Source organism: Coptis chinensis, chromosome 1 (genome assembly GCF_015680905.1).
Source record: "Coptis chinensis isolate HL-2020 chromosome 1, ASM1568090v1, whole genome shotgun sequence".
Classification (NCBI taxonomy): Eukaryota; Viridiplantae; Streptophyta; class Magnoliopsida; order Ranunculales; family Ranunculaceae; genus Coptis; species Coptis chinensis.
Genome location: NC_141456.1, coordinates 80,739,587 through 80,811,675, shown reverse-complemented (window position 1 = coordinate 80,811,675; position 72,089 = coordinate 80,739,587). Strand labels below are relative to the sequence as shown.

General features: G+C 37.4%; 1 protein-coding gene, 4 long non-coding RNA genes and 1 pseudogene across 8 annotated transcripts in view; 1 reads left to right on the top strand and 5 right to left on the bottom strand.

Annotated features, from left to right (window-relative positions):
* LOC147525387 (alpha/beta-Hydrolases superfamily protein) overlaps positions 1 to 15,000 on the top strand; it is an 18,172-nt gene extending 3,172 nt beyond the window's left edge. The window contains exons 7-11 of the mRNA XM_086606951.1: positions 1,339 to 1,410; positions 12,968 to 13,038; positions 14,067 to 14,142; positions 14,415 to 14,558; positions 14,638 to 15,000. Coding sequence (XP_086463077.1) covers positions 1,339 to 1,410; positions 12,968 to 13,038; positions 14,067 to 14,142; positions 14,415 to 14,558; positions 14,638 to 14,677 — 403 coding nt within the window. The 3' untranslated portion in view covers positions 14,678 to 15,000. The remainder of the gene's footprint in view (positions 1 to 1,338; positions 1,411 to 12,967; positions 13,039 to 14,066; positions 14,143 to 14,414; positions 14,559 to 14,637) is intronic.
* LOC147525388 (heat shock 70 kDa protein 4 pseudogene) lies at positions 1,436 to 3,664 on the bottom strand (annotated as a pseudogene). 3 transcript variants are annotated; one of them, XR_015221553.1, is made up of 3 exons: positions 3,613 to 3,664; positions 3,169 to 3,252; positions 1,436 to 3,085 (listed from the first exon to the last, which is right to left on the bottom strand). The product of XR_015221553.1 is annotated as a heat shock 70 kDa protein 4 pseudogene, transcript variant X3 (transcript). The 3 variants fall into 3 exon arrangements; XR_015221537.1 differs by lacking the exon at positions 3,613 to 3,664 and having other exon boundaries at positions 1,436 to 2,838; positions 2,946 to 3,606; XR_015221546.1 differs by lacking the exon at positions 3,613 to 3,664 and having other exon boundaries at positions 3,169 to 3,606.
* Positions 15,001 to 18,288: 3,288 nt separating the features above from the next.
* LOC147525386 (uncharacterized) lies at positions 18,289 to 23,213 on the bottom strand. Its single transcript, XR_015221521.1, has 2 exons — positions 20,528 to 23,213; positions 18,289 to 20,445 (listed from the first exon to the last, which is right to left on the bottom strand). It is a non-coding gene; the product is annotated as an uncharacterized LOC147525386 (long non-coding RNA).
* Positions 23,214 to 56,707: 33,494 nt separating this feature from the next.
* On the bottom strand, positions 56,708 to 58,019 carry LOC147525385 (uncharacterized). Its single transcript, XR_015198056.1, has 2 exons — positions 57,237 to 58,019; positions 56,708 to 56,876 (listed from the first exon to the last, which is right to left on the bottom strand). It is a non-coding gene; the product is annotated as an uncharacterized LOC147525385 (long non-coding RNA).
* Positions 58,020 to 60,339: 2,320 nt separating this feature from the next.
* LOC147525384 (uncharacterized) lies at positions 60,340 to 61,122 on the bottom strand. The gene is made up of 4 exons (XR_015198053.1): positions 61,098 to 61,122; positions 60,907 to 60,990; positions 60,672 to 60,823; positions 60,340 to 60,467 (listed from the first exon to the last, which is right to left on the bottom strand). It is a non-coding gene; the product is annotated as an uncharacterized LOC147525384 (long non-coding RNA).
* Positions 61,123 to 66,266: 5,144 nt separating this feature from the next.
* On the bottom strand, positions 66,267 to 67,797 carry LOC147525383 (uncharacterized). The gene is made up of 4 exons (XR_015198052.1): positions 67,598 to 67,797; positions 67,415 to 67,503; positions 67,248 to 67,322; positions 66,267 to 66,841 (listed from the first exon to the last, which is right to left on the bottom strand). It is a non-coding gene; the product is annotated as an uncharacterized LOC147525383 (long non-coding RNA).
* Between the last annotated feature and the right edge of the window lie 4,292 nt (positions 67,798 to 72,089).

Genomic DNA, 72,089 nt, shown 5'->3' with positions numbered 1-72,089 from the left:
TTTCCCAGAGTCTGGTTCCGATGATACCAAGAAAATGTGACACTAATGCCCATACTTTCTACCATCTGTCTGTTAGCCGTGGTATCTTCTAGCTTCTGTACTTCCCCTAAAGATGTCTCTTGACTTCAGTTTTCAACCCTAATAGTAGTTGGTCAATAATTTTTGGCTTTTGTTGATATCTTGTTAATCTTCTCACCCCATATCCAGTAAAGAGTAGCAGCAAGATTTACCTTTGATATATCTGTTACTTTGTCACTCTTCTTTGTGTGTCCAAGCAACCAGTTCCATTCTTCCATTGCTTCTTTGAAAGTTCTTTTGATGCCCGTCATACTGTAATTCCTTTCATACCTCCTTGCCATAGGGGCAATCGGGTTTATATCTTCTCTACTATTGTTGCACAGAATATATGTAGAGCTGCCATGGAGTTTCATGTGCATGCATTTGTCTTGAGTTAGCAGGGAGCCTGAGCAGACTTGCCCACACAGGAACGTGTGTCTTGGGAGTAGAGTACCCACCTATTCCAAACCAACTTAGCCTGTTCTTAGAAGTTTCCTGCTTCCATAATAGCTTTAGCTTGTCGAGTACTTCTCAGTCCAGACCAACTGGCCCATACTGGCTCTTCTAAATAATTTAGTACTGCTGAGTTGGTCTTTCATCATATCAGGCAGATTAACATTAGTGCAATCCCATCTCCCTCCATGGAGGATATTGCTCACGTTTGCTTTATCTGAAATGATTGATTTAGCTCTCACAACGTTGGCTTTTATTGTAGCTAAGGTTTTATCCTTGTCCGTCTCACGCAAGAGTTGTATAGAAGTCGTCGTGTTTGAAAATAACATACATATATTAGAAGTACATAGAGACCAGTTATATAGCGTTATGTCAAACTCTGTATCTTTTCAATTCTTAATGTATTTTCACATCATTTTGCTTGCAAATTCTCTGCAAGAATTATTTCTCTCTGTGCCCAAGTGCAATCTTGTGGGCATTGTCCAGAAGCGTTATGTTTTGATTCTCCCATAACCATTCAGCTTTCGTACTGTGTTTAAGGCATAATGTATCATTTTTATGTTACCATCCTCCATTCCTGAAGCATTTAGCTCCACTTCAATGCTATGTATAGAAGAAAGTCAATGTAAAGGGAAAAAGAGGCATTAACAACACATAAAATATTGTGTAGCTGTTAGGATAGAATATCAACTTCGCCAATCATGTGGTGGTTAAGATTTGTTTTAGGTACAATTCATATGTTATTATGTAAATGGACTTATTCTAGCACTTATGAAGGTTGACCATCTATGAATTTCTCACTCTCTCTTTTCTTTTCTTTTTCCCCAGGATTCCTCTGTTTGGTGAATTCACATGCCAGAATGCTGTCATGGCTGAACGCTTTATTGAAGCAGGTAGCGCGTACGTATCTACTTTCACATGTCCTTCCTATAAGCTTTAGGAGATCACCCAGTACAGTCGTCCAAAGGGTAAATGTTTATGCTAGGTATACTAATAAAGAGAAATCAATTAGAAAAGAAAAAAGTTAGAAAAAGAAGAAGAGGAAGTTGGAGGAAGATAGGAAGGATATTTCAGTCTTCAATCACTCTGCTTCTAGGGATTTTTGACATATGCCCACTGCTATATGGAAATTTGACATATGCCCCTAATTGTTATGAAACTAGGGTTTGCCCGTGCCGTACGACACAGATACGGGCGCCTTTGGCGCAATTTATATCTATAACGTAAGGCATATATGTATATGTATATGTTTTACCTTGCGCATACACAGTAAAAAGTGTGTTCCACTTTAAACTTGTTCCCCTTCAAAAAGAAATTCAAAAGCATGGGATTTAACAACGCAACACTTCGCGTATTTCAAAAGTGACCAAAAAAAGAAAGTGTTTCAACGAACTTTAATAAATTCAAGCTAGACAAAGGAAAGTCAAAACAATTGGAGATCAGACGCATTATATGAAATTCCACCTAACAAACACAAGGTTCAGCTAAAAATATGAGCAAAAAAGTATTAGGTAACGACTGGAAGTAAAATTTACTGCCATAAAGGCCATAACTAAAAAACAGTAGCCCATATTAAGCAATATCACCAATTCATAATTCCCTTAACCAAAACAAAAAGTACCTATGTTCAAAATACCATGACTGGAAAGTTAAAAACAGTAGAAGCTGAGCAAAAAAATTCTTCAAGATCGACAGTAACTTAATTAGTCGACCTCCTCAGTCTTAGGACCAGGACCAGCACCACTGCCTCCACCGACTGAAGGACCATCTTCATCCATTCTAGCACCCATATCAGCACCTGCACCCTGGTACATCTTTGTTATGATTGGGTTGCAGAGGCTCTCGAGCTCCTTCATCTTGTCCTCGAACTCATCTGCCTCTGCAAGCTGGTTGTTGTCGAGCCAGTGGATAGCAGCCTCAATGGCATCTTCAATCTTCTTCTTATCTGCTGGGTCAAGTTTGGATGCAATCTTCTCATCCTTGATGGTGTTCCTCATGTTGTGAGAGTAATTCTCGAAAGCATTCTTGGATTCTACCTTCTACTTGTGTTCCTCATCCTCAGACTTGTATTTCTCTGCCTCTTGAACCATCTTCTCTATCTCATCCTTAGACAACCTACCCTTGTCGTTAGTGAATGGCGATCTTGTTCTTCTGCCCTGTGGTCTTGTCCTCAGCCGAAACATTTAAGATACCATTGGCATCAATGTCAAAAGAAACTGTAATCTGAGGAACACCACGAGGAGCAGGAGGGATGCCCAATAGCTAGAAATTACCTTAACATAGAACGTTCTTATGTTATGCATGGGCAGCTAGAGCCAAGAGAGCGGACTGAACAAAAAAAGATTGTTATTACAAGTAAAGAATCTCAACAATAAAACTTTAAGGAACAAATATGAAAAAGGTTGCATGAAAACGAAAACTGAAAGAAAAATAACCTTTTAGAATAGTATCTCGGCTGCAACTGAGGAGGTATAGCAGCAAAGAAAACTCCAAGAGGAGGATTTGCTGATGGAAACTTATCCATGACCTCAAGGTGACTTCTCTGACTTGCAACTATCCACTGTGCATATTCATCCTGCACAAAGAACGGTAAGTTAGCTTCAATGTGTAAAAAGTAAACAATCTCACCAATTGGTTGTCAAGTATCAAAATGCAAACCTTCCCAGCAGGAGATGCAAGATTTCTTTATCGATCAGCTTCACTTGGATCGGATGCATGGGCAGCTAGAGCCAAGAGAGCGGACTGAAGAAAAAAAGATTGTTATTACAAGTAAAGAATCTCAACAATAAAACTTTCAAGAACAAATATGAAAAAGGTAGCATGAAAACGAAAACTGAAAGAAAAATAACCTTTTTAGGAGAATTTAAAAGATCAGCATATAAGAAATTAAATTAGAGCACCAGTAGAAACACCATTCCCACTTAAGAAAAAACCTAAATTTCTCTAAAAAACTTGCTGAAAAACATAAACCATAATACTATATGCAGAATTCAACACGGTGTCCAATAAAAATGTTTCTTGCCAATAATGAGCAATCAATCTCCCTAAAACTAAAGCACCTAACACTACCAAGGAAATCACGATGGATGACTAAAACAATACCGTTAAACTTCTCATTTAATTTAAATTAGAACGTGCGGCTTTTTGAACCACCATATCATCTTGTGATAGTAGTCCCCTGCACTATCACATGTCATGAAAATTCGATTAAAGTCGGCATAGTTATTCCACCAATGTGATCGTCAACCTGACATCCAGAAAAGAAAGCTAATAAAATGTTAGAAAATGATCTACTGGAAATATTAGTGTAATGAGTTCTCCATCTGGTTTGAAAAAGTTACTGAGGCCCCAAAATGAGTGACTTTTGTGCGTATCCCATGACTTGAGTAAACATATCCGAAGATGTAGTCAGGTGCCTGTTCATATGTTACGAAAGAAAGTAAGTACAGGAACAAAAGTGTCCACTTACGAAAACAAAGCAAAAGGAAATAAACTAAGTGGGAAAAGGGAAATTACACATTTGTCGTTGAAGATGTTTATAGCAAAACTTCTGGGTATACGACATTCGCGGTTTGACTTTCTGCATTTGGAGGTAGAAGAATGCTGATCCTGTCCGCCGAAGTGCATCTTGAGAGTGCCACATATAATTGACCATGACTGAAAACTTCCGTGCGGAGGTCAATACCAACATACTTCACTGATTGTCCTTGGGACTTATTAATAGTCATTGAATAGGCCAATCGAACTGGAAATTATCTTCTCGTCATATGGAAAGGGAAATCAGAATATTGACCCTAATTTATGTTTGAGTACAAAACGTGCTTTTTACTGCAAAACATTCATTGAGAACTCAGTAATCTCTATTGACCCTAATTTATGTTTGAGTACAAAACGTGCTTTTTACTGCAAAACATTCATTGAGAACTCAGTAATCCCAAAATGTGTTTTTTACGTGTATTTACTTCAAATTGTACAACTTCCAGAACTCAGTAATCTGAAATCACGTATTAGGAAAACACTTACACTGAAAATTAACAACTCTAATCATATTATTACTCATAATTAATTATTACCAACAGTAAATTATACTTTGAAATGGACTACATAATAGAAAGTTATAATGAAGAAGGAAAAAACTATAAGGTCCTAAAGCAGTGTATATTTAATAACCAACACGGTACTGACCTTTTTTCAATTTAATTTCACACATTCACATTCTCCTACTCCGTTTTTTAATCAGGAGACAGATGATTTTTTTATATCGAGTAAATCAATGGTAATACTGACCTTGTAGTGCTGAATTCCTTGCGCTCCGCCCTTCCTGTCTTCTGCGCAATGCTGAGCAGTGCTGAATATCGTTGTCTATTCTAAATCAAGGCGCACACGCAAATATTACAGCTGCCATTGGAAGAGACATCAAATATTAGATTTCACCAAACAGTGCATTAACCATTGACGCAACTAAGAAAAAAGTTACCTTTCAATTTAATTCTTACCTTTCCAAAACCAATTAAAATGGGTTCCAGAAAATCAGAGTAAAGTAAACATCAATTCAAAAGAAACGACAATTCTTAAGATGGATGAGGAATAGAAATTTGGAGTGTTCCACCAAAAAACAATGAAATTTGGAGTGATGAGGGCGGTAGGGATGAGAGTGATAGTTGGTTTGTTTGGAGAAAAGAAAAGAGGCGTTGGTTTGTTTGGAGAAAAACGCGATACTATGGGCCGGGTTGCGTTAACTAAAGAAACATACCACTTAATAGCCTTAGATCCCGCCATGTCATAAGCAAGGTGAAACTGTGAGAATGTGTTTGCGACCGTAGGATGGATGGAGACCCTTCCCTAATTTGTTATATAGATTAGAGAAATTCCCAATACTTTTGAATTGGACATACCCACAGCTGAATTTCAAAAGTGGACCCCACCCAAAGTTTTAAAGGGTGATTTTTTCTGGATATGATCACCTCATAGGAGAGGCCTTCCTCAGAATAGTCAGCTCATTTGGATTTGTCTAACCTTGCCAAAAGTTGCATTCACGTTTCGACGGTTCACATTTTTATAACGCTCTCGATAGTGTTATAGATTTTCAAATAAGCTAAATTTTTTCGAAGATGATCCCCATGATGAGAACATCATAGCCAGGGAAATTAGCACCTAACCCACAAAGATCCTCATTCAAAACGAAGGGAAGATACAAATCCCGACCTAACACGTAATGTATCAATAGAGCAATATATCAATGCTCTTCTAAAGATAATCTGCCATTCAATGCATTTAAAGAAAGTAGCATGTCCATATTCTTTTCTTGTGGCATGTGATATGCTGCTCTCTTATTTCATTGTTTTTTTCACACAATTTTTATTGATAGGTATTACCACTGCTTACTATTCCTACATTTCAACTTGTTTTTGCCTATGTAACATGTCACTCCATACTTAAAAAGTAATGTGTTAGATACGTATCTATGTATCCATCTCGCATGCGGACAGCTTGAAGGTTATATACCTCAGTTTGGTATATCTCCATGTTGGATACTTTGTATGTGTCGTATTCTGCTATACGTACTCGTGTTCAATGTCAAAAAAAATTCTAGTTGATGTAATCACAACCGCAAATGGGTTGTGTTGAATGTTAGTTCCAAGTCTAATGATATGTGCATATAAAGCTAGAGAGAGGGAGAATGCATCCAGACATTTGTTTCTCCTCATCCATTATTTTATTTGTTTCCATTTTATTCAAAATATTTACTCCACTATTATATATTCCCCTTCAAATTGGCATGTAAAGTCATGCTTCGCCAGATATTGGCATGCCAAAATCGCATTGCTATGTGATTGCATCACATTTGTTATGCCTATGATACTCATTTTTCCTCCAATAAAATAGGCATGCCTAAACATAACACATGCCTCTTTGCCTCCTGGGTGTTTTCTAGCCTTCCTTAAGCATCTGACCTAGGAAGCACGGATACGGACACACGACATGGATATGACACGACATGGATACGTCATGGACACGTTTGAATAATATATATATATAAATATTATATAATTGAGCATTTTTCACCAAATTCAAATTAAAATGGCAATTCTACTTCATAAAATGACCAATTCAAACACATTAAGCAACAACTTTCTTCTCTTGCATCTCTTCTTCTCTTGGATTTTATTTCACTTGTTTTTTTTTTGTTGAAGTTCCAAATTTTTTTTGTGAGATTACTAGTTTGGCGTGTCCCCCGCGTGTCGGAAATTAAAAAAATTAATTATAAAATCGGATACTCCAAATCACGTATGTGATACGTATCGGACGCGTATCCGTGTCGAACACCGATACTTCACCCTTACAGACATATCGGTGCTTCATAGCATCTGACACGTGCGTATTTGCTTTTAACACATGTCAGCATGTCTGTAGGCGTGTATCCGAGTATGGTGGACAGAACTCTTACTTGCTAGTTGGGTTTTAATATACCCATGTGTCCATGACTGAAAGGAAATCATATGTCATTAGTCAAAGATATGTCCATATCTGAACTGTGAACCTTTGGTTTAGATTTTGTTCTGGACTACTTACGCTCCATCCGGATTTCTTGTAAAATTGGGTTCTTATTGGATTGTTGAGGACTCCATCAATGCTCTTCCATTACAGATCTAGGATATACTGTATGGCTATGTAGTGGCAAAACTCTAGTTAGCATACTCTCTGCCACTATGTTTCTCCCTATTTTGTCAAACTTCCGCTGCTATCTGCTCGTCTTCAAGAGCATTTTTTTTCTGATATCTATTGCTTTACTCACCCTTGATCCGCTGGAACCTCAACAAGATATCTAGTGGTACTTGCAATCTCTGAGTACCTCCAGCAAACCAAACTTATGATGATGCGTTGCTGCTTATCACCAGTGATGAACCGGTCTCCAACAATGACTTGGCCAATGGCGTTCTTATTAATCTTGGCTCTGAGGTTGATATGTTGGTTATTGCTCTTGAGAGCCTTGCCACTTTGCCTCAGTTCTCACCACTTTGCTCTGGGCTGCTCATCTAGGAGTCTCGCCATCGTGAACTTTTCTTCAGATTATTCTGATGGGAACTCAATGGATGAGAAAATGCATGAGAGCAACACTGAGGCCCTGATGGGGATGCATTATGACGAGACTCATCAGCGTGCAACTGACAGCGGAGTTTCAGAGCTGGGGAAAGTGTCAAATGTAACCAGAATATAAAACTAAAAGCCAAGACCATGAATATTAGCATTAACCAAGTCTTGTTGGGTTCTCCAATGCCTGATAAGGTATCATTAGGGGTAAGGCATAAATAGAAGTTTTAGCCTCAGGTACGGTGTGAGGCAATGCAGGTACCATGAGATATCCCACTTAGGTTTCAGCTGTTATGCTGAAGACGAGATTATATGGCAATATAAGTTTGACAACCAATGACGGATGAGAGAATAGGGAGCATCATAGTGGCAGAGAGAATGCTGATTAGGTGCCAGACAGTATACTCTAGATCCGAAGTTTCAAGGCTTTGGCTGGAACCACCATCAAATGAATAGAGATGACCATCAATTGTGCAGAGATCATGGTCAGTAAGAAAGGACTTAATTTAGTGAGACTATAACAGAAATTTGTCATCTTGGAGTGTGCCGGTTACAAGATTGGTAATGTAGGAATTGTAAATTTTGGTAGTCATGGGAGGTGGAACGCTGGGGAGAGATCCAAAAACAATGGTTTCAGACTTTCGGCTAAGATGTGGGCCAAAGTGGTTGGAGACAGTGTTATTGGTAAGGAAAGAATAGAAAGACAAAAGTGTCATTTTGAGTTAGCAAAGCCATAATAATTGGAAGTGTAATGCTTACACCCAAAAACAATACCACACTGTCAAATATCGATGAATGGAGAATCTACTGTTGAGAATATCAAACCAGGAGAGAATATGGTGAATGAGAGGCCAGAATGTTTTAGGAAGCTTAATGCTTGCTTTTGGTGCTTACAGACTTGAATTTATGTTTGTATGAATGAATATTGGTGGCCGCTTTTGTGTCTTTAGCAAGTCATAAACTACATATAGCACCACTATTCTGACGAATAAACACAAAGTCAAGTCTTAAGCTTGCACAGCCAGATTCCAAGGCTTTTGGTATAGCCACAAGTGAAAATAATTCTTTTTTTCCACAGATTAATCAAAATTGGTTCACGACAATCTCTTGCATAGAGAAAGATATTAAACAGATCGGATTGGATCAAAATGTTCGGTAATTAGAGGGAGAGGAAGAGAGAGCTTGCCAGAATAATGGAAGAGGGTTTGTAAGGAAGCCACCTTAAATCAATACCATAAAAGGGAGTAAATACTGTCCATTTTTCTTGTTGAGAATGTACGAGTCTAATTGATATTGTTAGTCTTATAAGTGTTATTTGTGTGTGGGGTTTAGTCCCATATTGAAGAGCGGAGAGCTAGGAGTTCTGTCACATACTCCCTATGTAATTGTTCACCTTGCTTAAAGAAATATATCTGAGTAGTTTTCACTTGGTATTAGAGCAAACTATTTCTCTAGCCCAAAGGGCCCATTCGCTCCACGTCACTCATTTAAAAGTCCCCACATGTTAGGCTCACAAATACGCCACACGAGAGAAATATGCTACGTGAGGGGCGTGTTGAGATTTATAATCCCACATCGGGTATCTCAAGCCTTGCCTAATAATTTAAAGATCTCGGGGCCTCTCCGCTTTGCCACCAATTGTTTTTAAATTGGATGCCCATCCTCAATATTTAGAATGTACGAGTCTAAGTGAGACTGTTGAAGTCTTATTAGTGTTTTGTGAGTGCGCAGGAATGGTTCATATCTTTGTACACGAGCGTGATATGTCTATACCTGTGGATTTTTGTCCCATATTGAGGAAGAGCTAGGAGTTTTCACAAGCTCCCTCCTTATTTAGGAGAGTGAGCTCTATGCAATTGTTCACCTTGCTTAAATAATTATATCTTACTACTTTCCGCTCCTCTCCATGGAGGTATCTATATATACATGAAAACCATGGGATACATGCAACTTATAAATGGAAACAACTCAGAAAGTATCACATATATGCAACCTGAGGTTAACATGAGCTATGTGTATGTGTAGCCTTAGCAACCACTTTGGGAAAGAAGCTACTTTTGAATGGTGGAAGGATCACCCTTGGTACGAGTACTTCATTAAACCTCCCCGTGCACTACTTATTCCATCCTTGCCACTCCTATGAGCGTGGCCAAACTTTTGGAAAAGATCATTCATGATTTATTTATTGGTTATACTGATGAAGCAATAAGGTAATACCTTATTTCTTGGGATAAGGTGTGAATATACCTAAGAACGAATTGGAGTGGGCATAAGAGGACTAAAAGAGATGAATATAACCTTGCTAAGAAAATGGTTATGGATATTTGGCGAAGAAGATAAAAGTGTTTGAAAACAAGTCATTGTTTTGGAAGAAAGTTTGGGATGGCATACTAAGTCCATTACCATAACTTCCTATGTGTTCCAAAATCAAGAGGGGAACACGGTGAACTTATCCACTTTTCCTAAGATACATGGTGTCAAGATGAACCATTCAATGCTGATTTTGGAATCAAATATATGGTGTTCACCAAAAAACTTGCTACGCTTAAACAATTGTGCTTTGTGAGTGAATAAATATATCATGGGACCTTGGTTTGAGGCGGTTTGTCAATTACTCAGATATTAAAATTGGTGGAACTTTCTCATTGAGCTTGTGTCCGTAAGGGATAATGCCAATGTAAGAGTCTGGAATGTGAAAAATCGCTTCTTTTCTCCAAATTCTTGTTATGACAGACTCGCGAATAAAAGATGGATGACTGGAGGAAGACATGAGTGAAATGTGGAGGCTGATTGGTAAAGTCAGTTAAAGCAACTCAATCCAAAGTGAATGAGTTACCACTGCCAAAGTTTTCTCAAACCAAAAGTGGGCATTAAATGTGAGCCTACATCTCTTACAACAAAGTAACATGAAAGCCACAAAAGGAATGCCAAAATAGGAAGAGTGAAGTCTCAATTGTGGGTAGTCAAATAACACATGGTGTAACTTGTTTGTTTGATGCAAATAAGCATTAAATGCTTGCACTATGTTAGCTACTATGTGCTATAGCAAATAGTTATTTCAGGGCATCTAATTTGTGCTATTTTCATTCGAAGAATGTACAAGTTGTGATAAAAGAAAGTAAGTAGTTTTGGTGCCTGGTTTCAGTAAGGAAACCAAGGTTTGGAGTGAGAGACAGAGAGCTAATTGTAAGTGCTTTCATCTTTAGTAGTGAAATTTGTGCGCTTTGGAGGGCATATGCAATATTGCCAAACCTCATGAAATTCTTGGTGTTATCTGGTTTTGTTGCATTTATTTAATTCTGCTTGTAGCGTTCTTGTTACATTGCTTCCAAGGTCTTAGTTATTATTGGGGTTGTGTTAATTACACGCGAAGAATACGGACAAATAATGTTTCTTCATTTGGACACTTATGCTTGGGAGAACTTTTAGAACAAAAAACCTTAAAAGGAGAAGCAAGTATTGAGGAGAACATTTTTCTACTCCACACTGGTCTGCCACCCTTCCCTGCCTTACGCCTTTACAACATAGAATGTACTCCAAGTTTCTACTCCACATGTACATGTAATCAGATCTCCTTTTTGTGTTGTTCATTCTGTATAATGTATTTACTCGCCATGTTGTTTAGTAGGAAACAGTCTTAAGTTCTGACTCTATATTGACATTTTTGTGGCAACCTATGATTTCACTCTCAATGGAGATCATAATGGATAACTTAAGGACTGGATTATCTGCACGGTCCTCAAAACATCAACTCGTCTAACATCTTTAACCATGTAGTTGATAGTGTTCTAGTTTATGAAGCTGGACGTTCAAAGTCATGCACATGGTTAGAGATGTTAGAGTGAGCTGACTGTTTGAGAGGATGATCTTCATGGTGGGAAAATCATTCTTGTGTGAATCATCCTGAACTCATCTTTTGTAAGTTCATGGAGAGTACTGTAACCTTTTCAAAGTTGTATTCAAGTTTGGGATTTATCTTCAAACTTTCTCAAACTTGCCTTTGGCAATGTTCAATTTTTTTGAATCAACTGTTTTTGTTCTTGTTTTTTTCATTTTTGTGAGAATGATCTTCATTGTGAGGACATCCCATGACTATGCACAATGTCATGTCCATACTGTCCCAATTAGCTACCGTGGTTCTCCAAGACGGGGTATTGTTCACAATGGGACATCCCATGACATCACCCATCAGGGTGCTTCTGTTGTCAGGGCATGCTTAATCCAGAAGTTTCTACTGGATGAAAGGGCCTCTACACTAGTATGAGCTCAAACGTTCCCTGCCCAATTTGGAACTAAAGCACTTGGCGTAACCATCATTCAGTACTGGGCTAGGCTTCTTTTCTATGTACACTCAAAGGTGTCGATGCCCTTTTTAAGCATGAAAGTTTTGTGCTGGAGAAGTAGCTTATTAGCTTATTAGGATATGGGTTTTAGTCCCACATCGAGTGGGTAGCACTAGTAGTATGTCTACTCTTCTTATTTTAGGTGAGTCAACCCCTATGTAAGAAATAACTTTCGATGTTGTTAAAATAATAATAGTTTTCTACTTGGTATTGGGGCCCCAGACATAAGCTTCACGTTTTCTGGTCACCGGATTCTGGTGACTGGTGACTGGCACGTGGCAGATTCCGGCAAAAAATAAAATTTTATGGTCAGTTTTACTAGTCTTTTTTTTTTTTTCTCTTCGTTTTGATCCCATAATGACGATGGTTTTAAGCGAGCTTTGGCGGGAGGAATACCGTGAGGGCTGACTTCCTGAGAAGTTCCATAAAGAATATAAAATCATCTTTGCTGGAGCACCTGAATGGCTAAAGTGGAGAAAGTCTTGACGTAACACAGTGGTTTAGAACATTACCATTATGCTTAGGGGTTGTGTCACTGCTCGTTTTTTGTAGATAAATATGTGACCGAAGTGCATCTAGGCCTTTTAACTTTTAGTAGAGAACAGAAAAACAGAAACTATATCCAATCTGAGAATTGCCAAGTTATCTATGCTATTGCTAATTTATAGGAAGCATGTCTCAGAGTCATTTCATTCTCATTAAACTAGATTTAGTTACAACATTTCTCATATACCGTTCTCAACATAATTTAGTTTTTATGAAGCTTGGTATCTTAAGTGCGCAATTGGCCTTGTTTCTGTACTGCATCATAGATTCATACTGGTGAAAAGTTGGAGTGAAAATATCCAGGCGCTTCTTAAGAACCATGACATTCAAATTTTCAGTTGCAGTTTATATCCTTATAGGTGACTGTCACATAGCATAGCCATATGAAGATATTTTGATTGCTCATTTGAAAAATATTATAATAATTTTTCGGTAATGCGTAGCTTCTTTTTTGACCATCTAACCCTTTTTAACAGTTACGTATTAAAGTTGGAAAAGGCGGACGTTTATCGGTTACCGTATTTAGCAAGCAGTGGGCCAGGATTTGGTTTGTATTCCATCCTTGTTTGTGTTTTTATTATATGTTACCCTACTCGTCAAAATATAAAAACATTAGACAGCGAACGAGGCAATTCGTAATTAGGCTGCATTTGGGGCTGATATCCCGGATTTATAATCTAATTCATCTTTATTCCACATATTCATCTGTAAAAAGTCTGTTCACATCTCAATTATATGCTTTTAGGAAATCTAGCGCTCACAGAACCAAGAAAACTTTAACAACATGCAGTTAGGGGCAAGCTTTGAGTAGGATTCAAAATAGGACGGTATGCAAGGTACTGATGAACTAATATGTGGGTATTTGCCTCAAGGTCAACATTAGTTCTTGGTAATTCATCATGACTGTGAATTAATATATGAGGGCGGTTTAAAGTTTCTATGGGCACTTCCCTTGTTACCTGCCTTTAATAAAAATCGACTCAGTACACATGGACAACATGCTTGGGGGGCATGGAGTAAATGGGTGGGCGATACAAAATCGCCTGCTCTGATCCAATCTTAAACTTTAGGTGCATCCAACTCAACCAATTAAAGATGAGTGGAGCAGCCCCAGGAATTATATACTCTCATGCAGGGATTTAATTATTTCACGTAGGACTATACTAACATTTCAACACTATTCCATCAAAGTAATCATATTCTCAAGATGCAATGAATCAGGGCGTCTTTTTATCTCCATTAAATTGTTCCTTGGAGTCCTTGGTACTTCAATCTGGTTCTTTTCCTCATGTCTTGATGCAAGATACTTGCTGAACTGCTTTTATTGTATGTTTGTATAAATAAGAATGGGACCAATGACAAGGAAAAGTGAGCAAGCCCTAAACTTCAGAAGATATTAATGGGTGCTACTTACTCATAAGATAGACACACAAGACTAACGTTATAGATTCATAGTGGGAACAGAACAAGCTTAATAAAAATAAAATCTATAAATGCAGTAAGAGTTGGAACTTTTATCTTTATTCTTTATTTATTTATTTATTTATTTATTTTTAACTGTGCTGTTTTCTGCAGCTTTGCTTGAAACAGCAAGAAAAGCCAACTTCAAAGATATATCAAGCCGTATAGCAACTGGATTTTCATCTGGAAGGTACTCTTTTACAGCATGAATGAAATTTAAGATTTTGATGCTGCTATAAAATAAGAAAATCATCATAAACTGTGTTCTCTCCAAATGTTGAGATTTGAAATTGATTTAAGATATTGTAGCTGGATTAGAAGTAATGGTATTTAAGGTGAACTGGTAACGTTTATGAATTTCCCATTCTAAAGATGTTTTAAGTCTACTTGCCTACTAGAAAATTTTAGGACTCTACTTTCCATGCATGTAAGTCTTTTCCTGCAAATGAATTCCGATTACAGATGGGATAGACCAACTCTACTTGCCTGGGGAATATCAGACAAATATTTGCCTCAATCAGAAGCGGAGGAATTTCAGAAAGGAAACCCCACTATAGTGAAACTGAAATTGATAGAAGGTGCCGGTCATATGCCACAGGAGGACTGGTGAGAAATTCCCCCACTGATTTCTATTTTGATTGCCAACCCTTTTCCTGAAATACTGGACATTGAACCATGTTCACAGGCCTGAGAAAGTTGTTGACTCTCTGAGAATGTTTCTTTAGACCTGAAGCGTGAAAGGCCTTTACCGTTGCTGTTTTCTGGTTTGGGTTGTAAAGACTTTGTAACGTTCAATCTTTGATCCCACTATTCGTAAAAACCGGTTTGTTGTGTTTCCTCCTCTAGCTGATGACCTTTTCCTGAATTATTGATGAGATAGAGGCCATAGTTGTGTTCTTATTTTCTTATTAGGTTTGTGCGAACAGGTGTGTGAAACATCAGTTAATCCATCTCATTGTTCTGATCTCCCTGAGAAACAGTGGATTCCTTTTCTGAACTGCGTGACATATATCTCAACATATTAATGAAATATCAACTTTTTTATGAAGTTAAATAGAGCAAAAATTATGAAATATCGATTATTCTATCGCATTATTCTGAAATGTCAATGTCCACATAAAGTGGATTTCTTTTGTTATTGTTTAACATACATTTTTACAGTCAGGCCCAATTGAGTGGTGACTCCCCAACTCTAAAATGCTACTGGGATCTGTCTGACTTTGGTGGAACTTTAAGTTGTTGAATAACTACACGTATCACATTCTCTGTGTTTTGTGCAAACCCTGTCCGTGCTTGCTTTCTCTTTAAAGGACAATCCATTTAAAACTTAATGGAAAACGGGGGTTGTTTATCCAGAAAAGGCGAATATTCCCCTAAAAAAATATAAAGCAAACATGAAACATCATAGTTGTAACAACCCTACCACATGCCAATACTGCCCCCACCTTGCCACCCAAAGACCCAGGTATAAAGTCTACCCATACATGGGTGTGGGGTTTTCTCAAAATGCCTTGACACAAATAAGTGGTAATGCGATCTAATATAACCAGGACCCGAGACGGCTTCTTATCCAATGTGGGATTAAACACCAATCCAATCCAGGTTATCACAGTAGTGTTGCTAAATATGAAGGAAAAGTGGCTCTTTTGTGTTAGAGTTCTAAGTCATTAGATAGGTAGGACATTTCACCCCGAAAAAATGTCCCCGGGTTGTAGTTATATAAAACCATTTATTTTTCTATATAAATGTGTGAGAGAGGAGGCCGAAATCAAAGAAGGTCCGTATCCTTTTTTCTTTTTCTATCCCCAAACTTTCTTCTTCTCTATCCCACTCGATAATAAATTGTACTCGGGTGTTGAGGTTATCTAAACACGAGATTACGCGGGATTAGGTTGTTTGACGTTGGAGGAGGGGAGATCGCTGTGGAGGTAAAGAGAGGTATAAACCCAGAAATCACGGTTGTAACCAATGGAGAAGAGGGTGATCGACATAGTGGGAGAGACAAGTCTGTAATAACTAGACATGCAGGGCCATTTTTCATGGTTGGAGTGGAGGAAAGAGTCTGTATTGGACAAGTGTGGGTGGCTAATCCTAATATGGGCGAGAGGTTGACTAGTACATTGTAGGTTTTTTGGTCTAGTTAGGGTTTTCTTTTGGGTGGGGTATTATTGTAACCATGGCGTACATGTTACTTCTTTGTACTTAGGGAGGTTGGGTTCTATTAGGGGTCCCCACCAATGGGTACCCGAAACCGAACTAGAACTGAATGTTCCGGTTTTGGGTCTTAAAAAGTTAGATCCATTTAAAACGGGTCATTAAGAACCGAACCGATAAATAACCGAAACTGTAGAACCGAATAGTAAAAAACCCGTGGCCCCGTGGGTATCCGAACCGAAACTAGAACCGATTATTATAATTATGATATATATAATTTAGTATTATATTACATTTAAGATAATCAAACTCATACATTATAATATAAAAATATGTTTTTTACGTGTAAAAGTCTATTAAATATATATAGTATAATAGTGAATGTGTATTGTTAGATGTATATTTTATAACAATGTGTTAAACAAGTGTATTATAGATGTTAATAATAATGTCAAAGTGTATATTATGAATTAACTAATACATTTTATATTTATTAACTTATGCACGTGTATATTTAAATAAGATACATATGCTTGATATATTGTGGTACACGCACTTATTTTAAACCAATATGTAGTGTTTATTATAAATCAATATGTAATTGTAAGACGCATGTACTCGCATGTTCGATTTAAAATACGAGTTAATACACGTGTACAAATATGTGTATGCACGTAAATTATATCAAGGTAACAAATATATGTGATTGCACGTGTACATGATCGAGTTAATACAATGAAACAAATATATGTGTATGCACATAAAAAAAAAACAAAATTTTGGGGTTAGATATTTGATTATTTTAATTTCTATATCAAAGTTTGAAATTATCACATGAATGGTAAATGTTTTAATGTGTATGATTGATATATGTTCATAGATTGATGTAAATATGATTGTTGATACATCACTAATTATACATAAAATATTATCATGTAGAAAAAGAAAAAATAAAAACAAATTTTAGTGTTTAAATGATTGAAATTATTTAATAATCATAATAAACTATAAAGACCCGAATTAGAACCGAAACCGATAAAAAACTGTGGGTTTTGATGGTTTTGGGTTGGGTTCTATAATTCTCATACTAAAACCGTTGAGAACCGCAAATAGTAAAACTCAAACCGAAACCGCTAAAATCCGACCCAAAACCGACCCGTTGGCACCCCTAGGTTCTATAAAGAATTAGCTACATGCTAATCACTCATATTAAATCTTCGTGATGTAGTTTTCCAAATATATCCAATGAATACATTATATATATATTGACAAATTAAAAAATGAAAACAAAAATCATCCCAACTTCAGACTAGTTCTATGTAAGACTGTCAATTAGTCTCCTAATACAATCCTTATAAACATTGTTAAATAACTTTTTATACTTTGTATGTTAGTCCATTCTTTGGAATAGATCAAGTTTAGAGGAAACGAGAAAAACACAAAAAAGAATGGAATTATGTCTTGGTGATTCAAGTTGTGCATACAACTCACCAAGATTCGTGAAAGACATAGGTTGGACACACCTAGCAATGGGGTAGAAAAGATCTCAACACTCCCTTTTAGAAAGACACACTAGAAATAAGCACAATTAGTTTCTTAAATATTTTTTCTACAATTGCGTCTGAATAGACTTGATTCCAAGGCTTCTCATAACTTGAGTTCTGATACTATGTCAAATTGTCAATATCTCATAAGCTAAATTTGTCAAGAGGGCAATTATATGAATATAGATTCTATAGAGAGTAGGCTTCGGGATAGACATAGGTGGGACACCTAGAAATGGGGTGAAATAATCTTGACAACATTAAATAAAAAAGAAAATGTCTTAGTAATTTGGCAGAAAAAGGCCAAGAGGCTATAGCCTCAATGACAAAGCAACCCAAGACCCTTCAAATATAGTTTTCATAATTTTATATTCAAATGAGCGGAGCGAACGTTCTGGGCCGAGGGGGGTTATGTGGACAAAAAATCATTTGGTTGGTTTCTATCTGTCTGTTTGTCCTCACTCCTCATTTCTTCTCTTCGTCCTCTCTCTCTCTCCGCTCACGCCCCCACTGCATACCAGTATACTAGTTAGTTTTATTTTACCTTTTCTCCTCCCAAGTCACAACCACCCTCAATCTTTGTTCAAAGGACACACAATTTTGATGATAAAAACAAGAATTAAGTTTTTCCTTTTTGTGCCATTGAGGCTAACACCTCAATAAGCCTCGGAGGTGTGTCTTGAGCGTCTAGGATTCTAGGATACCAAGCCCTACCCTTTGCTTTTCCTCAATTTTTCCCATTCCCAACTGATTGCAAACTAATTGATAGCATCGGTTATTCTCCTTCAAAGCCGTCGTCATATCAATTGGTTTCCAGCCTTTTGTTCAAGCCTAATCTCTCAACTGATCTAATTTTGCAAAGAATCTAAGCCCCCAATCGATTTGATTCTGCAATGAATCTAAGCTTTCAATACTCTACTGGTTTATCGCCGAAATTGGTTTTGAATGATCACTTCTAATTTATGTCAGTCTTTTGTTGATTTTGGAAATTACAATTACAATTTTGTATCTAATTTTGTACTCTATTAAGCTTTGTTGATGGTTTATTTTCTTAGAATTGAATTTTGTTTGCCTGTTTTCTAAATTTTTGAACATGGTGATTGAAATTTTGCAAATGTAGATTCAGAAAACTTTTCATTATCTTTATGATTTATATTATACTAGATATGAAATTGATGATAGAATATATTGAAGGAAATGTTACTTGATGATGTTTTGATTTTATTTTTGATCTTTCTCTGAGTATTGTCAGTTTTTAGTTAATATACGTGTTTGTATTTCTAGACAACATATTGTTCAAATGAAGTGGAGCGTATAGTGTGTGATTGGAGTTGAAATCATTGTTGATTTTACCCTCACAAGATGATGAAATTTTAAACTTGAAAGCTGGAAGTCTGAATCTTGAGATATTTATAAGCATATTACAATTCTTTGGCAATATATAGCTAGTAGGCAGGTGCAAAATGCGTAAAGGATAGATTAAGATTACAAGCCAAAAATGGAAATATAACTTAAAAGATTACACTCCCCCTCAAACTTGCCGGTCTCTAGTGGACAAATTTCGAGCGCAAGCTGAAATCGATGCTTGTGAGGACCTTTAGAGAAAAGATTGACAGTCTGGTCAAGAAATGGGCTAAATTGAAGTCTGTGAGTGCCAAAAACACTCTAAATCGTAGTCAAGCTCGTTGTGCATGGTATGAGCATGGAAAACTGTATATATGGTCATGTAAGTGGTTACTGGTGGTAAGATTAGTGCCACCTGGAGATCAGAGACGATATGCAACCGAGGCAGCTTAGAAGTTAGAACACATGAGCAAGGGAACAATACTCTGATCAAACACTGGACCGATGCACAGTTGGTTGTTTCTTGGCTGTCTAAGAAATGAGATTAGAACCCCAAAACACACAAAGCCTGTAGTATAGCATCTTGTGTACCCCCTGTAGTATAGCATCTCGTGTGCCCAGTTTGTGTTTGAGAAGGCATGAAAGGACAATGGACTAGCAGTCGAACAAAAACCAGGCGAAAATCAAGGTTCCATTGGGATAGTTTAAGATGCACTGTTAACTACAGTGAGATGGTCAGAGCGTAGAGCACTCATAAATTGAGCAACATGATACGCATTGTCAAGCGGGCCAGTGGAAATACTGGAATGCAAAGGCAGCAACTCAAGAGTCTAGACCCAACAAAGAGTAAAGGGGGCCAATGTCCTTGATATAAAAATTCCTTCCGAAAGAGGGGGGACAATTGGTAAAACATAGATGGTGTGTTTTCTATTAGCACAATGTCGCCAACATAGAGCAGAAGAATCATAAGCTTGGAGTGGGCGTTGTATAGACTGACTGGTAAAGCGGTCCTCAGCTGGTGGCATTGCTATGGGAACTGTTGAAGACTTGTGATAAGTTTGGCTGAAAATTTTAGCGCTAATGCAAGTGGAATGGCTTGTGCAGATGCAGTAACTGGATCTGATGATGACACAGCAGGTGACAGTGCATTGATTGCAGATTGAGCTGGTAGCTGTGTAGGATTTGTATACACTGATGGAATGACATGTGCGGACGGAATGCAACCGCAAAAATAGGATTTGATGGTAGCACCTGTGATGGTAGGCAGAAGACAGCTGGTATTTAGTTTGAGTGTTGTGCTGGATCTGCAACTACTGATAGAAAATCTATCTCTGCATCCTCGGTAGTACAAATTCTGAAAAACATTGTGGGCGTTAGGCAAAAGGAAATGGTTGACTCATTGATTTTCCCAGTATGTACACTCTGTTAGAACTGGATGAGGCAGAGGTACCCTATGCGTTGCAAATAAAAAAAAACGACACTTGTGAGCAACCTAGTCACCATTCTGTGGATGCATGCGCAACCTATGGTTACCTGGCAAGGAGAAGCGAACAAAAGCTACAACTAAGGATGTGAAGCTCCAGTAAGTGAGACATTGTGTGAGTATACCTCGTATAAGTATCAACCACATGAAAAGTAGTAGTGTCAGCAAGGAGGGAAGTTATATCTTATTGCACATGAAAGATTAGAATGAGTGAGATGTTGTTACTGAATCAAATGAGAACAATGTGAATTAGGCAATTGATAAGCTGTTGGCTAATTGTACAAGCCGCGACTACCATGGGTTGTTTCTGTTATAAACTGCTCCGAACTGCTACTGTTGTGAGTCTGCTGTTACTGAAGATCATCCGTATGGTCGTGGATACTGAAGTCAACCTTGGGTACTCATGGTGTGAAGACCCCCAAAAGGAAGCTGGAAAGAGGGTTCTTACTTGTTCCGAGTGTGTGTGTGGGGGTGGGGTAGGGTGGGGTGGGGGGAAAGGTGGGGGTTTGTGTGTTAAGAAGCAGATGGTGTCTTGAGGTGGTGACTGGGAGATTACCGGCTGGTGAGCGAGTTTTTCCTCCTTGCCCTACTTATGCCCTGATACCAACTTGAATTGGTGGAAATATTAAGTTCTCTCCAATGAGAAATTACATGAATGTCCTCAGACCATGGAATTATAGAATGCGCCATCAAGCCATATGATTAAATTGACTAGTAATATTAACCAAGAAATTGGGCTAGAGAATCTCATTTAAAAAAAAAAAACAACTCAAAAACCCTACCAATATTTTTTTTTGGGTTTTAATACTCTTGCATTGTTTTTATTAGCTCAAGTGTTTTTTTTATAGAAAATCTTTAGAATCTAAGTTTTTGACTCGAAACCACTCCCATCTATTATTTTTTAATATAATTTATTCTTTTTTTCACTTTTCCAAAATAACTATCTATAGATAAGATAATTACCATAATAAGATTGAATAAGATAACTATTTGTAGATAAGATAACTACCAGAACAAAAATAGTGAATTTTGTGTTTGAATATAATTTAGATTTGTAAGGAGTAAAGCTAGTGTGCACAGGAGAGAGAGTGGTGTATTGAATCTAAGCCACTCATAACAGCAAAAGAAACTGGTGTATTGCTCCACAAAGTACTGTCCAAAGGCCTACAATATGAAAGGCGTAACAATTTGTAAGTTTTTACACTATATGTATTTTAAAATGTAAAATATGTTATTATAAGTAAATTCTCTCGACCATTTATTTAAAAATGTTGAGTTCAAATAATTTAATTATCAAGTTAAAATGCATTAAATCAAGTGTATTTTAATATTTATAAAATTTTAAGAGATTATGGAGGAGGGTTTCCAGTAGTTGCAAATAAATAAAGAGGACATTCTTGTCCATAACTTCCAAAAGAGGGTTGACATGTGTCGAATTCTAGTTTTGGTCAAACTTGAATGTAAAAACTAAAAATATTATGCCTCTGATTTTGGAGTCCAAACAATTCTCAACGGACTCCCTTAAACCAATTTTCTGTAATATTAACTCCCAGTAGTTTGGAAGGAGTGTGGGGAAAGGAATTTACTTAAAATTTTATTATTTAGGATAATTGTAAGATCCATTTTCCTAAGGGCACTATGTAGATTATGAAATTTAATCAATCTTTCTTTTTCTGTTTTAGAACAGGGTAAATGTGCATCTACGCACCATTTTATCAGTTCGGTTTAGATCATGGTGTCATTTTTTGTTCTCCATGGATGCAATTCCTTTTTCTTTTGTTCATACGCCTCTAATTGCCCGAAAAGTTCTTGCTGCCGGTGTAAAGTTCAAATTTAACTGTTGGTATTCAGTTTCTCTTTTTTTATTGTCATTTTTTCTTCTAACACGAAGGAAGTCTCTTTGTTTCTGGACGTGTATATCTTTTCATCGTATTCACAATTACATCTTTTGGCGTTGTTGCTGTATGATTGCCTTCTGTGCTATTTGCATAGTAGCACCATGTCTTTGATGGAACGCAAAAAGTGCATTTTCTACCGAGTTTTGCTGTTTCGTAACAACATTCTATGTAATCAATTTGTTTTAATTGTCGCATGTGCTTCTTTGTTATCTTAGTATTAAACGTTAGTTGCATTTCTTTATTCAATTAACTGTGTTAGGTATGGTTTTTGAGTAGGAGGGGTTATCAGCATCCAACTCTTACTATAAACTTTTTGTGTTTGACAGTTTTGTAGAGATGGTTTGAGAAAGAAGATGGCTGAGGAATTGTAAAGATTACTGTCCATTTACATTGCTTCTGATGAAAAAAACCACATGGTGGAAAAAACCATGTGTTTGACAGTTTTTTAGTATTGTTCGTTTGTTGCTGTTAGAGAAAAGAGCGCGCACACGCTATTCTACAGCCAGGCCCAAGAGGCACACGCGCCCACACTACTTGAAGTTGAAGTTGGAAAAGTAGAGGGTGCGCTCGTGCTTTACTATGCCTTGCCTGGCGCGCACGCGCCCCACCGAATTCACAGAGTCTTCGATCGTTTTCGGTCCAGTACAAAAAGAAAAGTTTTTTTTTCTAAAAACTTAACCTTTATTTGTGAGAGAAATCTTTTTCTAAGTGAGAGATTGTGAGATAACTAAACCAAGAAGAAAAGAGAGTGAATATTCTTTGTGAGTGTGGGTGATACATTCTAAGTGAGTGTTGAGTGCTCCTTTTTGTAATTTTGTATCTAGTATATCTAATCTATCAAAGGCTCGCCGTGTGGACGTAGGCAAATTGCCGAACCACATAAAACTTGGTTTTGTGTGAGTATGTTTTTATCTTCTCTATTTACTTTATATGCTTGTTAGTTGATATTAAGAAGTCTTGTCTAGAGAGAAGGATCAATCTTTGTGTATAGTTGATCTATTTGTAGTGGATAACGTTGTTTCCGCAGTTGTTTATTCACAACAATTGGTATCAGAGCCAGGTTTATGATCTAGGATTTTGAGTTTTGGTAAAGAACCATAGTGCGAGAAGGTGTTCGATAAAATTCCCAAGTGAAATAATTTTTTGGGTTATTGTGTGTGATTTGAAAAATGGCTCCCAAGATGTCAAAATCAAAGTTTGAAGGAGAGAAGTTTGATAAAGAAGCACAAGAAAAGACGGCGATGGTGATGTCAAATGAGATGACTTCCACAAGCAAGTTGAAGGATAGTTCTAAGAAGTCTTTAAAACATGTACGGTGCTACAATTGCAAGGAAAATGAGCATTATCTATGTGATTGCCCTAGCCCGAAAAAGAGTAACAAGATGAGTGGTAAGTTTGAGAATGAGGATGTTAGTGAAGCAAGTCTTGCTTCCGACTTCGATGAGGATGATGTAAGTCTTTCGGTGTCTGCACAAGACGACCACATGACCGAAAAGTAGATTCTTAATTCCGGGTGTTCCTACCACATGTGTCCAAATAGGAAGTGGTTTGCCACCTATGAGAACTTAAGTGGAGGTTCCGTTTTGATGGGTAATAACGTTGTTTGTAAGACGGTAGGAATTGGAACTATACAGGTCAAGATGCATGATGGTGTGGTGAGGACTTTAACTGATGTGAGGCATGTTCCTGAATTAAAGAATAACCTCATTTCTCTTGGTACTTTGGATTCCAAAGGCCACAAGTTTGTGGGAAATGGTGGAGTCCTAAAGATCCTTAGTGGCTCTTTAGTCATTATGAAGGGTCAAAGACATGTAAACTTGTATACTTTGTTGGGTAGTACATTGATAGGCGATGTATGTAGCAGTGGGTACATTTGGTGATGATTCTGAGTGCACAAAATTGTGGCATATGCGCCTTGGGTATATAAGCCAAAAGGGATTGTCTGAGTTGTGCAAGCGAGGGCTACTGAAAGACTTAGAGAAACCAAGTATAGAATTCTACGAGCATTGTGTCTATGGCAAGTAGTGCAAAGTCAAGTTTGGTACAAGCAAGCACAAGACGAGAGGCATCATGGATTATGTGCATACAGATGTTTGGGGACCCTCTAGAGCAGCTTCTAAGGGAGGTAACTGGTATTATGTCTCTTTCATCGATGATTATACACGCTATGTGTGGGTATATATCTTGAAGTCCAAGGATGAAATTTTCGAGACATTTAAAAGGTGGAAAGCAATGGTTGAGAAACACATAGAAAGAAAGGTGAAAACTTTGAGGTCTGATAATGGTACTGAGTATACTTATGGTCCTTTCAAGGAGTTCTGTGTGCAACAGGGTATTTCTAGACAGGGGCACACCGCAGCAGAATGGGTTAGCAGAAAGAATGAATCACACGTTGCTTGAGAAAGCTAGGTGTTTGCTTTCCAATGCTAATCTTGGCAAATAGTTCTGGGCAGATGCAGTGGCCATGGCGTGTTACTTATATAATAGATCACCAGTTCCGGCGATAGACTGCAAGACACCTTATGAGGTGTGGACAGGGAAACCAGCTGATTATGATACTTTGCGCATGTTTGGATCTAGTGCTTACTACCATATGAAGGATAGTAAGCTTGATTCTAAAGCTAAGAAAGCTATTTTCTTGGGTTATACAAAGGGAGGAAAGGGATACGGATTGTAGTGTCTTGAGAACTACAAGTTCCTAGTCAGCAGTGAGATTACCTTTGATGAGACTTCGGTGCTACATTTTAGCAGGCCGGAGAAGGCTGGAAATAGTAGTGATTCTATAGAATCTCAAGTGATTGAGATAGAAGTGTCAGAGGATGCTATAGAGAGTGAGGTTCTTAATGAAAGAACTATTCAACAAGAAGTAGAGCTACAACAACCTGACACTATACCAAAACATGATATCCTTAACGGTGTCTGGCCGTTACTAAAAATATTTGTAACGGTTTTTATGCGTAACTGTTTGGGCGTTATTAATGTGTTAATTTAATTTGTTACGGTTTTTAACCGTTATAAATTATTTATAGTAACGGTTATTTAGCGTAACTGAAATTAATTACTAACGGTTTTTCACTAGCACGTGTGTTACTTATTTCCAGCAATACTAACGGTTTCCTTTGGATTCTAACGGTTATAAAATGTAAGTTCCTTTAGCTATTAGTAACGGTTTGTATAAGTTAGTAACGTTTGTGAAGCATAGAATATGTGTTACTGATTAAAGCATTTACTAACGGTGTTTGCACCCATTGCTAACGCTTTTACTTCCACGCAAGTGTTACTCAATGAAGAGATTAGTAACGGTTTCTTGCCGTTACTAAACAATTTTGTATTAAAAAAAAATTATTTTTGCCCTGCCACCCACCCAAATACCACATTTACCTGCATAACATGCATCCCTTTTATTTTTAATGAATTCCACAAAAGTTATCAATAAACATAAAACCTCACAAGTACATCTGATCAAATACTAATTTTTATTACTATAAATCACAACCAAAAAGTCATACATAATGAATGAGTATGCAGATTTTGAAATTTACAACTTATCCATAGACTTATCCAAAAATTTATTGATTGACCTGCCTTCCGTACTTCATTATGGTCAGTTAACAAAATCTCGTGACAGAATTTGCTGCAAAGAATGCCGGTAACACCTAGTAACCACGGTAACAATAAAGAATCAACTCCCAAGTACGGAAGACCAAAATGATAAGAGAATATAAGTTCTAGATCATACATTCACACCAAAATGATAATGATATTATATTGATATCATATGCAAGAAAACACAAGTGCGAACTCACCTTTAACACACCCATGACATTAGCTAAGGAAGACTTCATCTCATTCATTTCCCCCTTCAACTCATGTGTAGTCTATGGAGATCTTTAAGTGCATAAGATACTTACGAATATATCAGGCAAAAAAATAAGAATGTAATGAAGAAAAATTACTTAAAAGATGAATTTGACGGCATTGAATTGTCGATGCTAGCAAGATAGTCCTGAGAAAAAAAATGGTATTAGTTTAGCTGATCAGCAACAATAAAACTTATGCCACTACTTCAATGAAAAGAAGATACCTACAACACTACTTAAAATTCTGTAAAGTCAACTGTCATAAACACCGCATTTTTCATCCCAATTTCAGGTTTGTGCCCTCCACATCGAGCTATACCGTTCTACTGCCCTACTGTTTCTTTGCATATTTTTAATAATCAAAGAGAGATGAGTTTGAGGTAGCCACATGGATCAACTCATTGGACAGCTTAATTTTCCAAATACAGTATTTTCTATGTCCGAAAAGATATATATGTACAAGATATTACTAAAAATTGACTTTGCCCAGTTGGTGATAATAAGGTAGCAAGAAACTTACTTGCTCATCTGTTATTTTGCGCAGCGGTGATCCTCCCCCGATATTGACCTAACAATCTAATTAGAAACAAAAAATATAACAAATATTGAGCTAACAATCTAATTAGATTACTCGAAAATCAGTATATGCAGATAAGAAAGTTAAAAAGTAAAGATTTGGAAAAACTTAACCCAAAACTCAAACGACGATATTCCACACTCCTTGAAAGTTTAGGGGAGAGTCTTATGCTCGAAGCACACATGACTACGAGAGAATTAAAAGGAGTTGGAGACTTGGAAAACTGACGACGGGACTGGCTTGATGGACTGGGATTGAAAACTACACAAGGTGTATAGCTAAGCAGGCCTTGGGTATCAAGTTTCGGTGAAAACAACCTGATACTCTTGGAGGCTTCATATTCAAAGAGGTTCAAAAATATTAGATGAAAAAAATATATCACAAAGGTTAATTTCTCGATTTATTCCTTTCTCCCACTATTTTTGTTGTAGATGCATAAAAGGTGCGCGTGCAGCGAGTCTATATGCATTCATTACCATTTCATACATTGATCACACTAGTTATTACGTTTCTATATCGAGGAAAAAAAAAATAGTTACCATAATGAGTTGATTAGAAGGGGACGGGTTTTAGATCGTTCACATTTAAACATTGAGTGATTGAGATAATATTAAACAGTATGAAAATCCAAGGACTACTTGCTATGTTATAACCTGACAACCACATTTTATGTGTTGGCAATTCAACAAACAAGAAAAATAGCCAGGAGCAAATACAGTACATATATTGAGGCAATATCGACATCCATCATGATTATAAAGGATGAAACAATAATTTTCACTGTGATTAAAACCTAACCTCGACTCTAAAAAGCTAGTAATCTCCGGTTTTGAATTCTTACCTTGTTTTAGGTTATTTAAGGTCGACTATTATCTGCGGGGGTAGCTTCTAAGAACTCTCAAGAATGTAGCAAATTCCTGTCAAAGAACTAGCATTTTAATAGCTTTTACTTGTATCACTCACCTGAACAAAGGACGAATTGGAAGAAACCATACCTCTAAATGCCTAAGTGCATTTTGAGAATTGGGATCAGCCATTGAGGCTTCAAAGTCCACGTAAAAGAGATAGTCGAAGTACCTGGATAGTCAGAATAAAGACTTTGAATCAGAGTAGTGTCTGAATGTACCAAATGAAAAGGACTGCTACTACGACTTTCAACTCTTGGTTTGTAAGTGGCCCTACAATGTTTGGCCAACTCACAGACTTCACATTCTAAATGAACTGAACTGGAAATACTAGGAACTAGACTATGAAGTTTATTCAACGGAAGATGTCCAAGGCGGTGCCACTGAAGTGGAGATAATACAGCCCACTTTGCTCATACCCCCCACCAATCGTTTGCTTGGTCTTTAGATCCTAAAAAACACAATGTGTAGGGAAAAATGTGACTGAACAATTTAGCGACTTGGTTATATTGCTAACTGACATAAGATTGAAAGGGCATTGATCAACGAGTAATACAGAGGAGAGGGGAAATTCTTTACTAGGATATACTGTGCTATAACCAATTATACTAGACTTTGACCCATTTGCAAGAGTCACAAAGGAGGTGGAATTGCAATTTTTTAAATGTTGAAAGATCTTGGGATTACCTGTATCAGCTAAGGTCTATAGATGACGAAGAAGCAACAGTCATGGCCTGCATTCGCTTTAGAAGTCGATCCATATCCTCTTGTAACTGTGAAAGAGTCTCTCCGTGACACTTATCCTCTGCAATAGATGCCTGGTTAGCTCTATGGTGTGGTGGTTTCCCAACCAAATCCCAGTGAGAACTTCGATGGCGTGGTTTGACAATCCGCAATTCTGACATGGTTGAAAACCGGTTCCTCCTCGGCCTCGACCACGTCCCCAAGACTCACGACCACCACGTGAACGTCCCCCACGCCCACGGCCTCTACCACGAAAATTATCACTTCGATTGGCAGGTACAATTAGTGCAGACTTTTCACCTTTGTCAATGGCGTGAAGCGTAGCGCAAGAACCCTTCGCGGTCTCGAGTGTGCGGCAAAAGTGTGGGCAGAGCTTTCTCTGCTTGGATCTGTGAACGAACATGTTCATATTCAGGCCTTAATCCTGATAAAAACTTCGATACATGAAAATCTTCTTGTTGATGCTTCAACGTCGCCAGATCCAACACAAGGGGTTGGTACACATTCATTTCTTCCCACATCCCCCTAAGTTGGGAATAATACTCTCCTAGGGTCATATCACCCTGTTCCAACTTGAAAATCTGCTCATACAAGTCGTAAATACGTGAAGAATTCTTTTCCGCTGAATATGAATCTTTTAGAAAATCCCAGATGATTTTCGAGGTATCCAGAAATCGAATATTATTGCAAACTGACTTTTCCATACTGTTCCATAGCCAAGTCTTGATTTGAGCATCCTCCTTGATCCATACGTTATAGTTATTTGCCTTCACATCAGGTTTATCATTACTCAAGTATTCAGCTTTTCCCTTGGCAATTAAAAAAAGTTTACCTGCTGGACTATACTTTGGTCCAGGTTCTGGGACACATCATGTAACAGTTGATAGGGTATGTGAAATCCCAGATCGCAGCTGACTATGCAGATCGCAACACAAGCAGCTGACTATGCCGCCAAAATCCCAGATCGCAGCAGAAGCAGCAGATCACAGCACAACAATATTCAAAATCATCCATCCTGCAAATAAAACCAAAATCCTCATTTCTCCATACAAATGAAGAGTCCAGCCAACAGCCAATAGCTGAAAGAAGTACATTGCATACAAGGGTATGGCCGCGAGGCCGATCTGTAGATCGCAAAGACAAGCGGTGACTATGCAGATCGCATCACAACAATATTCAAAATCATCCATCCTGCAAATAAAACAAAAATCCTCATTTCAATCCAAAAACCAATAATCACACCCAAACAAAACTTATCAAAACCTATAATAAACATAAACACCTACTTTCTAAACTGAACATTCACATCAATTCCAGTCACAAGCCGATCAAGTAGATTCAAAGCATCTGATATATTCTGCCTCTGATTCTCAACATGTGTACAATCAGGCATGGAATATAGCAACAAAATCAAGTAATACTAATGCAATCTATATACCAGTGAAACAAGAAGAGTGTAAGTGACAACCGTCTTAATTGAGCTAGGCACAGGCAGCTTTTACATTATTCGACAGGCTACAGAAACACCAACAAGAGAAACTAAACTAAGTTACAACATGTTAAGCAAAGACTAGTACACACCTTTAGTTCGAGAATCCTAACGTTCAATGGAAAAACAGTCCAAGGCTCCACCATCCTCCCTCTTCCTTTATCCGGGCTTGGGACCGGCAATGCAAACCAATTATATTAATTTGCACAGGCGGAGTTAAAAATGGGTTAGGGCTTTCTTCAACATACTAAGCAAACAAGCATACATACACTGCAATCAAATTTAATAAATAGATATAGTACGAACATATTAAAGTTAATACTCATCCATACAAAAAAAAAGACCATAAGTTTGTCAAGTCACTATGACATCCATATTAAACAAAAAACAAACGGCATTCAAAACATAAAGAAGCCAAACCATACTAAAAAATCCTAAGTTCAGAGAAAGTTTGCATATCCCAAACAACTTATTAAGAAAACTGCATCCTTGACTCGAGCCAAATTAAAGGACCTCCAAAGACTAAAGCCATCCAAAAATCTAACTCCATCTTGGGGCCCATCGTAAACAAGAGCATCACCAACCAAGACTTCCTCTATGTAGACCTTTTTTTCACCTGCAAGAACTTTTCTGCCATTGCAATCTCCAGCTGTCTCTGTCATGACATACCCCTTAGCAACCACTACACCATCCCTATCTAATAACCATGTGTTACACAGCCTGATAAGTTACCATACGCAGGTAAATCATGAATCCCCCACATCAACATAGCCCTCAAAGTAAAGTTCTCTCTTTTGTACGTGTCATAAGCTGCCACCCCTTCTTTCCATAACTGTTGAAACTCATCAACTAGTGGTTGAAGAAATACATCAATGTTTTGACTCGGTGCCTTCGGCCCTGGTATTAATAATGACATCATATGGAACTCAGATTTCATGCACAAAGACGGAGGGAGATTATAAGGAACTATGTAAACAGGCCAACAACTGTAACCAGTGGATTGAACTCCACGTGGATTGAATCCATTAGTTGCAATCCCAAGCCAAACATTATGCCCTTCTTTAGCAAATTCTGGCCAGTCATCTTTACATGTCTTCCACTGAAGTAAATTGATTGGGTGTCGCATATAATTCCAAGAAGGTGTCGCTCTATAGTGCCATCTCATTTCACGCGCTATCCATGCTATTGTGTACAACCTCTTGAGTCTTGGAATCAAAGGAAAATGTCTCAATACTTTTCTCGCCTCTTTTGTTTCTTCCTTCCCCGTTTTCCCCTCCTTCACTTTGTATCTAGGTGTTTCACATTGAGGACATACCATTAAGTCAAACCAGATCTTCCAATATAACATACGCTTGTTTTCGCATGCATATATACACTTGGCTTTCATTCCCCAAATCTTTTAACATTGCCTTCATTACTGGGGATACTTTAAAGGCAATGTGTTTCCTTCCAAACAACCATTTTCTTAACATGGACAAGAGTGCGGTCACTTTGTTTTTTCGACCAATTATATTGCTTCTTCAAGTTTTGTAGGTCCACCACTGCCGAGAGAGTTGTTATAGGAGCCTCGCATGAAGGGTATAATTTTTCTTCCGCTTTTTGTTTATATTCATTATACCTTTTACCCAAATCTGGTTCAAGAACATATGGTGGTTCCAAATCTCCACCCTCACTTTCATCGCCTCCATTCAAATCACCTGCTAGCCCCTTCATGTATGCCATAAGCAACGCGTCAACAAGATTCCCCATTTCGAGTCCTTCAAACCTCATCGTTTTTCTTTCGCATCTCGGTCTACCATTCGATCCTTATATGGGTTCTCACCATGTAAAACCCATACACGGTATGTTGATTCTATACCATGCAAAATCAAATGTTTTCTCACTATATCAAACGGAAACCTTTTCCTATTTTCGCACTTATTACAAGGGCAAGGACCGTGGTCGATGTAGGGTCCTTGTCACTAGCAAATTGAATAAAATCCAACACCCCTTGCTTGTATACAATCCCAAATCTGTCGGTTTCATTCATCCAATCCTTTGGAATTGGTTGAGACATATTGCAAAATAACTCCTTACACTACACCGTTTTAGAATAAAATAAAATCTACGCATAAAAATAGTTTAAAGGCAAAAGGATGGAAGTGACTTGAGCTTGCAATATGACATATCTGAGACACAACTATTTACTTAACTTCATTATACCAAATCAGGGAGTTCCTTCAATATGCAAGTCTAGTATAGGTAATAGCAGAGTATCATTTTTTTTTCGGTAGAAATATCGGCAAAGTATCAAATCACTAAGGTAAGTATACTCAATATTTTAATCCAGTCACCATAACAAATTTGACAAGGAAACACTAAAAAAAAATACAAACACTTGAGTTCACTCATGACAATGACGACAAGATATTTGTCCAAATAATGACATGTAAGAAAAGATCTCTCAAAGTCAGTTTTAACACCATCGATTAGTTTACTTACCACAATCATTTTACTTGAAAAAAAACCATATAGATAAAACAATGATAATAACATGTAAACAGATAATAACCACAAAGATGCATTTCCACAAACAATCCAGAGACTCAAAAGAAGAGTTCAAACAGCATAGTATTCATATATTGAATAATGCTAATAGAGCATACCCATTACATGCCTGATTAAACCAACAAACTGAAACAGAGAACTAACAACTCCCAAAAACAATTATTTTTTATGCCTGATTGTTATGTAATTTGCGTTTTTCTTGGTTACAAAATTATTTGCGTGAGTTTCTAATGGGCTTTGAATTTTATATTGTATATTTCCAATCGTTTTTGGATGTGTTTTAAGGGGTTGCATTTTTATGGCAAGTATGATGTGGTCTTTGGCCTCATGGCATGTTAGGGATTTCTTACATTTTAATATGATAGTTACATTTTTTTATCGTAAACAAGTTTGAACAATCTTATCTGATTAAAACAGATAAGTGTCCTTTTCATTGCACATCATGATATGGTTCCTATTTCGAAATAGAGATCAACATTCCTTTGTATAATTGTATCTAATCATTCTTTCATGGGTTAATTAGACTAAACCCCCCATTTTATGATTCCTTAGACATAAACCCCCATTCTGTTTTCTCCCCATCACACCAATGTCAATCTAGGACTTACGTTGAATACAGAGTACGCCACTTTCGGGTGGCGTGTTATCTGAGATCAATTTGACAACTGATTTTTAGGAAAAGTTTTAATGCCGATTGAGCGATTTTGTTTTCAAACAGAAATCTGGTCCAATACAACTTTTAGAAAACATACAAAAAGGAAAACACAAGAAAGAGAGATAGAGGCATAATAATCAAGAAAGCAAACATAGCGATCAATGGAATTCATGTAGAGGTATACAAGGAATGCCAGAAGCTTCATGCTGTTGGATTAGGTAAGCAGGCGACAGATGGATGTTACGAGTACATTCGCGATGATTCAAAACCTAATGGAATGTACTATGAAGCTTGCACTTTTCACCGAAACTTCCACCATAAAGTTTTTGAGTACGGGGAGAAAACGTCAAAGTTATCAGGTAAATGTGAGACCAAGTAGTAGCAGCAATGTTAAACTAGAATCCCAAGATGTCGTCATTGACCTTACTGAAAACTTTATAGATCCTATGAAAAACCCTAACCCTAAACCTAGAGGATTTATGATAAAAGAAGTAAAAAGTGAAGCTAGTACGGATAATAAGTGTGATGACGGAGATCTTTCTGCACAAAGGGAAGCGTATGGACTAGGGAGTGACAGCGAAAAGCCAGATGGAAAGGCAGCAGAGGATTGAAACACGACTAGGGAGCCTGTTAGGACCTTCTTTGCAAATGAGAAAAAGCCTGCTGATAACTAGAGAACGACTCAAACAAGCGTAAGGAGCCTGCTAGTACCTTCTTTGCAAATGACAAAAAGTTTGCTGATAACGCAGAAAATGAATCAAACAAGCCTAAGAGGCCTGCTAGTGTCTTCTCAGGCCTCTTTACCCAACAAAAAGCCTGCTAGAATGACAGGGAGAGATCCTAACAAACCTAAGACGCCTACCAGTGCTCATTTCATTTTTTCTTGGAAGAGTTCAGGAAAACATTTATTGAAAACAATCCTCACAACAAATTAATTGCGTCCATGTTAAAGGCGAGTGGAGTTAAATGGAAGTCAATGTCGGATCTTTGAGAAAGTCGTATGTATGTAGCCAAGGCAGATAAGAAGAAAATTGAATACAACAATTCAAACACTTGCGGGGCTTACTACCGTAAACCGGGCTGAAGAAAACTATACACAAGATGAAGAGGACTGTGTAGTAAGTGACAAGGACAATGAAGAAAGTTGTTAATTAGATTTTGGACTTGGTGGCTTACTAAATCAAGCTTAGTTGTAGTTTACTCTTCTTTCGTTTGATAACATCTTGCTCACCATCATCAACACCTTTGCACTAACAATAATAAGATATTTTGGTATATCTAGACTGCAGAATTTACAGCAAACACAAATGAAAATAAAAAATCGTACCTTTTGCAGCAACTCAAATCGAACTTGGACTTCACTGAAGAATTAATCCAGAAGAGAGAGAGAGAGAGAGAGAGAGAGAGAGAGAGAAGTTAATTACCAAACCCTACGTAATTGAAAGGAAGAGGAAGGGGAAGGCATACTTACAAGCGGCAGCAGCAAGCAAACAACTTAAGAACGAAAGAAATTTGAGAGAGATTGAAAGAAATTTGAGAGAGATATAAAGAAATTTGTTCCCATAGTTAAAGAGTTGTGATACGGGTGAAACTAAAAGAGAGCGCAAGTTTTTAGAAGTTTCCCTCTATTTCCAAATTTCTAATTTTTTTTTGTGTTTTTTAATATTCACGGTTTTGGCAGCGCATAAGTTTCGTAAGAAAATTAAAACAAAATGTTAGAAATTAATTAAATTTTAATGGAAAATCATTGTAACAGTTTTTTATAATTGCTCACGGTATTAAAGTGAGAGGAACTCTCTTATGCTTAAAAAATGTTACTAATGAAAAAAAGTGAACGTTACTAATATCTTGTTTTGGTGTAGTGTGAGCAGCAAGCTTTGGCTAGATCAAAGCCAAAGAGAAGTGTGAAACAAGTTACGAAGTATGGGCATGATAAGCTAGTGAAACATTATGGTCGAACGGACTCAGTTGCCTACACATTGAATATCGAGGGTGATGAACCAAATGACTTCGAAAAAGTTGTTAGAGATGGTCATTGCAAAGATGGTCAGTGGATATGCATGAAATGGTGGAGACTCGTGACAAGTTTTGTACTTGGGAATTTGTTTCATTGCCTCAGGGCAAGACGGCTTTGGGTTGTAGAAGGTTCATAATGGAGTTGAGTTCCAACATTGGTTGGAGGTACTCCACAAACGGTGGAGGCTCATGCATTGTTGATTGATGCCTTTCGTAGGCATGGCCCTTCGTGGGCGTGATTGCTCTTAGTGAGCATGACTCTCTGTGAAGATAACCCTTTGTGGGCATGACTCTTTGTGGGTGCTCTTCGTGGGCAAGGCCCTTTGTGGGCATGGCCCTTCGGAGCAATTGACGGCGAGTTCGAGATGTGGTTTGAATACTAGTGATTCTTGGTGGATAGTGAATAGTGTTCGGTAATAAGTATTAAATTGGACTTACTCCAACTCACACTTATATCAATTACCTTACTCTCGATTCATGTTGAAATATAGTTCGAGTAAAGGAATCATCCCATGCCTAACATTGAAGCACTTGTTCACAACTTAGCTAGACTACTCAAGAGAAATCTTAAATGAGAAAAAACTTTAGGTGGAAGTTTTTACACTACTCTTGGATTATTTTACCTTAACTTACAATTTACGTAAACTTGATTTGTACCTACTTACACAAAGAGAATTTAGAGAGAGAAAAAGATGTGGAGAGTTATATGTGGAGGATTAACTCCACTCATGTAAGGATAACTACCATTTTTAATCAATTCATTAAAAAAAACTATAATCATTATTGGGTTCATAGAAAAACCCAAGAATAATACCAAGTTTGATTTTTAGTGGATTTATCTTATCTCTAAGACAACCTACTAGCATGAGGACTTATTATGGTACTCTATCTCTAGAATACCCTAACAAGTCCTAGGTTGTTATTAACATAAACTATTTTGGAGTTGATGTTGATAACAAGCTTGTGAAAAATTAAAGTAATGAAAGACTCCATTAATGGAGCTTCTCCTCACATGAGCATCATTAACCCTCCATAAAGGAAGGTTTTAGCTCATAATCCTAGGACCTATGAACTACTTACAAGAGATATTTAAGAAGAACTAGAGATTGAGAAGAAGAAGAAGAAGAGAGTGAAGGGTTACAAGACCACAAATCACAAGTAAATTGGCAAGTTTATTTAGAGCACCCCTCCTATTTATAATTTCAAAGGAGTGAAATGGGTGGCTAAGATTACATCTTACATTTTCAATCCAAAGGTTACAAATTAATCTACTTTTATAATGGAATTTATTTAATCTAAGTGGAGAAAGTGGGTGAATAGTAATTCCTATTACAAGATAAATAATTAGGAGTGGTTTGTGCATGTATTAAGTGGAGAAAGTGGGTGATTACATAAGCTTCCACTTAATGACATCATGATGAATAGTAATTGGATTTTTACTTTGTCTTGGTTCGAACCTATTTTAATTCCCAGTCCAGTGAATTGATAGAACCTATATACCATTGTTTAGAGTTTGTCGCGCTGATCGTTTTGACAGGTCACATGCCCAAAATGGAGTTCGGAGTAAAAAAAATATGATTTTCTGAAGTTTCGTTGACTTTTCTACAAGATTTGACTAGGATTGACCCGGAATTGACTATTTTGACCAGGCTTCATGGACTTGATTTAAGCTTCCAATGAGTTTCTTTTGGACTTGATAAAAAGGCTTTGTTTCCAATTAGCATATTCACCTTGTTTCCATGCCAAAATGCCAGTTTTGTTGAAATTTCATCGTTTATGTGTCGAAACTTGCAAAAGCATGGAAATACAATTAATTTGCATTTATTACACACATAATTAACTAATATGTAATGTCTCTACAGGGTTTATATTACAATTTTGGGTGCTTATCATTCGGCTCGATTTTATGTATTAAAATCTCACCGAGGTGGAGAATGTTGTTTTTAGTCTTATTTGTTTTTGCTATCGAGGAGAAGAATATGCGCCGACATTCTCTTCTGATCGAGCCAAAGGGGCACACTCCCACAGTATTGGAAGTTGAAGTTGGAAAAGTAGAGGGCGCGCTCACTCGCGCTCTACTATGCCTTGCCCAAGGCGCGCACGCGCCCCACCGAATTCACAGAGTCTTCAATCGTTTTCGGTCCAGTACAAAAAGAAAAGTTTTTTTTTCTAAAAACTTAACCTTTCTTTGTGAGAGAAATCTTTTTCTAAGTGAGAGAGATTGTGAGAGAACTAAACCAAGAAGAAAAGAGAGTGAACATTCTTTGTGAGTGTAAGTGATACATGCTAAGTGAGTGTTAAGTGCTCCTCTTTGTAATCTTGTATCTAATACATCTAATCTATCAAATGCTCGCCGTGTGGACGTAGGCAAATTGCCGAACCACGTAAAACTTGGTTTTGTGTGAGTATGCTTTTATCTTCTCTATTTACTTTATATGCTTGTTAGTTGATATTGAGAAGTGTTGGGATAGTACTTAGAGGGTGTTGAAGTCTTGTCTAGAGAGAAGGATCAATCATTGTGTAGGGTTAATCTATTTGTAGTAGATAACATTGTTTCTGCAATTGTTTATTCACATGTACTATCGGAGGTCTTTCTACATCGATTTAAAGATACTTTGAGGTTTGTTAAATGGACTTTGTAATATATGTTTCGATCACACATTCTTTTTAGTAATTTGTTTGGGATTCCAAACATAGAAGTGTGAAAATGTAATTCCACTGGTGTTTCCTTTGCGCACATATAATTCTGTGGTACTCATCCTGCCCAACTTTGTTCTCTTCAACAAGAATATTTAATTGACGAATATGTTCTTAACACTTCAAAAGGATGTAGGTTTTGTCTCTTTGTACACCGCGAAGTGCATGGAAACGACTGTGATCCAGCTCCATGCATTCAGCGACACGTGCAGTTCCTTGTATTAAAGTCATGGTTCCTTGAGTATATTTATTTATATACAAAATATAAAAATAAATAGTAAATACACACCAAGCAAATAGAACCACTAGTTGTCTCTGTAGGTCATGCTTCAGAGTTCTTCAATGAAGCACTTCCAAGCATTCACACTTCTTCAGAAAGTTTGATGAGCAAGAATCCTGGCACACTCCTTGGACACCAAGTCCATACTTGGGTCACCTAATGTGAGAGACTTGCTCAGTGGCAAGACTCTTGATTCCCCTCGTTGATGGACCAAAGAATGGATTTGGTGGTCACGACATACTGTCGAGATAAAAAGTGTGGCAGGTTTTTCTGGGAGGGCAGAATGGAGGGTGGAAATAGTCGTTTCTTTTTCTTTTTAGGGTTTTATAGATTTGCACCTCTATTTTGAAATGAAATTAGACTTGCACCCCCAAATTCAGTGAAATGAGACTTGCCCTTCCAAACTCACACTGTGAAATGTCTCTGTTATCTCGTGGTGAAATGTCTTAAATACCTTTGCGTGTGTAAAGTTACCTAAATGTCCCCTTGACTTCAGAAGACCAAGTTTTTTTTAAAAAAAAGAGCACACGTGTTAGCATCTTATGCACTCTAATCAACGGTCACGATTGCAAGACCAAAAATTATTTACCCTAAATTTTAACCAACATACGATATATTTTAGCCAATAGTCATTTTTTGGGCGGGAAAAGGTGAAGTGACTCTAGCAAAAGTGTTTGTGTGGATTCATGCTGTTTGAGTATGGATTCATGGTGTTATACTGTTAGTCTTCATAACAAAGTAGTCTTCGTTGTCATTTTGAACTATTGAGTGGTGCCAATTCTGTTGCGACTTGAAGAGGACAAGCAAGGGTGAGTTTTTACTACGATTTGTAGGTAATTATGTTATATTTTAGAGTTTTTTTTAAGTATCATGATGGAATATGTTGATTTGGTAGTTTGGAAATCGATAAAGATATCATTTTTTTGCATGCAGTTACGTTTGACGATTTCGATAAAAAGATTTAATTTTTTATGCATGGAAAGGAAGGAAAGGGGGGGGGGGGGGTATGTTTGTTTTATAATATTAACAAGGGGGTACGCGTAATTTGTATGTTAACAGTGGTTGGTTAGGGTGTAAGTCTAAATTGTATGTTAATAGGGGGCATGACATGTCTAAAGTTTATGTTAATATTTATGTTTGTGTTACAGAAATAGGTGATAGGAAAAATCTGAAGATACATTATGCTGGATTATTTTGAAAAACAAAAAATGAGGAGGAATTATTTCATTTGCATTATAGATCAAAATATCAAGTTAAGGAAATGTTTGATGTTGATGGTGAGCATTTGAATATGATTTCAGTGCAGATGTTAGTCTACCTAGTCACATGTCAAAGTTGGATTAATTATGAACATTAAGATGTTCTACCTTGTTAGTGGTAAGCAAGTGTATGTAGACAGTGATAGTGGTATTTTAGGAATGTTTGATTTGTTAGTTGTTGATGATTATGGGTACTGTCATATATTTGTGGAAAATGATATTGGTGAAAGTGATGTGTCCACTGTCTTGCCTAATGTTTCTGCACCTTAACAAAACACTAAATTTTCAGCATCCCAAAAAGATGATGAAGCAATTGTACACTAATGCACATGCCAAAGTTGGATTATATGAACATTAATTAAGATGTTCTACCTTGTTAGTGGTAAGCAAGTGTATGTAGATAGTGATAGTGGTCTTTTAGGAATGTTTGATTTGTTAGTTGTTGATGATGATGGGTACTGCCATATATTTGTGGAAAATGATATTGGTGAAAGTGATGTGTCTACTAATGTCTTGCCTAATGTTCTTGCACCTTAACAAAACATTGAATTTTCAACATCCCAAGAAGATGATGAGACAATGTGTGTACTAATGGAGTTCAAAAAATTGATTAAGAATAGAGTTTTGAATGCAAATGACAAGGGGAAATCCAAGCAAAAGAAGAAGAGTTCTAATAATGACAAGGGAAATGCCAGCAAGGAAAATAAGAAGAGTGATAAGGACAAGGACAAAGACAAAGCAAAGGGAAAGAAGAAGAGTTCTAATGACAAGGGAAATGCCAGCAAGGAAAATAAGAAGAATGGTAAGGACAATGACAAGGGTGAAGCAAAGGGAAAGAAGAATAGTAGAAAAGGTAAAGGTGTATTAGTGGTTGATGAGGAAGATAGTTTATGGGATGAACTTAGTAGTTTTAATAAGTTGTCTGATGAAAAAATGGATATTTAGCTGCCAGAGTATGTGGATGTACCAGGACCTAAAACTACTAATCCAGTAGAGATTGATGTTGAGATTGGGTTTAGAAACCAAAGTAGACAACCTAGGGTGCCTCAGCTTGATGAGCTTGACCCTAATGAGGGATACCACAGTACACAGTCATCAGATGAAGAAAGAGAGTGGCATCAACCAAGGAGTGATGAGTTTTACAAGTTTGTTAATGAAACCTCCAATCTGTATGTGGATGAAGAAGAGATAGTTATGCCAATAATTTCGGATGAATGGAAAGTTAGTATGGAGTGGTCTGACATTACAACTCTAAGGCATGAGATTTCATATTATTGCATAAAGAATAGATTTGAAGTTTATATGAAGACTGTCAATGAAAGGTACAGGATTAGAGCTAAATGTAAGGGTAGCTACAAGGGTAATGACTGCCCTTGGGTTACTTACTGGAGACTCAGGCCTGATGGCTTCACAATGAGATTAAAAACATTTGTAAATGAACACATGTTCTGCTGATCCAGTAATGAAGAATGGGATGGCTGATGCAAATTGGGTTGCAAGAAAGATTGCACCACAGATGAAGGTACAATACAAGACTATGTCTCCAGAATTTATTATGGCTGAAGTCAAGAGACAACTCCATGTTAGTATTAGCTATTGGACTGCTTGGTATGCAAGGTTGAAATGCTTGCAAGATATTCATGGTGACTATGGAGCAAGTTATAACATGGTGCCTATGCTATGTGATCAGGTATGTTAGTTATTATTTGTATATCATTTGGTGTTTTAATTTTTCCTGTGTTTAATGTTTGCACTGTTTAAATAATTAAAACTTAAATTAAATAAGGGTATTGTTTACTTGGTACATATTTTGAATAGTAACCCAAGATCGAAAACATGTTATTCTAGAACTGATGGTACTTTGGAATTTGAAGATATGTGTGTTTGTTTAATTTCCTGCTTCTTTGCATGGTTTCTTGAATGGATGTTGACCTATCATAGGACTAGATGGATGTTTTATGAAAGGGAAGTATGGAGGGCAATGCTTAAGCATGGTGGCCTTGGATGGAAATAATGGCTTGTTTCTTGTGGCCATTTATATAACTAGGTCTGAGAATAAAGATAGTTGGAGAGGGATAATGAAGAAGTATGGACTAGATGAACATATTGAATCTGTGACATTCATTTCTGATAGATAGAAAGGATTAGTTGAGGCTCTGGTACATGAATTTCCTAAAAATCCCCATAGATTTTGCTTTAGGCATATGTTCAAAAATTTCAAAAAGTACTTTAAAGCAAAATACTTAAAGTCTTTAGTTTGGGGTGCAGCTAAGTGTTATAAGAAGATAGATTTTGATAAGTGTATACAGAAGCTAAAAATAGAATGTAAGGAAGCCAAGGAATGGTTGCTAAAAGAAAATGTGGAATGTTGGGCTCGGTCACAGTTTGATCTAACTACAAAGTGTGATCATATTTGCAACAACTTCTCTAAGTCTTTTAACAATTGGATATTAGAACTAAGGGATAAGTCTATAGTTCCTTTTGTTGACAAGTATCATACATTGTTAATGTCTTTTTTATACAAGAGTAGGGAAAATGCCAAAGAATGGGATAATGATGGTCTAGTTCCACAAATGGAAAATAGAATCAAAGAACTAATTAAAAAAGGGGTTTTTAGGTCTTAGTCCTACTAATAGTCTATTATTTTATTAGGATTTGGTCCAGAAAAGCTTGAATATTAGGGTTTAGTCTTACTTTTGGTTCTTGATTGCAAGTCAACTGAGTTGACCGTGGTCAATCTGTTTGTATTTTCGAAATGGCAATACTACTTTCGCGTGCAACATCACATGATTTCACTTATAATAAATTAAATAAACACGTGTCGGATTTGAAATTAATGACCGTCAGATTTGAAGTATCGCGTTTTGCGCATCTCGGGAGAAATAAGGAGGGAAAATTCCCACCACATATTCACTGCGTTGTTCTCTCTCACTCTCACTCCAAAACCCTAGCATTCGTGAAAACACAACCTTCTCTTTCACATTCATCCTCTTTCATTAGTGAAAATACAAACTTTAATGATGGCCTAACTCCTCGTCTTCTCTTTCACATAACTCCTGCGTTGTTCTCTCAGATTATATCGTTTTAGTTGGTGATCATCGTTGTTTATGAAGTTTCATGAAGTGTTGCTATAGATCGTTGTAGAATTGAGGTTATGAACTGATCGTTGTTGATTTGAGATTATCTTTAGTTGCTGTTAGCCAGAAAAGGAAGGTTGTTGCTTAAAGATTAGGTTTTTATACACGTTTCTAGTAAAAATATCGTTTTTCATGAGTTTAAATATTTTTCATGAAAGTAATCTTGTTCTGTTGGAAATATGGTGGCTTTTTCATGAGTTTGAATATCCTTTTGGAATCTCTTTGGTAAAATTTCAAACTGAAAGTAATTTTTCATGAGTTTGTTTGGTTGCGACTTTATCATTACATGGTTTGGTGTAGTAAAAACATGGACTAAAAATCTAAAATGAAACATGGACTAAAAACTAATTTTTTATTTTCTAGTAGGACTAATTGTTTTTTGTATGAAGTATTAGTGATGGATTTGCTAATATTGTTTCAAGGGTTCCCTTGTTTCAACGTAATTGTTTTTTATTTTATTTTGTTGTTTGATATTCTATTTGTGTTGTTTATTGGTTTTCCAAATCTGATATTCTATTTGTCTGATAATCAAATTGGTTTGTTACATATCAAATTGCATGGTTTGGTTTTATTTTGTTGTCTGATTTATTGTCGTTACATATCTGATTTATTTTGTTTGAATGTAATTGTGAATCAAATTGGTTTGCTGATATTGTATGAAGTATTAGTGATGGTTTGGTTTGAATGTTGTTTGTATGTAGGTAGCCTTGTTAGTTGAGTACTATGGCCAGTCCTTTTACTAGGTGAAAAGGAATTTGTCATTCATTATGGTGGTAAGTGAGGGAGAACTATCCCTGGGAAGATTAAGACTAGTGAATACAAGGGGGGTAAGCAAGAGTCTGTGAAGTATGATGGGGATGAGATTTGTTGGCTAGATTTGGAAAAGGATGTGCACAAATTGGTTGGTGAAGGAGTTGAGTTTCAGATTGCAAGTTTGATTGAAGGGAATTTATGTAGGACAACAGAAGACAAACATTTGATGGATATGTGGGGTAAGTTTAAAAAAAAAAAAAAAAAAAACCCTATTTGTCTTCCTACCTCCACCAACTGCAGCAGCCAGCATTACTGCTGATAACTCTCCACCACCACTTAAATCCACACCTAGAACACCAAAGAAACCTATACAAATCTGTGAAAGTGTTAGAAGATCACCTAGATTATGTAATAGTAATCCAGTTCCAGTTCCAGTTCCCATTAAAGTTTCCACTTAAGAACAACCTAACCAAGTTCAATCTCAAAATCCTAAACCATTTGCCACTCAAAAGCAAAAACCAGATACCACTCAAGAACAACCTAACCCAGTTCAATCTCAAAAATCTAAACCATTTGCCACTCAAAAACAAAAACCAGTTTCCACTAAAAAACCAATCACACATTTAAGAAAGTCCAACAGGTTTAACATACTGAAAACTAAACCACTTTTAGGTCCTAATGGAGAGCCAATGATCTTCGACATTTCTGATGATGAGGAAACTGCTGAGCCAGAAGCAAGAGATGAGTTGACTGAGAATGTGGTTGAGGAGCACATTGGTGTTCAAGCAAGAGATGAGTTGACTGAGAATGTGGTTGAGGAGCACATTGAGCCTGGTGTGCACTTGTCTAAACTAGATCCTATTGAGCCTAATTTTTGTACTCAGAATATTAATGACTTTCTAGATGAATTGAATAAGTCTAATAATGATCATGGTGATGATGTAAGGGTTGATGTAGATGAGGAATTTAATCATGGTGGAAGTAATACTGAAAAGGCTAGATATGAGTATGGTCAAACATTTGGACCAGTTTTTGGTACTTGGATGGATGCAAGGTATGATAGCAGTTCACAAGAGAGTGATGATGAAGACTATTGTCCTATATATAGTGAGTACTCTGATAATGAGTTAGGCAATGATATTGATGCAATGGTGGTTGATGATGAAGTCAAAAATTTAGAAGAAGAATTGCAAGGCACTGTGTTGGGGAACTTTATGCAGGGAACAACTAATGTTTTTGAGGCTGAGGAGATGGCTAAGGTTGGTGACCCAATTGAAGCTTCTAAAAGGTTTGGCACATGTGAGTTAAAGCCTAAAATGACATGGGCTACTGTAGAGGAATATAGAGAGTTCTTCCAGACAATGGCAATTAAGCACAAGTTTAGTACACAACAAGTGAGAAATGACAAGGAGAGATACATTTTGGTATGCAAAGATCCTAGCTGTGAGTGGACAATAACTGCCACCCTTACTAGAAAAGACAAGCACACTTTTATTCTGAGAAAGTATAATAATGCACACACATGTGAAGCTGATGAGAAGAACAAGTATACTCAGGCTAGAGCTCCATGGGTGGCTCAAGCACTTGAAAATAAGATGAAAGATCATCCTGAATACAGACCAAAGGATATACAAAGAGAGATGTTTTATGACTATGGAGTTGACATATCTTATTGGACTGCTTGGAATGCTAGGACATCGATGCTTGAAGTGATCAATGAAAATTATGAGGAAGGTTATAGACTAGTCCCAGAGATGTGTAGGCAGATTATGAAGTCTAACCCAGGTAGCCTTGCCAAGCATTTTGTGAGTGCTAAGTCCAAATGTTTCATTGGTGTTGTTGTTGTATTCAAATCATCACTTGATGGATGGTTGAATGGCTGTAGACCAGTAATTGGTCTGGATGGTTGTTTTCTAAAAGGTAAGTATGGTGGTTGTTGTTTAACATCTATTGGATTGGATGCAATGAATGGAATATTCCCTCTTGGTTTTTATATATGCAAAGGGGAGGATGGAGATACATGGAGGCAGTTCTTGTGTGAGATGAAACCATATCTTGACATGCATAAAGACAAGCTTACCTTCATCAGTGACAGACAAAAGGGACTAATAAGTGTTGTTGATGAATATTTTCCAGATTTAAATCATAGGTATATATGTCTATGTATATGTTTGTCCAGATTCAAATTTAAGTAATACTGACAATATGTGTATGTTATTTGTTACAGTTATTGCTTCAGACATATGTACAAAAACTTCAAAAAGGTTTTTAGTGGTGAATTATGGGAAAATCTAGCTTGGGGGGTAGCAAAAGCTTATAAGCAACAAGAACTCACAAGGATATTGGGTGTTATCAACAAAACTGACAGTAAAGCTTTGGATTGGTTAGACATTAAACCAAGAAGTTGTTGGGCTAAGGCACATTTTGACTGGATATCAAAGTGTGATGAGTTGACCAATAATTTCAGTGAAAGCTTTAATTCCTGGATATTGAAGATCAGAGATAAACCATTGGTCAGTTTTCTGGATAAGTATAACCTGGATTTGTTGCAACTACTTTATGGTATAAGGGAATTGCCAATGTCATTGATTACTGGTGATGTAGTCCCAAATGTGTTGTTCAGGATAAAAAAGAGGGAGTTGAGATACAATTGGTATAAAATTAAAGGTGTATCAGATGTTGGTGATTTAGCAAATCGGGAGAATTTGGGACTAAGTACAGTGTTGATATTGCCAAACTTGAATGCTCTTGCATTGAGTGACAAATGTCAGGAGTGTCTTGTGTACATGCTGTCGCAGTTCTCAGGTCAAGGAGGCCCCAGTGGGCAAGGTAATTCAATAATTTACTTAGTTTCATATTGTTTTTAATTTAATTTTAGTTTGTTATTAATTTATTAATTCACTCCATATTTTTTGACAGGTATTGCAGCCCATATTTTAGTGTGGAAGCATTTAGAGCAACATATGCAACTTATCTTTATCCAATTGATAACATTGAGGATTGGCCAGAAATAGTAAGTCCATAATGTGTTAATTTAGTAACTTGAATCAACTTGTTTACTCTAACTTGATGAGTTGTTTTTGTTGCTTACTCTTAACAGGATAACATAGAATAGTTGGTTCTACCTCCTAAAAACACTAGGAAGGCTGGAAGGCCAAAAAAGCAGAGAATTAGAGGGGAAGATGAACCACTTAAAACTCATAGAAAATGTGTAAAGTGTGGAACACCTGGTCACAATACCTTGACTTGTGATGCAAGAAAGAAAGGAGTTCATGGCAAGAGAAGGAAGCCTCAAGACCAAGGTAACTCTAAATATGTCAGTTATACATATGGTGGTTTTCATAAGTTATATATATTAACTAATAAGTAATGATTTGAAGGTGCACAAGACCATAATGAAGTAGCAGCAGCAGCAGTAGCACAAAAAGCACCAGCAGCAGCACAAGCAGTACCAGCAACACCTCCAATGTAACCAACACCAGATCTACCTGAACCAGCAAATAAGAGAGGTAGGAAAAGAAGGAATGCTCCAATGCAAGAAGAAACACCAGCAGCACCTCCAATGCAAACAACACCAGATCTACCTAAACCAACAAATAAGAGAGGTAGGAAAAGAAGGAATGCTCCAATGCAAGAAGAAACACTAGCAGCACCTCCAATGCAACCAACACCAGATCTACCTGAACCAACAAATAAGAGAGGTAGGAAAAGAAGAAATGCTCCAATGCAAAAAGAAACACCAGCAGCACCAACACAAGGAGGTCGAGGCATAGCACCATGACAAGATAAAGTTCAACATGATGCACCAGCACAAGCATAAGGAGGCAGAGGGAGAAGTAGAAGGCCAAGAGGACCAACAGAAGGCACAGGAGTGAGGACTAGGTTTATATCGACTGATGTTTAGAGATGACAATGTACCAACACCTTCAACACCTCCAGTGAATTCAAGTCAGAGGTAGTTACATTTTGGGATGTTAGTTACATTTTGGGTATTTAGCATAATGTTGTTCAGTCATGCATGATATTTTGAGTAAATGTAGGTGTACTTTTGGATTTATTTTTTGCTTGAAGTACTTTTGGATTTGTATGCTATATTGGTCTGATCTTGGTTGAAATTTGCCCTCTGGTTTAACTTCTTTTGAATGCTAAATTTGTTCTCTGTTTTGTTTGGAATTTGTATGCTAAATTTGTCCTCTGTTTTGTTTGGAATTTGTATGCTAAGAAACTTGTGACATAGTATCCTACTGATAGATGAGATAAATAAACACATAAACACACAGACATTATTAGGACCAAGACCTAAAAAACCCATACATAAACACACAGACACAACAAACTAACCCTATGGGTACCCCACAATGCAACAACACTCATGCCCACACACATCACAATTAACGACAAGTGTGACATTCTTCTCAATGGGCAAAAGAAGCTGGTTCTCAGCAGTAGTTAGTTGAACCTTATTGAAACATCCAACCTAATCACAGCAGAGCCACAACTCATGTACTTTTCCAGATTTATCTTCAGACTTGTGCAATTTCATAATGCCTCTACAGTTTTCCATATTGCATCTCTTGTTCAAGTATGGACACTTAGGAGCTATGTGGTTTTCTTGGTAACACAGCTGACATATCTATAAAAAAAATGTTTACAAAGGTTAAACTTTGATACAAGAAATAATATCATCTTCTACGATGTAGTCCTTACTGTATTTGACAAATTAGACTATAGTCCTACTTTTCAGCCATTAGAGTTTTGAAGTAAGGTATTGTACCTGTGGTGCTACAAACGTGCTTACAGAGGCTCCACCCATATTTCCTTCCAAATTTTGTTGTGATATTTGCAAATGATGGATTTTCAAAGGCCACAAATGATTTTGGATGAATTGGGTCTTGGTCTCTTATACAAAGCACCACCAACGACTCTCTTGTTTTAGCCTTTGATTTGTTAGTAAGATTGTGACACGTGGCAAACCAATTTGAGTGTTGTTCCAATGGTATTTTTACTTATTCACGTGATGTTGCACGCGAGGGTAGTATTGCTATTTCGAAAATACAAGCAGATTGACCATGGTCAACTCAGTTGACTTGCAGTCAAGAACCAAAAGTAGGACTAAACCCTAATATTCAAGCTTTTCTGGACCAAACCCTAATAAACCAACTATTAGCATGACCCAGACCTAAATATCCCATTAAAAAAGTCCATTGGTATCATGTGGAGTCAAGCATTGAGGTGGTGGTAACTGTGAAAACTCAAAATGGAATTAGATTTTGTGTGAACTTAGTTGAACATGAGTGCAGCTGTATGAGGTGGTAGTTATCTGGTATAGTTTGTGTACATGCAATGACAATGTTGTATCCAAGGAGAGCGTATTGGAAAGAATATTGTAGTAGCTATTATTGGGTGTCTACTTACAAGCATGCTTACATGGGACACATCATGCTATTAATGCTAGATATGTCTGACTGGCCTGTGAATTGTGTAAGTTGTAATATATGTTGAAATAGTGTTTTTGCAATTTCCTAATTACTAAATGACTAATATATATATATACTGTATGTAGGATCTTGATAGACAAATAATGTCATCTCCACATTTCAGAGGCATTGGGAGGCCCAAAAAGGCAAGGACCATAGGAAAAGATGAAGAAGTTAATCCAAAAAAGAAAATGAGGATTTGTTCAAAATGCAAGCAACCAGGACACAATGCCAAGACTTGTAAAGGTTTACCTGCTGCAAAGAAAGGTAAGAATGTCAATGAATCTCTAAAGGAAGCTCAAGCATCACAAACATCAGCTCCTGCTCCAGACTCCACTCAAGCATTAGCTCCTGCTCCAGACTCCACTCCAGCATCACAAGCAAAGAGGGTTTGTGATAAGCACCCAAAACTGTAATATTAAACCCCGAGAGACATAGCATTTTGGTCGATTATGTGTTTAATAATCATGTAATAATTATATTTTCGTACTTTTGCAGGTTTCCGCAGTTAACATGAATATAATGATAAAATATGCATCGAAGTACGGGAATACTGGAATATTTAAAGTTTTCCACTCAACCCCAGTGAAGCCCAACAAAGCCTGACTAGAGCCGAAGTTTCCAAAAGAACAAAACCAGTGCAGAACTGGTCAACATATAAAGAAGCAGCAAACTTCCGAAGCTCACATCTGATAAATCTAGTTGCCGACGTTGGCTAGTGAACTGCCAAAGCGACCAGGGCGACGAACCCTACGCAAAGACAGAAAATTGTAAAAACGCCAAAATCAGCGCCGCCACTGGACACACTAAGTGGACCCACTCTGCGGGCCCAAAAGGCATGACGAGTCAGCATAGGCAGGTGGTAAGTAATGGTCACAAATTTGTGCCACCTTGCAATGAGAAAGACATGTACCAATTCAATGTTTGAATTGAATTGGGCTAAAAGACAAAACTAAAACATAAAAGGACAAAACAAATGATAATAAAACAAAACTTTATAAAAACGAAGTTTTGATCTTAACAAAGTGAATTGGGCTAAAAAACAAAACCTGATTAAATGTTGGGATTTCACGTGAAGGGTCCCCAGCCTATATATATCTGAGGGGGGTCTTCATTATTCGGCCTTCAGCATTTTCATGCTTTAGTCTCCGCTTAGCAGTCAGCTAGTTTTTCATTTCAGCACTTAAATTCTGTCCCTTTTATTTCAGCAGCTTAATACTGTAAGTCATTTTCTTTTTAATGAAAGTTATTTCTTTTCGGTTTAATTTCTCATCCCGTGCATTTATTTATTTAATGTATACAACAAGTTTAATTATTCTTCCAATGACCATGAGCTAATCCCCTTGGGGAGGGTTTCTTTGCTTCGTGTGAAAACCGGATTGACTCTTTAATATTCTAGAATCACTACTTAGGAATTAGGTGTAGATTAGACATCCGGTCCCAAAATGACTGAGACTGTACAAAGTTGGAGTGCTGATGCTCCAGAACAGTCTCGCTAGAGACCCAAAATGTCTCGTGCGCGACTCTCAAATGTCAGACAGCTCTCCAATTGGTCCAGCTGATGTAGAATCGAGCCAGGAGCTGAAATGATATTCCAGAGATAAAATATTAGTTCAACTTCTTATACTAGCGATCGCGCTCGAGAGATGTGGGCATTTTCGCTAAGGATCAATACTCGACGCCGCGTCCCCGGATTTGTCTATGAACTCGAGACGAATTAGAGCTGTAGTGATGTGGTAATATAAACTGTTAAAAAATGATTCTTGCATGAGCATGATTAACCCTCTTCCTGTTTCTTTATCTGTGTTTATTTACATCGAAATCACAGTTAGTAATTTACATTATTTACATTTCCTTTAAATTAATTAAACCAACTAAAAAAACCTAAAATCCTACTCACTAAAAGTTGTAATTCTAGTTGTGAACCTTGTCGAGCCCTAAGGTTTGGACGATCCCTTACTCGACCTATCCTACCAAACCCACGTGAGTAAGGTAACTTGACTAAACGAACGACTATACTGACTTTGGACTTTGGTCTTCGGACTTCAGACTGTGGAGTGTGGACTTAAGTAAAAGAATAAAAACCAAATAAACGTAAAATTACGCGTTTATCAGTTTGTTCTAAATGCAAACAACCAGGGCACAATGTGAAGACTTATAAAGGTAAGCAACCTTTAGAATGTGAAGAATTAGCTCCAACTAAAGCATCGAAAGAAAGCTCTGCAGCATCAACTCTTGAACCACCAACACTAAAAGCTAACTCCAAAGTGTTTGCAACAAAATCAAATGCTGTAGCAGCTCCAAAATCAACTCTTTCATCTTCATCATCAACTCCTCAACCAGCGGCTGAGACTACAACTCTGATTTTTGAACCAACAAGAGTAACAAGATAAAAAACTGCAAAAGTTTTTAAGGTATAAACCTATTTTGTAATTGTGTTAGGTTTCCATATGTTCCCTATGTTTTATATGGTTAATTATAGTCATTAAATTTATATTTATATTATGTTTTGTTATCAGGCACCAGAACAAAGGCACACATTTGGTGATTTCTTGGCTAAGCAATTAGCTAAGTCATCCACTAGTGTGCTTGCAGCAGCCCAGGTGGCATTTACTGATGGGGGAACTGTCAGGGCACCAATAGCAACCAAAAGGCCAAGGCCTTTTAAGCTACCAGGACCAGCATCTTAGCCTAGCTTGGGTGCCACCAGGACAAGTGGGGGTTGCACCATTCAAAGCAACTAAGAAAAGATTGCCTCCTCTTGATCCCGGCCCCTTGCCAACATCAAGGAAGAATTTCCAAGTTGTCAAACCCAAGTGATGGGGATGGGGGTTGGTATAGGAGTGGACTTAAGGTTTTTTGTTAGTAACTAATGCTTTGTTAGTACTAAGACACTTGGTTTTTTGTTAGTAGTTATTTGGAGTGAAGGTTAGTGAAGTTGTCACTTGGTTGCCTTCTTAGTAGACACTTGGTTTTTTGTTAGTTGTCAGACACAAATGTTAGTGCTTATGCACTTTTTACTTATGAAATGTTAGTGAAGTTGTTACTTATGCAATTTTTACTTATGAAATTTGGTGGTTTTCTTTTGTTCGAGTCTTTAATTTGTTATGATCATTTTCTTTTGTTTGAGTCTTTAATTTGTTATGATCATGAGGTAATTTTCTTATGAAGTTGTTTCTAGTTACAAAATTAATACAAGAAAGGTAAGCAACTTAAAATTGAAAACCCGAGTTAATATTAAAACTAGAGCAACATTTATAGGGCCTGACACAGAAGAAACACTTCAATGAGTGATCAACACATAACAAGAGCACTGAAGACAACACTCAACAAAAGACTCAAAACACTTCAACCATTCCTAACAGTGCTCAACACAGACAAGAGCACTTAACAAAACCCATAAAACAACCTACACCAAAACAAACTAGACAAACACAACATCAGTTCAACATAACAACATCACTTCTTAAGCTTCGTCATGGGCACACCAGCAGCAGGAAGTGCTTGAACCACTTCCTTAAGTTGTTGCCTTTGTTGAGGTGTTGTTGGTGTTGGAACTAGAACTGGAACTGGAACTGGCTGCCTTTGAGATCTCCTAACAAATCCAGGATCAGGATCAGGAGCAGGAGTAGGAGCTGGAGCTGGAGGTACATTTTTCCCTCGAGCTGATCTCGATCACCACATGCTCAAAACCTGGTGGTGGACCATCTGATTCTTCAGCTTGCGCATGACTTCCACTTCCTTCTCCATGTTCCATCTCTATGAAACAAAGTTCCCTACACTTACGTTATGTAGTCAACCTCAACTTATCATCCTTCAAGACAACCTCCATGAAAACTCTACTATTCACTTGTGCTTTCAACATAGCATTGATAGCAGTACAAGATTCGTCCATTTTGTCATAATCCACCTCCATCGAGCAAAACTTCACTTTCAACACAATTGAAAATGAAATGTGAGATTGCATTGGTCTGAGAGAAGAAGCTTTTATAGAGTTCTTGGAACTTGCTAGAAACGGTTTACAAGAATAGAAAAACCAGTTTCCAATTTTTATCCCACTATCTAGTCAAAAACATTAATTTTTACCTAAAACCTAACCTCATAACTCTAGACCATTAATGACAAAAGTACAACTCAAAGTTCTAGTTCGTTTTCACTAGAATAACTATAAGTACAACTAACTACACCTGAATTACATTACTTACTAACTTTTTATTTAGACTTGCACCCCAATATAAACCTATAATTATAGAAACACCCCCAACATTACTATTTTATTTAGACTTGCCCCCCTAATACAAACCTGGAACAAGAGAAACACCTTCATTCTAAGATAACCATAATTTCAAAAGTACAATAATGCAGACAACCAGTAACCATTTGATTTTGTTGATCTTCTTCACTTTCAACTCCAATTGACAATTAACCATCTCAAGTCGACGATTTTTTGCTTTTAAAGCTTCAATTCTTGCCTCCAATGCTTCTTCCCTATTTTGTAAATGATTTGAATGCTTATTAACCCAGTCAAAAAAATCACAAGAAGCTTCTGGGTTGGTCTTATCATAATGTCTACATCCATAGAATAATCGACCAAAATTCTGCTCTGTCTTGGACATTTTAATGCATACTAGATCTCCATGATAACATGTTCTTTGGGATGAACAAGAAGCAGACGACATTTTAGGAGTTAGTAGTGGAGAAGATGATATAAGATATTGGGGAAGATGAGAGAGAATAGTAAACCCTACTAAAAATTACTGTTGGTTAAAATTTAGGGTATGATTTTTGGTCTTGCAATCATGACCATTGATTAGAGTGCATAAGATGCTAACACGTGTGCTCTTTTTCTTTTCTTTTTTTTTTTTTAAACTTGGTCTTCTTAAGTCAAGAGGATATTTAGGTAATTTTACACACGCAAAGGTATTTAGGATTTCACCACGAGATAAACAGAGACATTAGTTTTGGGGGGAGGGGGGAGTCTCATTTCACTGAATTTGGAGGGCAAATCTAATTTCGTTTTAAAATAGGAGTGCAGATGTATAAAACCCTTCTTTTTATTGCTTGCGTGGTGATCTAACGAGTTATTGTTTGTCGAGGTTTCTCTTAACCTCATGTAGTAAGAGTTACTCATTTGTGAGATCAGGTTCCTATAAGTAGTCTTTCGAGGATCTTACTGGGGTGCATTATTGAGAAAGCGTTGCTCCTGTGGGCTAACAAATATTTTTTTGGTTTTAATTTCAACATCCTGTTTTAGTAAGGGTTGTCACTTGTCAGATGGAGTGATGGACACTGCATATTTTACTAAGGGGCACTCGAGAAGTAATTGATCACTGGAACAATCCATTCTGAATTAAAGTGTTGCACACTTGCACAATTCTCTTTCTTCATCACTAATCCACTTTTAAGCAATAACAATAGCTTCATGTCACAAACTCCCGGCATATTATAGATTGCAGAAACTGATTTCTGACACAGTTTTCTGCTAGTCCAACTTCCATACACCATAATTAATTCCATAGGCCCCAGAATGCGATGAGGCCAATTGGAATAGAAGCAAACTTCCCAATATTACTTTTTCAGATTTTCATAAAAATCTAGTTCAAACTCTAACTAAATTAAAACTGGACTTGAACACAGTGCGCAGAAACTGATTTCTGACGATTTCTGCGCACTATTTTCTGTCAACCAAACTTCCTGACATCATATCCACCACCACAGACCTCGGAATGCAACGAGGCCAATTGGGTTGGAAAGCAGACACATAAAACTTATTTTTTCATGTTTTGGAGAGAGTTTGAATCTGACTTTAATTATATGACAACTCGATTCCAAACCAGGCACAGAACGGATTTCTGCAGTCAGAAAATTCTGACGTGCCAACTTCCGAAGGGTGTAACTCCTTCTACATAAACCGAAATGCTATGGGGCTTTTTGAGTTTGAAAGAGGGCGGATAACACTTACTTAACATCCTTTTAAGAAAACCAAAATCAATCTCTAAACACACTGAAATTTGTCTCCAAATAAGACAAAATTCCTGACTCGAATATGAAGAAAACAACACCAAATCAACCACTATCCATCAACAGTTCAACAAAACAATAACACTCAATATACCAACAATCAACAAGTCGAATAATAACACATTTATATCGTCAATATTTAAATAATTAATATTCGAAGTTTTATTAATACAACTTTGTTTCAACAGTATTTCAACAGTATTTCAACAGTATGCAGAATAAATAGAAAACTTATATTTTCGACAGAATTTCGTAAAATGTTTAAATATACTATTTAGTCCTGTAAAATCATAAATTCAGTGAAATATAAAAATATCTACTCACAACTTCACCAGCGCTATACTACCATATGGTGTGTCAAAACAAAAGATGTCACCAGCACTATACTACTATATATATGAGGAAGTCAGGTAACTCACGAGACAGCACGGATGTCCATTCAAATAATTTCTAACGATTTTTTTGGTAATGAGAAAGCCACCTTCAATTTGTCCTGAGACTAGGGTTTGCCCGTGCCGTACGACACAGATACGGGCGCCTTCGGCGCAATTTATATCTATAACGTAAGGCATATATGTATATGTATATGTTTTACCTTGCGCATACACAGTAAAAAGTGTGTTCCACTTTAAACTTGTTCCCCTTCAAAAAGAAATTCAAAAGCATGGGATTTAACAACGCAACACTTCGCGTATTTCAAAAGTGACCAAAAAAAGAAAGTGTTTCAACGAACTTTAATAAATTCAAGCTAGACAAAGGAAAGTCAAAACAATTGGAGATCGACGCATTATATGAAATTCCACCTAACAAACACAAGGTTCAAACTAAAAATATGAGCAAAAAGTATTAGGTAACGATTGGAAGTAAAATTTACTGCCATAAAGGTCATAACTAAAAAACAAGAGCCCATATTAAGCAATATCACAAATTCATAATTCCCTTAACCAAAACAAAAAGTACCTATGTTCAAAATACCATGATTGGAAAGTTAAAAACAAGAGAAGCCGAGCAAAAAAATTCTTCAAGATCGACAAGAACTTAATTAGTCGACCTCCTCGCCTCTTAGGACCGGGACCCAAAGACCACTACCTCCACCGATTGAAGGACCATCTTCATCCATTCTAGCACCCATATCAGCACTGCACCCTCGGGTACATCTTTGTTATGATTGGGTTGCAGAGGCTCTCGAGCTCCTTCATCTTGTCCTCAAACTCATCCGCCTCGCAAGTTTGGGTTGTTGTCGAGCCGTGGATAGCAGCCTCAATGGCATCTTCAATCTTCTTCTTATCTCTTTGGGTCAAGTTTGGATGCAATCTTCTCATCCTTGATGGTGTTCCTCATGTTGTGAGAGTAATTCTCGAAAAGCATTCTTGGATTCTACCTTCTACTTGTGTTCCTCATCCTCGGACTTGTATTTCTCGCCTCTTGAACCATCTTCTCTATCTCATCCTTAGACAACCTACCCTTGTCGTTAGTGAATGGCGATCTTGTTCTTACGCCTGTGGTCTTGTCCTCAGCGAAACATTTAAGATACCATTGGCATCAATGTCAAAAGAAATGAATCGAGGAACACCACGAGGAGCAAGAGGGATGCCCAATAGCTAGAAATTACCTTAACATAGAACGTTCTTATGTTATGCATGGGCAGCTAGAGCCAAGAGAGAGCGGATTGAACAAAAAGATTGTTATTACAAGTAAAGAATCTCAACAATAAAACTTTAAGGAACAAATATGAAAAGGTTGTTGCATGAAAACGAAAACCGAAAAGAAAAATAACCTTTTAGAATAGTATCTCGGCTGCAATCGAGGAGGTATAGCAGCAAAGAAAACTCCAAGAGGAGGATTTGCTCGATGGAAACTTATCCATGACCTCAAGGTGACTTCTCGACTTGCAACTATCCATCGTGCATATTCATCCCGCACAAAGAACGGTAAGTTAGCTTCAATGTGTAAAAGTAAACAATCTCACCAATTGGTTGTCAAGTATCAAAATGCAAACCTTCCCAGTGAGGAGATGCAAGATTTCTTTATCGATCAGCTTCACTTGGATCGGATGCATGGGCAGCTAGAGCCAAGAGAGCGGACTGAAGAAAAAAAGATTGTTATTACAAGTAAAGAATCTCAACAATAAAACTTTCAAGAACAAATATGAAAAAGGTAGCATGAAAACGAAAACTGAAAGAAAAATAACCTTTTTAGGAGAATTTAAAAGATCGGCATATAAGAAATTAAATTAGAGCACCAATAGAAACACCATTCCCACTTAAGAAAAAACCTAAATTTCTCTAAAAAACTTGCTGAAAAACATAAACCATAATACTATATGCAGAATTCAACACGGTGTCCAATAAAAATGTTTCTTGCCAATAATGAGCAATCAATCTCCCTAAAACTAAAGCACCCAACACTACCAAGGAAATCACGATGGATGACTAAAACAATACCGTTAAACTTCTCATTTAATTTAAATTAGAACGTGCAGCTTGAACCACCATATCGTGCGCGATAGTAGCCCCTGCACTATCACATGTCATGAAAATTCGATTAAAGTCGGCATAGTTATTCCACCAATGTGATCGTCAACCTGACATCCAGAAAAGAAAGCTAATAAAATGTTAGAAAATGATCTACTGGAAATATTAGTGTAATGAGTTCTCCATCTGGTTTGAAAAAGTTACTGAGGCCCCAAAATGAGTGACTTTTGTGCGTATCCCATGACTTGAGTAAACATATCCGAAGATGTAGTCAGGTGCCTGTTCATATGTTACGAAAGAAAGTAAGTACAGGAACAAAAGTGTCCACTTACGAAAACAAAGCAAAAGGAAATAAACTAAGTGGGAAAAGGGAAATTACACATTTGTCGTTGAAGATGTTTATAGCAAAACTTCTGGGTATACGACATTCGCGGTTTGACTTTCTGCATTTGGAGGTAGAAGAATGCTGATCCTGTCCGCCGAAGTGCATCTTGAGAGTGCCACATACAATTGACCATGACTGAAAACTTCCGTGCGGAGGTCAATACCAACATACTTCATTGATTGTCCTTGGGACTTATTAATAGTCATTGAATAGGCCAATCGAACTGGAAATTGTCTTCTCGTCATATGGAAAGGGAAATCAAAATATTGACCCTAATTTATGTTTGAGTACAAAACGTGCTTTTTACTGCAAAACATTCATTGAGAACTCAGTAATCTCTATTGACCCTAATTTATGTTTGAGTACAAAACGTGTTTTTTACTGCAAAACATTCATTGAGAACTCAGTAATCCCAAAACGTGTTTTTTACGTGTATTTACCTCAAATTGTACAACTTCGAACTTCGGTAATCTGAAATCACGTATTAGGAAAACACTTACATTGAAAATTAACAACTCTAATCATATTATTACTCATAATTAATTATTACCAACAAGTAAATTATACTTTGAAATGGACTACATAATAGAAAGTTATAATGAAGAAGGAAAAACTATAAGGTCCTAAAGCAAAGTGTATATTTAATAACCAACACTGCATCGACCTTTTTTCAATTTAATTTCACACATTCACATTCTCCTACTCCGTTTTTAATCGGGGAGACAAATGATTTTTTTATATCGAGTAAATCAATGGTAATATCGACCTTGTAGTGTTGAATTCCTTGCGCTCCGCCCTTCACCCTTATACGCACAATGCCGAAAGCAATCTTGAATATCGTTGTCTATTCTAAATCAAGGCATGCACGCAAATATTACAGCTGCCATTGGAAGAGACATCAAATATTAGATTTCACCAAACAATTGCATTAACCATTGACGCAACTAAGAAAAAAGTTACCTTTCAATTTAATTCTTACCTTTCCAAAGCCAATTAAAATGGGTTCCAGAAAATCAGAGTAAAGTATCCAAAACCAATTAAAAAGGGTTCCAGAAAATCAGAGTAAAGTAAACATCAATTCAAAAGAAACGACAATTCTTAAGATGGATGAGGAATAGAAATTTGGAGTGTTCCACCAAAAAACAATGAAATTTGGAGTGATGAGGGCGGTAGGGATGAGAGTGATAGTTGGTTTGTTTGGAGAAAAGAAAAGAGGCGTTGGTTTGTTTGGAGAAAAACGTGATACTATGGGCCAGGTTGCGTTAACTAAAGAAACATACCACTTAATAGCCTTAGATCCCGCCATGTCATAAGCAAGGTGAAACTGTGAGAATGTGTTTGCGACCGTAGGATGGATGGAGACCCTTCCCTAATTTGTTATATATATAGACTAGGGTTTGCCCGTGCTGTACGGCACAGATACGGGCGCCTTTGGCGCAAAGGTGTCTTTTTAAGCAACAAAACATATCAACACTAAGCTAAAGTCAACGTTCAAAAACAATGGAAATTATTTTTAGTTGCGGTTAGATCACGAAGAAAAAATCATATAGAATTTGACGTTGACAAAAATATAAGAGGAGCTAAAGCTAAATAAGGCTAAATGTATGTTTTTGGTTTTGTATTTGGGCATAGCCTACCTGTTTTTCTTGAATATTGACTCGTCGTAAACCCGCAAAACTCAAAAAAATACGCACAAGAAAAAGAAAAATGAAATAGAGACATTAAAAAACACAAAAAGAGACCATGAAGGTCTCATTCATAATATGTGTGTTGCCATGAAAAGAGTTAAATAGTAGCACGCAAAGTTAAGCCACAATTAATGAAAAAGAAAATTGCAGCAACATTTTTTTCTAAAAAAACAAAACATTCCTGTCACATATATAGAAAACTCGATGTACCAAACTTTCAAACAATAGTACATTATTCGACACAGAAAATAACAACATTGATTTACAATGAAACAAATGGAAAGATCTTCATCACAATTGAGATTGTCCCAAAGACATTTTCCATTTTCCATTTTCCAAGCGGCTCCATTCCCTGCAAAGATTAAGAAGCTTGATAAGTGTTTAGAACTTGGTGACCATCAGCTAATGGAAAAGTATAGCTCTCAAAAGGGGCTACCTATAGAATATTAGTCATACATACGAGAATTAATAAATTATGTTCATCTAACAAATTACTCCTCTTGATTTGCGATTTAGAACCATTTGTTTCAGCTTTGAGTGTGTCATACTATATCAAGCAAGACGCTTATAATATGAAACAAAGCGCCAAATAAATACCGAAAGTAAACCTTTGCCCTGCGGGTAGTTCATTATCTTTTACACATACTGCTTTAAATCCCATGTGATACAAGACTTCTTCATAACTTCAAAATGATGGAACGTCTTAATAAAAGCTACTAAGATCCCTAAACTTATAACAAAGACTTGACTGTAGAGAGTTTCTCATGCAAAGAACCAACAATCACATACACATGCTAACATTAACCTTACATTAACCTTAATGTTAACCTTACATGTTAACATAAACCTAACGTTGACAGTCGAAAAACAATTGGAACAGAACAATATAATGTATTTATTTCTAGCTAAGCAATCAAGTGCAACTTTTCACTTGATAGAAATTACATTATATTGAAGAGGAGATTGAATACTCGCTCATTCTTATGCATTTATGAAAATAGCCACGTGTTTCACAAATTATACAGCGTTATCACAAGTAGGATTTGAGAGAAAGAACACATGGTTCTCACCTTTTGCTTCCATATATTCCACCCACTCTTTCCCAAGTTCTCATGATAAAACTTTCCCCTAGGCATCAAAACATCTTTATCAGGTTATAGGTGTGTTAGTTATAGGTGTCATAGAGATTCAATATTGACGACACCATCTTATTACGATCATAATGATCTTTGGAAGACCTTCAGGGGCAAGTACATTTCATTCTGCTGGATTTTTTTCCATCATCACCCTATTAATTATTGGCACAAAAGATATAAGGAGTAGCTTATTCACCTTGATGATGATGAGATCGAATAGTATCTTGGCTGCAACCGAGGAGCTATAACAGCAAAGAAAACTCCAAGAGGAGACTTTGCTGATGGAAACTCATCCATGACCTCAAGGAGACTTCTCTGACTTGCAACTATCCAATGTACATATTCATCCTGCACAAAGAACGGTAAGTTAGCTTCAATGTGTAAAAAGTAAACTATCTCACCAATTGGTTGTCAAGTATCAAAATGCAAACCTTCCCAGCAGGAGATGCAAGATTTCTTAATCGATAAGCTTCACTTGAATCGGATGCATGGGCAGCTAGAGCCAAGAGAGCGGACTGAACAAAAAAAGATTGTTATTACAAGTAAAGAATCTCTACAATAAAACTTTTAGAAATAAATATGAAAAAGGTAGCATGAAAACGAAAACTGAAAGAAAAATAACCTTTGTAGGAGAATTGAAAAGATCAAAGATATCAAAGATATATCGGATCGATTGATGTTCTCAAAGTGCAAGGAGATGGGAGGGAGGAGCCAAGGAGCTTCCAAAGATGTGGTGTTCCATATTCATTACCAACATGGATTGAAAAGTAAGTATCCGGCGAGTAGCCTAGCAAACTTTTTGGCTCCTCCACATACTCAATACTATTTTCAGCATAAACACCAACATGGTCTCCTATTTCATACCTGAGAATATAGGGTGAAAACATTATCCAATTCAGCACTCTTACTATAGTCTTTGTCTTTCCTGAAATGGGGACTTATAAAAACCAAAGCAAATAAACCATGCAACTGCCCAATGAACACAGAGGGAACTATTCCTTCGCCTTTTAATAAAGAATACCTTGTGTTTGCTGCACAAAGCAATATACGGCAAAAGCAAATAAACCATGCAACTGCCAAAAGTGTTACTTGTCATCCGCCAAAATGATGAACCCAACCAACTTTTAAAAATAATACGGCAACAACCCCATTTGCTCAAACACTTTGCAAGTCCATTTCACCCTAAAACAATCGAAACCCTACTCTCCTACTCAAACTACATAACTCCAAATCTTTCCCCATTAATAAAAACCAAACGAAGTTTAACAAATGCATGTATTAAAGTACTCCAAGTTTAAAAAATACCAAAAAATCCAAAGGAACTAACACTTTACATTATGCCGCCGCTGTATTTAGATACAATCAACTTGCAATATAGTAGCCGAATTTTTTGTCCGACCTTGTAGTGTTTGTCGAATTTTTGAATATCCTTCTTGTGCAAAGATCTTTGAATATCCTTGTAGTCTTTGCTTTCAATCTCATCAAATATACACGCTTGACTGGGAGAGAAACGATTCACACCTGCCATTCAAGAGACATCACAACAATCAAACACTTGAACCACATCCTAATAATATATAGTAGCGAACCACGGAAAATAATTCTATGTGACTATAGCATTTTTTTGTCACCACCGAAAAAAAAGAATTATAAATTCTGTTTTACGATCCAAAGAATTGTTATAAAGTAAAAACTATAAATATTGTACAAGAAAATACAAACCATAAAGCGATATATATATTGTGTTTGCAGGTGAACCAAGTGAAATTAGAAAATGGTCTTCATAACAATGTAAAGTCTCGTTATCTTTTGTTCCTTTGCCCACGTGTATTCTAAATGGTCAAGATATTCTTAACTCGCAAACCTTGGCCACCATTTGTATCTTTGAGAAATAATCCCGAAAAAGATGTTGGCTCTGTTTTCAAAAATATTCGAAGCCTTTTTTTTTAAGACAAAGAAAGACCTTGCAAATAAAACAAGTTTTGAGGGGAAAACGGAATGCCGCTATAAAGAAGATATCATAAACGGAATGTCATAATCTAGCAGTCCCATATAGACATTCATCATATAGTTAGTAAAATGTTTTGTAATTGTAAAAACAAAGTAAAAAGGACATAAATCAAATGTCATAATCCAGCATTCCCAGAGACATTGGATACTTATGGAAAATAAAATAATAAAGGTTTTCCTAAAATAGATTTTGGTATTAAACAAGTTTTTGTAAGCAAAAAAAAAAGTAACAAAATGAAAACAACATAAAAAATAATTGCCATAATCTAGCGTTCCCAAAGACATTTATCACTTTAAAAACTCGAAAAAAAAATGAAAGGTTTTACTGTTATCTAGAACCTTCGCCCTCAACATAGAATGTTCTTATGTTATCTACTATAGAAACTACAAATACACGTTGCCTAAAGCCCTCAACATAGAACGTTCTTATGTTATTTACTATAGAAACTACAAATACACATTGCCTAGGGAATAAGGCATTATATAAAAGAGGAAAAGGGTCCATCGGTAGAGAGAAAGGAGAAAAGGGGTCGTTGCCGATTATGAAAAGGGAAGTTATAGGAGCATGACTGATAATCCTAACCGCGAAAAACCAGAGAACCATCTATACTTTTATATGGAGCATACATGTCTTACGCGAATATATGGAGCATCTTTGAGTCAATTGCAAGAGGAGGAATAGAGTAAACATCGGTGTCGGTAGGTCTTTTCCACTTATATGGAGCATACAGGCCTTACGCGAATATATGGAGCATCTTCAGAGTCAATTGCAAGAGGAGGAATAGAATAAACATCAGTGTCGGATAGGTCTTTTCCACCATTTGCAATCAAGAAATGATGGACTGACCCTGGACTGTGATAAAAACCCAAAAAATTTATAGGAGACAATGGGATTCCGTCAAGATTATCAGGGAGATTTGCACACACAGCTTTGTTAAGTAAAGCCTAAACAAAGCTTTTGTGGCTATAAATATAAAAGAGCTGGCAGCAGTAGGATTTTTATTTACTAATAAAAGAGTATATCCAAACTTTTACCCTCTAAGTTGAGATAATGGACTCATAGGACGGTCTAGCTTGAGTAAGAGGCATTTTTGCTTCCAAGGCAAATTTCAGAGGGTATTAACTGCAAATAAATGTGAGCACATAAAAAAATAAAAGCCCAAATTTTTCGGTGCCAAAATAGAATGCATATCTAAAATGGTACCCTTGCGCTTGTAAAGGTTAGCTATCGTAGTAATGACGCTCAAAGTTAGCACACATACACACCACACACACATATAAAATATACACTCAGGGAATTTTGACTTCTATATGCTAGATGGAGAACGCAAGATTTGATAAGCTATAATCCATTTGAGAAGACAATCTATAGATAGATTTAACTGATAAGACACCATTGTCACCGTATCCTTAAACTCATAGATCAACCTCTACGATGAAACCCAGGAACAATGTTCTAACAATTTTGAAATACTTCAAACCTATATGGAAGGCAAACTGCCATGCAACAATCACACAATGGAGCTTGGGGAGAGAAAAACCCTAGCTATAAGCCTATAATCCTTTCGGAACATAACTCTATGCTTCTCACGAGCTTGGTTTGTACCAAACCAAAACTAATCATAAATATGATAACAATCCTAAAGACATAACGCTGCATAAAAAAGATTCGTATTAACAATTTACAGAAAGTCTACCTTGATAACAATCCTAAAGACATAACGCTACATAAAAAAGATTCATATTAACAATTTACAGAAAGTCTACCTTGAGTCCTTAAACGTAATACATAGATCAGTAAGAACATATTAAGCTCGTGAGTCTTTCACCAATGTATGGAACATACTTTGAAAAAAAAATTGGGAACAGCATTTATACTACAATATACAATATCAATCAAATTCATATATATCAGACAATGCAACAAAATCATCCTTAACAGAAATATAGGATTGGTTGGGCATTAAACTATTATGCTTCTAACAATAACATTTGCATAGGCAAGTGTTATAAACGTGAAACTCATTACCATCAAATCAAGTAAATACTAATCCACATAAAATAAAAAACATACCTGAAACTGATTCCTCGCAGACACCGTCTTTCCAAACTCCTTAGTATTATAAGCGTAAGTACTACTCGAACCCATATCATAAAACATGACAATATAGATCAGTAAGAACATATTGAACGCCCAAATTAAGCAAAGTATATTGAAATAAGAGTTATGTTTATGTGGATATACCAAACGTAGTTGTAGTGTAGTCGAAAGGCCGAATTTTTTCTTACCTTTAGTGCTGAATGTCGTTGTTGCTTTCAATCTCAGTAATTTGATCTCAGTGAAGGCGCACTTTGCTTTCAATCTCAGTAATTTGGAGTGTTCCACAAACACAAAAAACAGAATTGGAGTGATGAGGGGTTTGTTTGGAGAAAAGAAAAGGGGGAGGCGTGGGTTTCTGTCACGCCCCGAGACCCAACACACATCCCGAGGACGTGGAATGAATCTCGAGGCCGACACCTATCCCGATTCTACCGAAATTTCGACAGAGTTTCCTTTGTTTGATCGACGTTCGTAAACCCTAAAAACCTGTCATAACCTGTCATAAACCTGTCATAACCCTGAACACTTCATAATACCCTTCCAACAACCATATATATACAAAATCTCCACCCTATACACCTTTGCGGACACCCATATACATATCCAAAAGGTTTAAGATTAACTACACTCCAATACATCAAATAAATACATCAAAATGAGCTAGCTCTCAATATATACAGCAAAAGAAGGAACTAGACTATCTCTATACAACCAAAAGTATGAACTTGACTCCCCCTCGTCAAGCATAAGGAAATCCTCCCAAATCCCCATAACCCTCATCGCTAGGGTTAGGAAAAGCCTCTCTCAAGAACTGGTTTGTCCGAAATGTTAAGTAGGATGAGCAAACAACTATGCCCGATTAGAGAAAACACATAGCCAATAAATAGACTACTTATAGAAAACATTTAAAACATGCGTGGTTCTATAATAGTATTCAAATATTGTGATTATGTATATATACATCACTAACTAGCGAAATCATCTCGACATGCTTCATTGATACTCAAAATAGAGTTTTCACAATCATCATACAACTATTGTGGCATTTGATCCTATTAGAATGGTGAGGGTACGGTATTTTCGGCCCGATCCAGCCACAGCAATCTCGGTTCAAGATTACTTCCCGGTGTGAACCATGCACCGTTGTTTTCTGATTTTACCGCAGGGCTGAAATGCCGTTGTTGTGTTGCATACACAAAATCCCAAAGCTTTTAGGGCTCGGGTGGGCCCGTGACTTAATTCCCCATACGGGCTGTCACCTAACTTACGGTGGTCAACCGTTCGACGACCGCAGATCGCTTTCGGGATCCGACACACATCCAGGAGTGGACTAAACTCTCACTCCTCGCGTCTAAACCTCATCGAGGTAACATGTAACCCCACTCAAGCTAATCACCATACAGCGTGACACTACAAGCATGGTTATCTAGAAAAGTAGAAAAGGAATTCCCGGACTACATCCAGTGATGCATCCCTTTAAAGGTGGCCCACCACCTCAAAAGGTGTACACCACAGTTGGAATCCTAGAGCGAACTGCCGTCTCCGGAAATGCGACAACAGTTCCTTCTTTATAGGAATTCACAGTTCCTTTTCTAAATCTCCTCGTGATAAACATAGTAATATCTATATATATATACTAGTATTACCGGTTATTTTCAAATACTCTAGTTACATATCTAGTTTTTCTTTTAAAACTGTTGATTATATAGGTGTGAGTTCATGGATTTCCCGAAATCGAGTAGAACAACCTATGACTCCCAAACGGGCCAGTCATAGTAAATAACAACCGATGATTCCCAAACGGCGAATCATCGTAAATAACACGACCATCCCGGGACCAATCCAGAACCTCGCACCTAGTTACAAACAACCGGGTAATTCTTACCCGCATTTCAAAATCCATCTCTCTGTCTCCTTACTGAGACAAGAGACGCGAACCTTTCCCAAAACCAGTTTTTCACTTTTAACAAAGAAAACAATCCCTCGCTACCCCGATTTTACAGAAAACCCATTTCACGCGAAAGCTATCTATATATATAGTTTATAGCGAGAAAATACAATGCAAAACATGAATATCCTATATACATGCATGGTTGATACACAACTATCTATTTCCTAGTTAAACAATTCAAATCATGCATGAAAATAAGCAGGCTATATATTGGTATGTAGGTTCCTACCTTAGCAAGCTCCGTTCTCCTCAATCCCACTTAACCGAATCAAACTCGCTTAACTGAATCAACTCGAATTCACTCCTATAACAACATATACATATACGTCGTTTGGTTAGAATTGATCGAACAACGAGAAATCATTATCTAGCGTAAGCCGAGAAGAAATTCTCGACGTTAAGAATTGGGTTTCGGATAACTTTCCATCTAACTACCGTTAACAGAGCTACAGGCCATTTCTGGCACTGTAACTCTGACGGTCTCTACGGCTGTTTCGGCCATGGCAGGCCCTCATATCGACGCCAATCCTATTCTATCCCAATTCCCAGTCCAACTCAACTACAACCCATTCTCCACTTCTCAATTAACATTAATTCAATTAATAAAATCAGTGGGTGTTCTTATCCCTCGATCACTATTCAATCAACTCTTATACAGTTATAAATCGACATAAATTCATTGAAATTGTAATGAATAACCAAATTCTTACCAAGTCAGCAAGCAACAATCGCTCCTAGCTCGCTGCCTCACCAAAATCGCAGCTCTCCTTCTCCAAACCGAGCTACTGCCGAAGTGTACAACCAACCCATTCAAATATCTTTCATCCAATACCACTAAAACAAGTTTAAACTAATTGTTTGAAACCAAATTACTCACCTTTCGTAGAAAACACGACGCAATTCAAATAAATTTTCGAATCCACCACTGTTTCATTCCACTCCAGCTCGTCCACTGCTACTGCCGACCTTCAACACCCCCAATACACTCAGTTACAATCGAGATATCAATTCCATTAACAATTTAAATCAAATCAGCATATATACACGAAATCGCACTCACCTTTTAACTTGATACGGTGCGATTCCCACAAATTTCGAATCCTCACATTTGGTTTAAGGTTTCTAAGGTTTGAGGGTGAAGATTTGAGGGTTGAATCGGTTGAATTTGGGAGGAGGAAGTTTTCTCTCTCCTAGGGTTTTGAAAAGTAACGAATTGGGGAAGATGGGTGCGATTTGGATTTCGCGATTTCTGTTTTTATTGTTGGTTTAAGTGATTTTTGGTTTGGCTGATTTTCGATTTTTCGGTTTAAGCGATTTAGGTATTGGGTTCAATTTGGGCCGATATATTTGGGCCCAAGCCCAATATATCCTAATTAGCCTTAACGTCCTACTTAGACTCCTAACCCCCACTAATTCGACTTAGCGTCTTGATTATTTTTCGGCCCATCCCGCTAAATTTAGTCTTCTATATTCTATCTCACCGCATGCTATAACAACAACCCACTCAGCGTGTAAACTCGTTAACTTCGTTGCCGACGCTGAAAAGCCGCTTAATCGACATTTTGTCAAATTTTTCGCCTATGGTCGCTTACCTAACGTGACTTATGAGTCGGAGTTAAGTTTTCTTAAGTTACGCACGTTTGAAAAATAAACCCGACAACCAATTTACATCAATGACCCTAGATTTGATATGAAATTTACAAAAATACCCTTAACCAGAATTTGAGTCTTTACATCCTACCCTCCTTAAAAGAAAATTTCGTCCTCGAAATTAAATCATACCTTAGTGCTCAAACAACTCTGGATATTGTCGCCTCATATCGGCTTCTTTCTCCCAGGTTGCTTCCTCTACATTGTGATTTCTCCACAAGACCTTTACCAACGGAATGACCTTGGACCTCAGTCTCTTCTCTCTCGCATCTAGAATCTGAACTGGCCCTTCCGGATAGGTAATGTCTTCTTCCAACTCCAACGATTCCAAATCGACAACATGTAGTGGATCCGGCTCATACTTGCGTAGCATCGAGATATGGAACACGTTATGGACACGTGATAGCCTTTTTTCGGTAGCTCGAGCTTATAAGCTAGCTCGAGAGATCTTTGAATAATCGGGAATGGTCCCACATATCTAGGTGCAAGTTTCCGCTTTCATCCGAACCTCTGAATACCCTTCTTCGAGATACTTTCAAGAATACCCGTCACCTTCATAAAATTCCAAGGGACGCTCTACGCCTATCCGCGATAGCTTTTTTCGACGACTCGGGCTGTGAGCAACCGATTCCGTATCACTCTAATCTTCTCGGTGGTGTCACTAACCATCTCTCGCCCCAACATAATACTATCTCCGGTTTCAGATCCAAGAGAGGTGTTCGCAAGGTCCGCCATACAACGCTTTCAACGGAGCCATACCAATACTAGATTGGTAATCTGTTATTGTAGGCAAACTCAGCCAATGCCAAATGAGTCTTCCAACTACCCCAAAATCAAGCACGCAAGCCCAAGCATATCTTCGATGATTTGGATGACTCTTTCCGATTGCCCATCGGTTCTGCGGATGAAATCTTCAGATCAATTTCAGTTTGGTCCCCAATTCCCTTTGAAGACTTCTCCAAAATGAACCGTAAATTGAGTACCTCTATCTGAAATTATAGATAATGGTGCCCCCCATGCAACCTCAAGACATCTGACATGTAGATCCTACTTAGCTTTTCAGCAGAGTAAGTAGTCTTAACAGGTATAAAATGGGCAGACTTGGTTAGTCTATCAACAATGACCCATATAGAATCCATTCCCTCACTGGTCCTCGGTAACCCGGATACAAAATCCATAGTTATATTCTCCCACTTCCATTCCGGAATCTCCAGAGGTTTAAGAAGACCCAGGTGGTCTATGGTGTTCAGCTTTCACTGTTGGCATGTGGCACATTTCTTCACATATTCCGCCAATGTGCCGCTTCATTCCCGGCCACCAAAACTGACGACGCAGATCTCTGTACATTTTGGTACCACCAGGATGAATGGTATACTTCGATCTATGTGCCTCCTTCAAGATACTATTCCGCAAAGAGTGATCAAAAGGCACCCAAATTCTTCCTCTCAAATGATGCTTCCATCTCCGGATTTTTCCCAATCAAGCATCCTCAAAGATTATCTACATATCCTCGGTACCTAGGTCCATCCCTCGATGTATTCTCGAAAGCATCCACAATCTCCCCGAACCAAGGTGTTTTCTGCACATCGCTATCATCGTGCTAAATAACAGCACTTATGAGGACCTCCACCTCCATTTCCCGTGATCTCAAACCATAAGAAGCAGCCAGACTCCAAAGAATTGCCACCCTCCTTCATCATCATCCGAAAGCACGGACATGTTCTCGCTTCCTACTCAATGCATCTGAACTACATTTGCTTTCCCGGATGGTATTGCAATGTGAATGTATAGTCCTCCATGTACTCAACCCATCTCCTCTGCCTCATATTCAAATCTTTCTGCGAGAACAAGTACTTGAGACTCTTGTGATCAGAGAATATCTCAAACTTCTCACCATACACATAATGCCTCCATATCTTTAGAGCATGAATGATCGCCGCTAACTCCAAGTCATGAGTAGGATAATTCTTCTCATGGGCATTCAATTGTCTAGGACGATACGCTATCACTTGGCCTTCTTGCATTAAGACACATCCTAACCCGGTGTTAGAGGCATCGAAGATAAATCACATAGCTCTTCTCCGGATGCGGAATAGTCAAATCGGTATTTGTTACCAATCGCGTCTTTAGCTCTTGGAAAGCTTTTCACATGCTTTCGTCCATTCAAACTTCACATCCATACGTGTCAATCTAGTTAAGGACGACGCTATGCTAGAGAATCCTTCTACAAAACGACGGTAATACCCGCCAATCCTAAGAAACTCCTCGATTTTCCGCCGACGCCGTCGGTCTCGCCAATTATTCATTTGCCTCTATCTTTGAGCGATCAACTTTGATTCCATTCTCCGATACAACATGCCCTAAGAACCTCATTTCATTCAACCAGAACTCACACTTGTTCGAACTTGGCATAAAGTCGATGATCAACTAATGTTTGGAAGACAATCCTCAAGTGTTCCTTGTGTTCAGCCCTAGTCTTGGAATAAATCAAGATGTCATCTATGAATACGATAACAAATTGATCTAGGTATTTCCACATCACTCGGTGCATGAGATCCATAAATGCAGCCGAGCATTGGTCAATCCAAATGGTAACACCAAAACTCAAAATAAAAGCGGAAAGTCGTCTTCCTCAGATATCTTCTTCCCGAATTCTCATCTGATGGTAGCCTGTTCTGAGATCTATCTTCGAGAAATACTTGGCACCCCTTAACTGATCAAATAGGTCATTGATCCTAGGCAACGGATATTTGTTCTTGATAGTCACATTATTATTCAGCTTCCGATAATCCACACATAGCGAAAAAGACCCATCTTTCTTCTTCACAAACAACACCGGTGCTCCCTAAGGTGGTGGCTTTCCCTTATAAACCCCAATCTTTTCAATTCATCTAATTGGGACTTGAGTTCTCTCATTTCGGGAGGAGCCATTCGATAAGGAATCATCGAATGGCGACGTTCCCGGCGATTAGATCTATTACAAAATCTATCTCACGCCCGGGGAGGCAATCCCGCAATGCATCCGGGAACAACGGCCGAAACTCACTAACTTCTGAGGAACAAGCTCGGAAGATTCAAACTTCGCCCTGGAGACTAAGACCAGCTAGCAATCCAGATCTATCATACTTGAAGTCGGACTTGGCCTTCACCACTTTCGAGATACCGTATTTCTAATCCCCTCAAACACAACCTCAGCCGCCCCGGTGACTCTAAGCCGCCACCGCCTTGGCAAAACAATCTACATGGGCATGATACTTCCCTAACAAATCCATCCCTACGATGATATCGAAATCTTTTAGGTCCATCACCGTTAGATCGACTATCATCTCCCTATCACCTATCTTTATCACACAATGGTGACAAACTTCAAAGAACATAGTTCTCTTTCCTAGAGGAGTAGATAGAATAAGCTTCCTCCCGGTATTAACTACATTCAAACCAAGAATCTCCACCATATTTTTAGCAATAAAAGAATGAGTAGCACCCGTATCAAACAAGACATGCACCTTATGTGTAAACAGACATATCATACCTTCAACCACTTGATCGGTAGCGCTGATATCTGCCCCCATAGCATTATATACCGTGGCTTCCTCTTTTTTGGGGAGGGATCCATAACCTCTTCCTCTGGCACTAGATAATACACTTTGCCCTGTGGTCTCTGTTCCACCCCTGAACTGGACTTGGGACAAAACCGCCTGATATGCCCAGCTTCACCGCAACCATAGCAAACCACACTCTCTCCCCGACCGCGGTACTGCGGGGTATTACAGATTGCAATCTAGCTCTCTCGACCCCACGAGGCCTCAAATTCTGCTGACGGTGCTCTCGTCCGAGAAGGAGCGGGTAATTTCGGTGGCCCTGTGATCCACTCATCGGTCTCGCAGAATCTGGTAGACTCA